At 36.3% G+C, this 72089-nt stretch overlaps 3 protein-coding genes across 9 annotated transcripts; all 3 read right to left on the reverse strand.

The window, feature by feature from the left end:
• Positions 1–1022: 1022 nt before the first annotated feature.
• On the reverse strand, positions 1023–4247 carry LOC105666844 (putative fatty acyl-CoA reductase CG5065). Its single transcript, XM_048413675.1, has 7 exons — positions 3526–4247; positions 3120–3436; positions 2773–3020; positions 2353–2536; positions 1894–2079; positions 1541–1795; positions 1023–1469 (listed from the first exon to the last, which is right to left on the reverse strand). Exons 1-7 carry the CDS (start codon positions 3769–3771, stop codon positions 1391–1393), a joined length of 1515 nt encoding a protein of 504 aa, XP_048269632.1. The 5' UTR covers positions 3772–4247; the 3' UTR covers positions 1023–1390.
• An 18718-nt stretch (positions 4248–22965) lies between these two features.
• On the reverse strand, positions 22966–27166 carry LOC100642508 (fatty acyl-CoA reductase 1). Of its 6 annotated transcripts, none has more exons than XM_020867791.2 (9): positions 27024–27164; positions 25556–25795; positions 25167–25451; positions 24761–25077; positions 24414–24661; positions 23993–24176; positions 23527–23712; positions 23179–23433; positions 22966–23106 (listed from the first exon to the last, which is right to left on the reverse strand). In XM_020867791.2, exons 3-9 carry the CDS (start codon positions 25410–25412, stop codon positions 23028–23030), a joined length of 1515 nt encoding a protein of 504 aa, XP_020723450.1. In that variant the 5' UTR covers positions 25413–25451; positions 25556–25795; positions 27024–27164; the 3' UTR covers positions 22966–23027. The 6 variants fall into 6 exon arrangements, with proteins under 6 accessions (XP_020723450.1, XP_048269879.1, XP_020723453.1 ...); XM_048413922.1 differs by adding an exon at positions 25861–26259 and having other exon boundaries at positions 25167–25795; XM_020867794.2 differs by having other exon boundaries at positions 25260–25795; positions 27024–27166.
• A 36089-nt stretch (positions 27167–63255) lies between these two features.
• LOC100642667 (putative fatty acyl-CoA reductase CG5065) lies at positions 63256–69625 on the reverse strand. Of its 2 annotated transcripts, none has more exons than XM_003402221.4 (8): positions 69484–69625; positions 65465–65737; positions 65045–65361; positions 64698–64945; positions 64277–64460; positions 63817–64002; positions 63469–63723; positions 63256–63397 (listed from the first exon to the last, which is right to left on the reverse strand). In XM_003402221.4, exons 2-8 carry the CDS (start codon positions 65708–65710, stop codon positions 63319–63321), a joined length of 1515 nt encoding a protein of 504 aa, XP_003402269.2. In that variant the 5' UTR covers positions 65711–65737; positions 69484–69625; the 3' UTR covers positions 63256–63318. The 2 variants fall into 2 exon arrangements, with proteins under 2 accessions (XP_003402269.2, XP_012173842.2); XM_012318452.3 differs by having other exon boundaries at positions 65465–65749; positions 69484–69618.
• Between the last annotated feature and the right edge of the window lie 2464 nt (positions 69626–72089).

Here is a 72089-nt window from a genome sequence, read left to right on the forward strand (position 1 = left end):
TCTTCTAAAACATCGTCGTCATCGTCGTCTTCTTCTCGTGCACCGTGTTCCCGATCTAAACGTACCGCAGCCAGCAATCGCGCTACCAGCTCGCGCTTTCTACCCGTTAATCTCAGCCGTCGTTTTCTCAGCTCGTCTTTTAACTCAGGTATTCGCATCTGAGCCACCTGCTCGTCAGTCAAATCTGCTTCTCCTGCAATGTAGTTACTCATCGTTCCGAAATATCACTTGTCACTCAGCGCTCTAGATCCCGGACGAGCCCCCAAAATTATGTAGTATCTAAATGGGTCTTAGAGGAAAGGACAAGTAATGATGTTTTGATTTAATAAATGATATTCGAAGCAACGAAATGATTACAATGCTGTCGTACGTCTTATTCTCACACGCGGCTTCCGACTTCCCGATTCACACTCTTCGGCTTCTACTCTCGCTTCTCAACTCACACTCTGCACACCTTTTGCATCCGTCCTCTCCGGCTTCTCAACTAATACTGACTTTAACGTCTCTTTGTCTTTTTCCGCCGTTCGAGACACGTGTCCCGAAACGCCCGTGGCCAGGGTCACGCGGGTCCTTTCCACGAAACTATCCACTTAAAAAGGACCGACGACACATTGATGTACCCGACGATGCCGCGGCTCTCGCGACATTGTTTATGGTTCGGCCGATATCTTAAGCCTTTTGTCTACGATACTACAGTTATAACACTGTTAATCACGAAGTTATATCATTTCAACCACCCCTATTGTCTTAACGGAAATCAGGGGATCGATCTACTCGCGGCGTCGATTATTATAATCGTAACGGGAATTTACAACTCCCGTTGACGTGTTTCCTCGCGATTGCGTCTCCCCGCGATTGGTCGAATTTACAATAGTTGTCGTATAATTATCTCTTAACTTTTGTTTGATCGAGGATGAAAAAAGTTTTTCCCATTATACGAAAAAATATTTATTTTTTATATTTTATAAATATTTATTGAGATTTTAATATACAAGTTATTGGTGGTGAATGTTACTATCTTTCTCTATATAATTCTTTTGTTGTTTAGCATTACATGAAGACATGTTGTAGAATTTTTATGTAGAAGTGATTTCTAAATACACACTTAAAGATCATGTATCAATGTTTGCAAATGTTATTATACTACAAATATCGAGGAGTAGAGAAATCATCATGTATGAGTTATTTATAAATCAAAAACCAAGCACATATAAATACACACATACTTATTAAGCAATGTCATAAATGAATTTAGTTAGAAATGAGATTTAGTTAGACGAGTGGAAAGATAAAATAAAACGGATAAGAACCACTTCTTTATAAAATTATATAATATTTATATTGTTTTTGGTTATATTGCTTTAAAGAGAAGAAGGTAACGATCATTTAGTCAATAAACAACACATAATATTATCAATAATAACATTATTATACCGGATATTTTGGTAACCTGATGTATCCAGTACAACCTGAAATAACCGAAAATTTATGTATTTATATTTGTTCCTATTTTTTTATACGAAGATACTTTTATATGCACCTTGATAACCGTTGTCGGGCTGTTGACTTAAAGTCTCCTTTCGAGGTAAATTTCCTAATTCCCATTAGGTAAATTGCGACATATTTTTCCCAATTCATATCCCGTAAATCTAGTTTGACCATATCGCTATCGTTCAACATTTTTACCTTCCTCGCCAAGTTGGAACAGTTATCCCTTTGGAAAGTCCATTCGTTTAAGGCGAAATATGCTACCAATGTGAACAGCTTATTGCCATTTTTGAGAAGTTTCATCATTCTGAAAATATCATTTTTAACCATTATTATAGTTTATAGATGAAGACAGAGATTATCCCAGAAAGATTGTCGTTGTTCAAGGATCGAAAGAATACTCACATTGGTTTACTACCTCGGAGCTTTAAAAAGATATCTATGACGAACGCAAGCAAAATATATGGAATTACACTCCGAACCTTGTAAATATATCTATTAGCTATTATTGGACAACCCGGGTACCATAGCGTATCGTTCAGTGGCGTTTCTATGCTACATTTCACTATGGCATCTCTCATCTGACCCCATCTTGCCAATTGAACCAATTACATTTGTACAATTAATCGAATTACGCTTAAAGTAATATTTATTGCTATTCGAGTATCTCAGGAAATATTATGCAATTAAATAAGTATTATATTATATCACTATTTTCCTAAATTAACGTATTGAGATCAAAAATGGACTTTTGCATTCTATGTTTGTTTGCGATTTGTCCACATTACTTAAATAAACAGAATTTTTTGGAATACTGTAAGAATCGAATTACATGAGTTGAAATAGATTCGTAATAAATTTTACCTAAAAGGATTAGCGTTACTCGTGCAGTTGTAAACTTTAACTTCGTGCTTAGGATGTAGCGTGACATGCCATGCACTACATATTATCATGTCGACTACGAAATCCAGAGGCACTACATCCACTCTTGCATCTTTCCTACCGCGAATTGCTGTTGCACATCCTCTGGCGATTAGTAGAAGGGTACCTGGTAACATTAAATTGGTTGAGAAGTTATTTGTGATTTTCGATTGGCAGAAATGTAATGCTATATAAATGAGAATGAATTTTCGTAATTGTGAGGAATAACAAATTTGAATTATAATAATCATGATCTAGTGGAGAGTCTCTCATTTATCTTCTCATAAACAAATCAATTAACTCCACTTTTAGGAAATGTAAGGAGTATTGAACAATTACTATTGAAAAATATCTCTTAAGTACCTGTAAATCCTGAAATATTCTGTATCCAACCAGGACATGGTTCTTCCAATGAGGCGCCAACTATGCTTGGCCGCACTATAGCAACTGGCAAATCTCTGCACCTGCTTGCTACGATTTGCTCTGCTAAATTCTTACTGAATGTGTATGTGTTTGGATAAGTTTTTAAAATCTTTTTTTCTATTTCGTTGATCGACGTTTTGTCGAATTTGTCACACATATCTATTACTTCCGAAGGTTTCAAGCTCGTGCTGCAAAGTTAATAATATGTGAATATATTCTTCACGCTATAATTACAAATATAATATTCATAAACCATGGAACAACGTTTGCGTATAACTTATTCTTACGTATAAACTTTTTCCCCGATCTCATGTAGATTCGCATTACTATAAGCTGTGCTAACGTAGACGAAGCTAATCGGATGCTTTAGTTCGCTCCAAAGCTCGATGACACGAGCGGTACCTTTTGTATTCACATTAACAGCCACGTGTAACGGTTCGTTGAATCTCACAGTCGCCGCGGCGTGAAACACTATGTTTACTTTCTCTAACAACAGATTTCTATCTTCTTGCGAGAGACCTAAATTCGATAGACTCATGTCACTTTTAACTGGGTAGACTTTATGGAAAACTGAGGGATGTTTTGCTTTGATGTCATCGTACATCTGAAAACGAAAATTCCAGAAATGAGATTTAATCAATTTATCTCCTGACAGGCTTAAACATTGAAAGAAACAAGAATATATTTACGAACGGGATCATCTATGAGCTTCTTAATTCGTTGTTCTATCGTTTCGTTAGCTTTTGCGCGAATAAGTATAAAAATGGTAGTGATGCGCGGACACATGCGGAGCAGCTTTTCCAGGAGACCTTTTCCAATGAATCCGGTTGCCCCAGTCAAAAGAATCCCACTACCGGCGTAGAACTCTTCGAGAGTATTCGTCTTATTCAACCCTTTATTGATCGCATTTTCATTTCTTTCTTTATTGACTGTATCCATGTTTCAGGATCTTGACACTTTCAGTTCCAATATTTGCTATAGATTATCATTCCCGACAAACAGTAAGTGGAAAAATGTGTTAAATGATATACCATATTGGTTATAGTTGAAATCTTTTTATATATTACCTTCTAAAGAAATCTACGTAATTCAATAATTATTGGTTCGTTTTGCATGAATCAAATAATTGCGTTAGGTCAACGATATTCGATTAAGTAACGATAATATTTCGAGTCTAAGTTTAAACATTCCTTATGTAGTTTCATTTGACGTCTTCATTTTTTATTTCATGTGTATGCTTGTGAATATCATAACATACAGTGATCAGTAATTTGTGTGGGAAATGTGTGTAGGTCATGCGAGACAGTGTTAGCTCACATTTAGTAGCTCCTCGTGAATAGTTAATGCGTATGTGATTCTGCTGTCACCCCCCGTGACAACATGCTCATGTGATATCAGTATTCATATATTTCATATGTTCTCTTCATTCATTAATTATTTATGGTGGCAAAAGGAGGAAAATTTCTGATATTTTTATTTTATTGTATCTTCAAGATTTTGCAACCAAACACCCTGTATAAGTAGTCCCTCCCCCCCCAACCGATTTTTTCGAGCATCCATTATTCGATTACCTTGATACTGGAACATTTTATTATCCGAATAGAATATTGTATTTCCTAATAGCGGATGCCTCTTCTATTTGAAATATGTACTGTATACATATTTTATTAGTGTTCATGTACAATGTATTCTAATGTATTCTTTTATTTATTCGGTTCAGTGAATTCCGAATATAAGACTTTAGTATGGAACTAATAATGCTCTAGGTATCGAAACAAAACAAAAGAAAAACTCGAAAGTAATGTAAATGCAATATAAGTAACGAATATACATAGTGTTGGATATTTAACGGAACTGTCAATCAATGTTAATCTGTATTTGAAAAAATGAAAATTCATATAAAAGTGATTGTTCCAATATCCGAACAGTTTTGTCGCCCTGTTAGTTTTGACACCGGAGGCTCTACTGTATTTCAAATTACCTGGTTAAAATTTTATTCTCACAGCAAACTGATGAATGTGATAGTGTAAATGAGAACAGCGGTCAATGAAATTAACCAGAACATAATATTCCTACATGTTATATGTCATATATGTAGTATCGTGAGGAAAAAGCCTGGCTAGAAATCGATCAAAACAATGTCGTCTGTCCTTCGGTTGTTAGTTTACATAGGGAAAAAAGCCTATGTGACTAAAGTCACCTAGTTCTTGAGGAGCGTTAACAGGACGGGATTAGAGAGGGGAAAAAATAACGCCAACGGAGGAGGACGGTTTGAATCTAAAAGAAGTTGTTATTGGTCGAGAAGCGTTGGACGGTTGATCGAGAAGGAGAGTAAGTTGAGAGTTCAAAGTTAATCGAGGAGTCGAAGAGTAGAGTCGTTAGCGTTGTCGAGTTGCGAGAGGTGTTAGCGTTGTTGAGAGTGGAGTTGTTAGCGTTGTCGAGTTGCGTGAGTTACTAGCCTAGCTGAGAGATTGAGTTGTTCGCGTTGTTCAGTTGCGAGAGTGGTCGAATTAGAGTAAGATTGTTACATTTAGTTCCATATTAAACAATCATCGTTTTCTGTCTCATTAATATCTGTATAACTAATTTATTGTAAATAAATTACAAATTGTAAATAGTATAAGGAAAAATTTATACCTAAATTTCCACGATACTACATATATTATATCTATATTTTTATGATGATTTTCACATATCCTGTAATTTTAATACGTTCATATTTATGTATACGTTATTATGTATTATATCTGTCATTGTATGCATATATATCTATATTGCTTTGTACATATGTGTAATATATATTTATATTATCATGCTTATGTATGTTACGTTGCATTACATTCTACGTCATTTATTTTTGTTATTTTTCTGCTTGATCTTTACAATACCAAGCCTTTTATAGCACAAGTTGTTGTGATATAGAGATTTGATACGTCGAGTATTGTACACGCACATCTATATATAGTATAAAAGTGAAGAAAATTAATATAATCAACTAAAAACAATTTTGTAAAAATACTGAACATAAAGCCCTTTTAACTCACGAATCTCTATGAAACGATGTTTACATTGTTATTCGAAGAGATATTTTGACGCAGCATCTAAATAATTAGAAAGTATAATTATAAGGAATGTAATAAATATAACAAGAGAAATATATTGTATCACGATGTAGAGCATTTTGCTTAAATTTAATAAAATAATTGCGTAATTAAATACCCTCTCTACTACCATTTCATCGTTTCTTTTAAATATAATCAATATTATACATGTATACTTCAGTTTATTTCAGTTTTATTACTAAACCAAGGGATCTAACCATTTAAAATTTAAAATGGCTGAAATATCTCGCATGATTAATGTCACCGCGGAGCGTATTTTCCGATACATTCCGATATATTCCGTAAAATTATCCGATATCTCGTGCAACTATCTCGAAACGGCGAATGTTCCGATTACTGATTGATTGGTTGGTTGTAAATTATTGAAAAATCGCAATAATAAACCAGTTTTACTGGATAAAATGTAAAATATAAGATAAATATTTGAGAATCCAAAAACTTCATTTAAGCTATTGTAGTAATTAATGACCCGATGATATCTTTGATATATATGATAGTGGTAATAATGAATAACCTTTAATGAAAGACACAATTGAATACAAAATAACAAGGAATCGTCTGTTACCTGATAATATTTCCACTGCGTATCGTTAACCAAACATCGAACAAAAGTGCGATTTCACGATTGTGAATACCGGTACGTCTGTCGCAGCACTCTAACGATATTCAATGTGTCGCTCCTCTAAGTTCTCATAATACTATGAGAATTACTATACATAATACTATGAGTTCTCATAATACTATGAGAACTTAGAGGAGCTTATTAATACTAATAACCCCACCCTACTACTGAAACTGGATAATGATATGCGTTATTGATATTATTAATTAATTCATCTCCCAAAGCATTCGTGTCTGTGAAAGTAAAAAATACGATCTGCGATGGCAATATCAACCACGCGAGATATACTTTAGTTGTGTAACATTCTCTTAGTAAAAAATATACATGTTTTTCGTAAAATAAGATGAAATATACGCAGATGAAGTGAAGTATGCTAATGTAACATTGATTACATATGTATAAGAGATACCATGAAATGGTAATGGAGAAATATGTATTACTCAATTATATTATTAAGTTCAAGTAAAATATCGTTCATCGTGATAAAATACATTACTTGTACGGATAATGGAGCAATCACTTTCATACGAAATTTCATTTATTCAAATACACATCAAGATCGATTGACAGTACCTTCTACACTAAATCTACCGGCACTTCGTGTACATCTATTCCTACTTTGTCGGGTCAAAATGTCCGATGATTAAAGAAATAACAGTTTTTGTGATTTAGCTTAGGTAACGATTAATTTATAACTGAATGTATATAAAACGATGAACTTTCAAAAAATTTCGTCCAAATTTGCTGTTGCTTGATTTCAAGTTTAGACTTACATAAAATTACACTTTCATTTATATAGAGACATATCTTCTGCAACCTCATTGCATATTCTACAAATTATCTTATTATCAAATGTACATTTGCCGCATACATATTTCCCGCATCTTGAATACATTTTCGTAATTTTGTAACATTTACAATTTTCTATTCGACAAGTTTTTTGTAGTAATGAATCTGAACTTGTTGATAGTTTCATTGCATGGTTTTCTCTCGCAATTCATTATACAAAAGTAATGTATGCACCAGGTTTATAACCACTTTGTGGATTTTCTATAAATCGGTCACCATATTGCAGATACCATTGCAAATTTATTGGCTTCATTCGCTCTTCTTATCAAATCATATAAACCTCAGTATTTCAGTAAGGTCATCTCTGCTCATTGTTTTTAAAAAAATGCAGGCCCCCAAACTTCATTCCAGAAATATGAGACATCTAAATCCCTTTGCTTAATATGTACCGTGGGCATAAAGCACAGCAATAAATACGTCTAGTTTTGTTGCATCTAACTCCCTCTTATTCCCCAATACTCTAAATGCTTCTTCCGTATATTTTATTCTATGATTCCTTATACGGTAATCAGTGATAAGAAAAAATGTCGTTCTCACTTGTCCTTATTCAACTTTCATTCGCTTATAAAGAACTTTTCATGTGTTTCCATGCTGTTTTCTGTTGCTGAAGTTTCTTGTTCATCGCACATTGAACATTCTTCCATGTCCGTTATTTTTTTAATAATTTTTTTTCGGAAAGTCTTGACATTTTTAGGGTAAATATTTATCATAGAATAATACCATGATCGGGATACAAAATTATTGTCAAATTATATATGCTTTACTTTTCCTATTATAACTACTTTACACAAAACGCTCTGAGATGCTTCCTTTCAGTTTTGGAGATAACAAGTTTAGATGTCGACTTATTGACTAACAAACTAAGATATATTCTGGTCGAAAGGACAGTAGCAAGTAAGAATATGATCTGCGATGGCGATATTCATAAGAAAATATTCATGAGTATTGGCCGTTCTCACCAACGGTTACACGAGGGTGGAATTGAGAAAAATCTGCTTTTTCCGTGTTTTGCCGCAATGAGCAGTATCCCCAAGAAACTTCTTAACTTTTAAAATGTTTTTAACAATTGACCGTAAAAAGTGCTAAATTTTATGGCGGTTGCTTAGGATATGCATTGAGTTCTTGGTTGATATGCTTTGACAGCTGATGGCCATCTAGATCGAGGGATGGATTGTAATACATGGCAAGATTACGGGCGTAACAGTTGTTATTATTTGTTATTACCGATTTTGTTTGTTGTCGGACCTTGAGATAGCCTTTTCTTTGAACTGATTGCATTTATTTTAAGAATAACTAAATTATTTTATCGGCTGGTCAAATTGACCGCCCGCAGTAGCCAGGACAGAATACAGTTTTTTCTTAGAAAAGAAAAAAAGTAATCTAGAAGTAAATACAGAAAAAAATATTGTATGCATGTTTTAGGAACCATGTTATGCCAGAAATTATAAAGCGATATGATAACGTTTAAATATGGTTAATTTTATATAAATGTTTGACAACGGTCAGTTTGACTAACACTGGTAATTTTAGTGTTAATATCTATGGATTCTATGTCTTCTTGGCTGTTAAGTTACATAATCCTTTCAACATTAGTAACTGTAAAAATTGACGTTTTTCTTGTACTTTGAGCCATTGAGGCCATTTCTCGAATGCCACACGCGGAACATCATTGACAAGGCACCTCCTCATTACAACTTCATTTGCAGTTTTACAGAGAGAAACCAGATCATTACATCAGTACATTCAAGGTCTGTGGTTATGGCTTTTCCCAACATTATATATATTTGTTAATTCTATTGCATTTACACCACTCTCGAGTTTTTGTTTTATTTTGCGCCAATAGCTACATTGCTATTGGTTTCGTATTAAAGTCTTATAATCAGAATTCATTGAATCAAATAAAGGAAAGAATACGTTAGAATACATTTTACATGAACGGTAATAAAATACGTGCACAGTAGATATTTTAAACGGAAAACAGTATCATTTACTGCAAAATGTGTTGTTCGGATAATAAATCGTCCTTATATTAGAATATTGGGATAATTGGTGCTCGGACTAAGACGGGCTTAAATGGGGACTCTACTGTATACAGTGTCACGATCTGGTGTTGATCTTCGACGTCTGTAATTATTATGTGTAAGTCCACATCTGGGGTTTCTCGAATTATATCTAAATCAAAACTGTAGTTGCTACCACCAGAAATAGTCGTTAAACTGTTCCGATTAGTTCGAATTTCATTCGTTGATTTTTGAAACAAGGCAAACATCTGAATGGAATACTTTCAAAAACTTGTTGGACCTTTATACAGCGCGGCACTATTTCGAATATACAAATATGTCGTGTTCTTGATATGTTTACGACAACTGAGTAGAATAAATTCCGAGATTTGTTGTGTCCAATTCAGCACGGCACTATGTTTACATTTCAAACTACTGTATCTTTGATGTTTTAATTCGTTAACTTAACCTACGATTTACGACTGAGAATTTTGGGCCGAAAACGTAAACAAGCTCATGCAGCCTTCGGGTCATTCGCACGACTTGTGTAATACAATGACTCGTACTATGCCCGTAATATTTATGTTTGGTCCGATAATCGTACTATGGGCTCTGCCCGTAATTGTAGGTTAAGGGATTAATATAACCGTATAGCTACCGTTAACTTCTTTCTTTTTTACGTGGAGAAAATCCGCACGGACACCATGCCACTTCTGGGGGGGGGGGGGGGGAGAGTGGTGTGGTAGTGCCGGACTCCAACCGACTAAAATCTCCACGATGACCGACCCAGTTGCGATCGAAAGAGGCCCGGGAACCGGTGCGAGCGACACACCGGGCCCTTCCCTCGCACAAAAAAGCATCGTCTCCGGAGCCGCCGTACAAGGCAGTCTGGTTCCCCTACCGGACTGCCTGGCGGTCCCGAGGCGATCTATCAGTACCTAACTTTTACCCCCACCGGGGGGAACGACGACCCTGGAGCGCCTTGTCCAAGCGTGCTCGCGGCGTCTGCCGCGCCCCCGCCGGTCGATCCTCTCGGGGTGGGAGCTCCGCACCCTCACTCTTTCCGCTGCCTCCTTCCGAAGCATAACCTGCTCACAGAAGGAGGTCACGGCCCTCCTACCTCTCTCGCTCGCCAACAGTGCCGCGAAAATCGTCTGTGGCGAGAGATCCCACCCGATTTCCGCGATGAGATCGCGGCGCAGCCGCGCCCACGCCCGACAGAACTCTAACGTGCGCTGCGCCGAATCCACGCTCGCATCGCAGTGGAGGCAACGCGCGGTCGCTTCCTTCCTGATTCGGTGCAAGTATTCGCCAAAGCATCCGTGCCCGGTGAGCACCTGCGTCACCCTGTAAGTCATCCAACCAAACGTCCCAGTTTGGAAGGACGGCCTCGAGAACCCTTAGCTCCGGCGCGCCCGCCCTCATGTCGAGGCTGACACGCCATCTGTCGAGCAGGGCCCGTTGAGCCCGACCCTCAACGTCGTCGCCCACCGTCTCGACCTCGTCCGACAGACCCTGCGTGTGGAGGTAAATTTCGCGACACCTCAGTGCTTGCAGTTCGAGCGAGGGGAACCCGGCGAGCTGCTGCCGCCGAAATGGTGCGGAAGCCCCTCACTACCCTGATGGCCACCGTCCTGTGCAACCTCCTGACCTTCAGGAGACTGCGACGGCTGGCCATCAAGTCCTCTGCCCAGATCGAAGCTCCATAGAGGAGCCTCGATCGCACCACGCCGGCGTACAGACGGCGCACTCCGACGCCGGGCCCGCCCAGCCGAGGCAGCAGACGTCCTAATGCATTCGCCTCGACCGATGGTGCCAGGCTCTCGAAGTGAGCGCGGAAGATAGCTACCGTTAACTAGCGTATCAATAGAGTCGATAAGCGAAATTTCAACTGCACCTTCGCCGCTATGTGCAGGAGTAATAGCACGGAGAGGATTAAAGTTTTCTTGGAAAATATAATCATTCTTAATATCTTCTTGATTGTTGACTATAAGAGTCAATAAATAATTTTACTCGAGTAAATGTGGTGTAAGTCCGAAATCGAAAAAGAAAATGTTGCAATGTTTAGTTTCTTACCTTGCTTATATGTGTTGTCGATCGCACTCTTGGACTGTCGTACGAAGATAGTGTAGTTGTTAGATGATTGACTATATTAATCGTTGATGATTGGTTTTATTTCAAATGCTTGGTTTTACTTCCTAACTTCCTTACTCAAAGACTATAGTGAAACAATTCAGAGCTTCGCAAAGACTACTGTTTTTCTGAACTTCATATTAATTCTCGACCAATTCTATACTCGACTTAACTGATTCTTACTGACTGAATGATCGAACCCTTAACAAATTTTTAACTGAGCGACTCTTACTGAACTGAATAACTGAACTGAATAATTGAAGTCTTGATAACTGATGTCTTGACAAATTTTTAGCTGACTGACTACTGTCTCTAAGTGACTACACTTATTTATGGTAAGACAATGATGGGCTAATTGTTACGTGATTATTCAATGCTGGCGCGAAGTTTTGGTACGTGATTACTTCTGCAGGCGCTGCACACTTTGGTTCTGCTGGTATCCTACCAATTAGGGTTGCAACTGATGTGGTTTTCGTGGAAGTATTATTCACTTTCCCCATTTTCTTTTACTAGTCCTTGTTGCTACATTCTTTTTGCAGTATTAGTTTCTGCTGATGCTAGGTTGTACTCTGCTAAACACGTGGTTAGCTTGCTGATGCCGGTACTTGATCCTTTGGCGCGTGCTAATTGTTTGTCGCTGTTGATACTGTGTGAAAAGGTCATAGCAGCTCATTTTCAGTTATCTGCTTATTGTACCATGTATTGTCATGGGGAGAACGCGTACGAGGCGGTACGTGACAGTGGACGTCTCTTTGTTCCTTGTTTCTATTTCCATATTCTTATATTTTAAATTTGTTCAGTAATACTGTTGTGTCTTGGATTATTGATTTATTGCGATATTTAATTACTTGAACGCGTCGTATTACTTATTCCCTTCAAGATTTCTGTTTTTAATTCTATATACCTAGAGTTGTAGCTCGTGCAAATCGCGAGGTACGGCGTATTTCGTTACGGTTCGTGTGGGCGTGAGACCTCAACGAACGAAATCGAACAAATCGTGAGCACCAGCTTATCTTATACAAGTCGTAGCAAAGGAGATTGTGACATTCGAAATCGCAATCCATCCTGCGTGATGTTTTCTAAAAAAAATTATCGATTATAGTTTAAACCTGTTTACTTATTGAAATCTATAACGCCGTATCGCAAATATGAGTCCTTTTGCTTCCATAAATAAATAATTCAACGCGAGGAAAGAGCCAGAAATAGAGATAAGGATACAAACATTGGAAATTAAAAAGAACTCAATAAACCTAAGGCCCCGCCATAAACCGAGTCTTATTAGCTTGCAGGAACCTTTAATCCTGCAAGTATTTTCGGTTTATAACTGGTATTTATAGGTCCTTAGGTCTATTGTACGTTCTTCCAAATTAATACCTCTCACCGTTCCTGCATCTCTAAGAGTTCCTTCGTCTCTCTCGGTGCCTAGAGTTCCTGCATTCCCTATAACTCTCACCGTTCCTATATCTTTCAGAGTTTCCTACAACTCTCAAAGTGCCTACAAGGCCTAGAGTCTCCTATGGCTCTCACAGTATCCAGAAGTCCGACAGCTCCTACAGCTCTCACGGGCCTAGAGCTCCTATAGTTCTCACTCTCTCATCTAAGGATAATCCTTCTCTTCGTTATCTGTATCTTAATCAACGGCGTTACTACTTTGTGTGATTGCATAAAGTGTTGGAAGTATATATTTTTATAACTCTGTGAATCCCAGTGTTATACCACAACAACTACCCCTATTATCCTAACCGAAATAAGGGGATCGAACTATTCGTGGTGTCGATTATTATAATCGTAACGGGAATTTACGACTCCCGTTGACGCGTATTCTCGCAACCGCGTCTCCCCGCGATAACTCGAAAATACAAGTTCCAAATTAAACAATCATCGTTTTCTGTCTGATTAATATCTGTAAAACTAATATATTGTAAATAAATTACAAATTATAAATAGTATTAGGAAAAATCTACACCTAAATTTCCGCGATACTATAATAATATTCAGAAACGATGGAACAATGTCTGTGTATAACTTATCCTTACGTATAAACTTCTTCCCCGATCTCATGCAGATTCGCATTACTATAAGATGTGCTAACGTGGACGAAGCTAATTGGATTTCTTAGTTCGTTCCAAAGTTCGATGACACAAGCAGTACCTTTTGTATTCACATTAATAGCCATGTGTAACGGCTCGTTGAATCTCACAGTGGCTGCGACGTCAAAAACTTTGTTTTCTTCTTTTAACAACAGATTTCTATATTTTTTTTTTTTTTTTTTGTATTTATTTAAATTTTACAATTTGTCCAATAGGACATTTGGTAAAATATTATAGCTTAGAGAATAAAAATACAGCATGTGGATGGTTACCTCCAGCGGGGTTACATATTCCAGGTTGTTTATTGTATTTCTATTATGAGGTCTGCGGGATGCTTCTTCTTCAGTCTTCTTTCTATTATGGTTTTATTCGTCTCAGCAACCAGCTGGTTTGGGTGTGTTACAAGTCTTTCTTTATACTTTTTTGCATATCTGGCGATTTCTTCTTTTACTGTTGGAATTTTTAAATCTTTACATAAGTCTTCATTTCTGACGTACCATGGAGCGTTGACTATTGTCCTTAAAATTTTTGCTTACTCTGTTTCTATTTTCTATTTTAGTTTCTATTTTATTTATGTGACTCATTGCTGCCGTCGCCCATAGTGGGACTCCGTATGTCCAGATTGGTTTGATTATTGTTTTATATATATTTAATTTATTCATTATGCTTAATTTAGATTTTCTGTTGGTTAACCAGTACATCTGCCTTTTTTTCACGTATTCTGTTTACTATTGATTTTATGTGATGCTTCCATGTAAGGTGTGTGTCTAAATGTATTCCTAGATATTTGACTTGCTTTGTTTGTGCTATGTGAGCGCCGTTCAGTTGGATATCTCGTGTTTTTTCTTTTCTAAGTGTAAATGTTATGTGGTTGCACTTACTGGTGTTCACTTTTATTTGTTTGTTTTGCAGCCACTTTTCTATTTTTAGATTTCTATGTTCTTACGAAAGACCCACTTACGACTTAAGAGATCAGGCAGACTCACGTCACCTTTCACGGGATAAACTCTGGCGAAAACTGAAGGATACTTTGCTTTCATGTCATTATAAAATTATATAGCGCAACGAATATTACTTTATTACCAAGTTACTATTACTATTAACAAGACTATCACCAATACTACCCTTTCTTATTTCCATAAGACAGAATCCAATACGCTATCCAAAATAGCGTTAAATGCAGCATATTGTAACTTCATATTTTCCAACCACCAAAATTAAAATATGATGTTTTCGAAATAATAATTCCGAATGAATATTTATTCAAACTAATTATTCGTATAAATTCCTTTCGGCCGAAAATTTTATTCGGATAATAACTATTCATTATTTATGGGAAATTAATTTCGTTTAAATAATTTATCGTTATGTATTTGAATACATTACTCAAATAACGATTGCCATACTATTTGAATAATATTGGTGGTAACTGCTAATTATTTTCGATTTTATTTGAATTTTGTAAAATTCTTACTATTCTGCTGATAACATTTTATCTATAATCGTCCCAAAGTAGTGTTTACGGACCCCTGCTTTTCTCCATCTACACTGCCAATGTACCAATATTAACAGAAAAAACTATAGCGACATTCGCCGACGACACAGCGCTATTAGCATCCCATGCAGACTCGATAATTGCATCATTCACTCTCCAGCGATGTCTCGACTCTATGGAAAAGTGAATTCACAAGTGGGGCTTCAAAATTAACGAAAACAAATCCATACATATAACCTTTATGCTGCGAAAACAAACCTCTCCTCACGTGACCATTAACAATATAACAATTCCTAAAAAGGATTCAGTCAGATACTTGGACATAACTCTGGTCAGGAGATTAACATGGAAACAACACATCATAGACAAATCGAAACAACTCAAAGCTAAATTAAAAAATTCTACTGACTCATTGGCCAACGTCCCAACCTAAGCACGCAGAACAAAATTACACTCTATAAGACCATAATAAAACCTGTCTGGACCTACGGAATCCAACTATGGGGAACAGCAAATAATTCCAACACTGAAATACTTCCAATTGAAAATACTAAGATCCCTAATAGATGCACCCTGGTATGTTACCAACGAAGCAATACATCGCGACCTCAATATACCCACAGTCGAAGAATAAATAACAAAATGTATTAATAGATATATCAAAAGAGTTAACAAACATCGAAACCGGCTAATTACTAAATTACTTAATACGTCGGGCCAGATCCGCAGGCTAAGAAAACACTATCCGTTAGACCTAAGCACTAGATTCAGCTAGATATTTCCAATAAGTAATATTTGCTTATTTATAATATTATTATTTATAAATTATACTTATTTATAATAAGTTAATGAATTTATTAACTTATTATTTATTAACTGAGTTTATTAACTTATTATAAATAATTAGCCATGCCACTGCGCCACGCCAGAGAAACTTATTCAAAATTCTCAATGCGAAAATTGATTGTAAACTATTTGTAAATAAAAAGAAATCTATAATCATATGCATACTTGACCTTTTGTATTGCATTAACTGAATATTCGACGCAGAACAACGTAATACATAAATATGTTATCAGCAACGAAATAGTACCAATCACCTACAAGTTGTAAATATGAGAAATCGATATTTTGAACTGTGAGAGCGAAAGTATTTTATGATAAAGGAATAATATAGGAAACATTTGCAGTGATGCATTTGGAAAATTACATAATGTTTACCAATATCTTTTTTATGGAATTTAAATATGAACCATTGCATTGAATGTCAGAACGTTTTCGAGGCATCAGTGACATCGGCTGAAGGAACAGCTGTGAATAGAATTGATAACAATTTTAATTTAGCTTAATGTTGATAGTTTGCAAACAAGTAGACTTCATAGGATCATCTTCACCTTTTAATTATAAATCACATTGAAAGCGTGAACATAACGATGCAATTCTTCACGAATATAAAGATTATCTTAAACAAACCAAGTAATCTAATCAAATTAAGAAAATTTCGTATATTGCTTTAGTTACACATTTCTCTTCACAACTAACAATGAGCAAAGAAGCAAAGGAACGATCATTAGAGGAACGATGTAACGCATATATATCACAAATATGTTGTTTATTGAATGGCAGCCTTATCAACTGTCGGTGACTTCGACTTATTTTTGGAAACGTTGGAATCAAAGAGCATGGAAACGCAGTTAAGATGATGAGTCGTAGAATAGTTAATAATAATAAGTGAGTATGTATGCACTACAGACAATGCGTGGTGTAATAGAAGAAGGAGTTTCCTCGGTGTTATTATACACTGCTTACATTGAATTGCATTTCAGCGCCAGTCAGCAACTTTAGCATGTAAGGGATACAAAGGCGTACACAGTTTTAATAAGATTACTGATATTTTTTGTCACATTCACTTAGAATTCGATTAAAGTTCTAATAGATTAAAAACAGTAATTACAGACAACTCCGTAAATGCATTTCGTTTGTTTAGCATTCGTACAGATACTTTTGAATGTGATAGATACATTGAGAAACTATCGTTAGCATCTATATCAGAAATATCGAGATCAAGTACTGAATCATGAAGATGAAAATTATGTAACTGTCGATAAAGACGATGCATCTTTTACCTTGGATATCAGACTGTGTTTATTACAACATTTTAGACGTGCATATACTTTAAGTTTATGTACTACTATTGATTGCATTGCGGCAATGTATGAAAGATGTGACACATTGCTCTTAATTAACAACAATGTTATGTCCAAATGGAATGCATTACGGAAATGTATCGCACGTCCTAAGCTTGCCGAAATAATGCAAAATACATTAAGACATACTTTGAACAGACGGGAAATAGCAAGATGGAATTTCCTATGCGATCCTGTTGCAAATAATTTTTAAGATTCATGAAAAACATAAACGGCACTGAATTTAAATATATTGATGAGTATCTACAATGGTTAACAGCACTAGCAAAAGTTTTAGATGTCATTTAGGGAGTAAAAGGACCACATTATGGCATTGTGTTATCGGCTTTATGTTTCGAAAAAGTTGGAGACATTAATAAAAGGTAATACAAGTACTGTACGCCATTAATTAAAGGATTATTGAAGAGTTTCTATACAAGATTGGAATCATCTTTCTTTTGCCACGATTGAGGGTAATAAACCGCAGTTCTCGCTTTCACAATTTAAATCTCGATGGCCGAATTACAGCGAAACGAGTCACCATTATTATCACCAGAATTATATGCAGAACTTAAGACGATTGTTGCTGACAAGTACGTACAGATAAAATAACTTTCTTATTGTTATTGCGATAACGTATATAGAAGTAATTTTTTACGCAACTTGTCTTCCTCTTTTTATGCTTGTTAGCGACCGTCAGAGGATATTGATAGCGTAGATGATGACTTTTCCGACTTTATATTATCACAATCTAAAACCTATAATTAAGTTTCTATTAATACAGGATTGGAAATCACAAAATTTTCTTCCGCTGTGACTTTCGTCGTGATTGGCATATGTTAAAGGATAATCCATTGATTCGGCGTATATTTTCTTTGATATAACACACCAATGTCTTCTTCTGCACCCATGGAGTGGTTGTTTAGTTATGCGTCAATGATAAATTTACCAAAGAGTAGAAAACTTTTATATTATATTTAACGTTTGAAGGAAAGTCCATTGTAAAGACCAATATAAAAAGAAGTGTACAATAAAACGTGAAAAATTAGTTTATATTCAATACATTAAACATGTTCCTCCATCTGTGACATAATATAATTATAATATAGTTATAATATATGTCGGAGATGAAAGGACAGCGAAACCTTCCCGTTGGAACCTTGGGAAAATCCCTTAACATTGTAATCTAGATTCTAATCATAGCCGTAATTAAGCAATTGTCGTCATTCAGTCCGATTGTATTTGTTCGAGTATGTATGTGTATTTGTTCGCTCACATAAGCGAATCCTCCCTGCGAGAGCCAGCGTAGACAAATTAACGCGGGCAGCTGACCAGATAGAGGAAACTTATTCAGAGAATAGTCAACGTGCATCCCGATTAGCAGCCGTCACCGAGCCACCTATACAAAATACGGCAGCAATCTAATCATGGGTCGCTTACTACAACGCCTTGAATGAACAGATAATCCAAATGCGGGCGCAAATAAGTGCGTTGAACTTCGGCAACAACCGCCCTTCGCGTCGACGAAGTCGGAACCGTCGTAGGTCGAATTCTCGACAAAGACAACAGCCTGAATTCTGTTATTACCGCGCGACTTACCAAGAACGCACGAAGAAGTGTATTCTTCCATGCACCTGGAACCAGGGAAACGGGACCAGCCGCCCGTAAATGCGACAAATGATGCGACGGCCTAGCGTCCCGCCGCATATTCGTCTTATCCCTTTGTCTTTTCTCTTAGCCTCACCACACACCTGTTCCGCAGCCCTCGTCAGTTGTGAAAGCGATGCTAGGGGGGGGGGGGGCAACAAGAGTTCCTCGCAGTCCAATCATATTGCGAAGGAGTAATGCTCGTAAAGGAGCGTACAGAGCGAGAGTAGGTAAGAACATCCTACCCTTGTAGGGTTCCGCGCCGAAGGACGGCCATGTGCCGCAGGTGGTCATAGGGGGCGACACGCCGAGGAGTTTCTAGTATCTCCTCAGACTTGCACGACGGCCCAGGGGATAGCGTTGAGACGGGTAGTCCCTCCTAATGTCCGAACTAATCTATGAAGGAATCCCCCGGAATGGAAGAAGACGCAGGAGAACTCCGGCAGTAATTCGAAAGGGGTCCGGGCCATCCCTGTTGAGCGTCAGGAGGACCACCGTGGGGTTTAGTCAGTAAAGTCCGATACTACCCCGCCGCTTCCCGGAAGGATTTCCCCACTTATAAAAAAAAGAAGAAAAAAAGAAGAAAAAGAAAGTAGCTTCCAACATTGACGCAGTTCATCGCGTCTTCTGGGGGACGTACCCAAGGAGGTGACAGTAGATAGTACACTGTTGATAGTACAGATGTTGTGAATATTGTGTTTATCGAATTATGTGTATTTAAATTATACTTTGAATTTTCATTATTGCTTTGTGGTAGTACCTTCTTTTTTTGGATTATCATGTGCTATAAGATTTATTTCTGTATTCAAACGCTTTAAGCTTATTCGTAAAGTTTTGTAGAAATCAAATTTACTTACTTCATTGTACTTACAAGCTATTATTAAAGAGAATGCATTTCGTAACTACATAAATCTTTTTTATTTGTTTGTGTTATTATTGTATTATTATTGCATTATTATTGTCATTATTCAAGTAAATGTTATTCTGTTAGCAAAATGTAACCTTGCGCTTTTATATCTATAGGGAACAGAATCAAAAATAAGCAGTTAACTTTGATTTTTTAAAAAATTCTGTTCGTACTTATATGTCCGTTTAAGAAAATATCTGTTCCCGTGGAGTTGTTATGGAAAGAAATGTTATCCATAGGAACTTCCTTAAAAAGTGTTCTCGATGAATAAATATTTTAGATTCCGTTCAATAAAAGCTTCGTTGAAATACGTTACTTTAGAACGTACATTAAAAACGTACAGACAACGAGATATATAAAAATACCAAACCATTAAATACTAGTTATATTTCACAATATAATACATATATTGATATTGTTTGTATGTTTATGGAATGAAAGGTATGAAAATTGTAACATATGTAATTAATTGTTTCATAAGAGGTATTGAGCAGAAAAGATAATGTATCAAGAATAATTTACAAATAACACTATTTTATCATTTATATAAGCTGAAGTAGGTAACAATTCCATAATATAATATGCATGTATAGTATAATAACGTGTATAGGTAATATATTATTTATGTACAATTCTGTGACGCTGTTATCTTCAAGATTGTTCACTTCAATCAAAAACATGAATAAGCTTTAAACTGGAAACACCCTAAGTATTAAAAATAAACAACACACTTACGATATCAATTTAATTGTAATAATGATTTAATATCGTTGTAGTATCTATTCATTGAATATTTAGTATTCGTTACAAGAACTGAGAACTTCTTTAGCATTGATCAAGAAAATGTCTGTTGCTGTTACAGGAGGTTTGAAGATTGAGGATCATTTCAAGATCGTAGTATAAGGTCACTATTGAGATATGTATAGTTTGTGTGCTGGACTGGGTCGAATGCGTAGTGGAGATGTTTGTATGGGGATATCAGTGTGTGGAGATATGTGTGTGCGCGGCGATTGAGAAACAGATGAATGTAAACAGTGTAAATTTAATGTCTCCATAACAATATTTCGGCCATCAAGATCCACAATTCTCAACAGTCACATTGACCTTTTATCGAAAAAACAATTTTTTGGTAATTTCATGCATTGAAATTTGTAGTTGATTGAGAGCTTATTAGCTTTTATTCGAAACATTATTTTGTCAAATTGTTTGTAAACGGTAGTGTTAACTTTGTTAACTTAATGTTAACTTAAAACTAGTGTTAACTTAACTTTGTTTGGGTGTAAATTATGGAATAATATTTTATTAAGTATATATGTAATGATAATAATATATATTAATAGTAAAGATATATAATGATGAGATCTTTGCATTCATAGATGCATAATTGGATTGCAGGATTCTTTGTATTGCTTGTAAAAACTGGCTCCGATTAAATAATGATCAGCTACCGTGAATAATTATGTGTCATTGTACCTTTGGTTCGTTTGGCTGTTACGCGACGATGGCTTTTCGCGGCTCCGTCATGGCACAATCTCGCTTAGGCCCAAGTTACGAACGTCTAGGCTACGTCGAGCGCTGTCGCATGAACTATCTGAATTGTAAATATTATTAAGTATAATTTGAATTTTATAAGAGTGTCTATATATACAGACTCACGTATATACGAGGATACTCTTTTCTGTAGTCGTGATAAGATTAATTAGTCATATACCGATGAATATTCCTAATTTTTGCATTAAATGAAAATAGATGACACGGAATTGTAATGGTAAATAAACATATAAATGCATTTTAGACACTTTGTAACAGTTTAACTAACCAATTTAACAGAACATTTAATGAAGGCCTTAAATAAATCCAGTAGAAAAAAAGGACGATGTTGAACAATACGCTAGTTATGATATATCCCTTTCACGGCTCACTGAACTGAATAATAGGAAATGATTCAATTTCTTGGACTTCATCACGTCGACACAAAGGCAAAGAAGTGGATCGAAAGTTGCTGTATTTTATGATATAGTAAGTAGATTGTATTGCGATAGAGGGTACCTTCTTTCTATTTATTCCCGAGATATTATCTTGCCTCGTGACTACTTTTTATCTCCTGTCTCTGGTGAAATACGATGTTTTCAAAAGGTGTGAAGGCGTAATATTTATAAAATTAGCAACTCCTGAAACATTTTAAATTAAAATATTCCTTTACCTCGTGTGCTTGTTTACGTCCACCGCTTCACACAAGGTATAAAGGACATAGAGAATCTGTTTCTTGAAAGTTTCAGATTATACATCAATCATTCAATATGCATTACTGAATAGTAAATAATTTTCTAATCTTTGTCTAGTTCTTGCTACTTGGTATAATTTTCTTTAATTTTTGTAATTTGCAATTACACACTTTCGTGATTATATATATACATACCAATATATGTACATACCGTGCATGTTTCTGTACATAATTTATCACTAAGTAATTAAATTTCACCAAATTATATCGTCAAGTTTTGTTGTTAAATGTTACTCAATTTTCATGAAAATTCACATTCATAAAGTTCAAATATTCCTGCAAAATACAGATCACCTGGAATTCGAATTTTCGATATTATAACATAATCTTTGTTTTCGTCGATTCTACATAAATGGAGTCATCAAGCATGTGTTACATATCTGACAAAACTCCTTTATCATCTGAACATGGCCAACAAAGTTCTCCGAACGAATACCCCACTCTTTCAATCGTAAGATTATAAAAGCCATTCCCAATCTCCAGAAATCGATTTTTCTTGTATTATTCCTCAAAAAATAAATTTTATTTCATCTTGCGGAATAATTATAGTTCTTAACACTTTACAATTACAATAATAATATTTTCTTGAAAGTTAAGCGAAGTTTATCGTACGTAGCAAACTCTTTCGAACCACCTTTGAGATATCAAACTTTATTTTAAAAAGAAAGACAAAAAGCTCCTTACAGTTTATGACGTGGTACATACATGATTTTGCATCCTTTCTAAGCATTATCACAAATAAATTTATTTAGAAGTGGGGCGGGTGAAAAGACAAAATGAAACGGATTATGAGCCCCATCTTCGTAAAATTATATTTATATTGCTTTTGCTTAAAGGAGAAAAACGTAACGTTCAAATAGTCAGTACACAAAATATAATATTGCCCAGAGCAAAATTATTATACCGAATACTTTCGTGATCTGATGTATCCAGTACAACCTGAAATAATCGAAAATATATGTATTTATATCAGTTCCTATTTTTTTAATGCGAAGATACTTCTATACGCACATTGATAATCGTCGTTGGGCTATTGAGTTAAAGTCTTCTTTCAAAATAAATTTCTTAATTCCCATCAGGTAAATTGCAACATACTTCTCCCAATTCATATCCCGTAAATCTAGTTTGACCATATCGCTGTCGTTCAACATTTTTACTTTCCTCGCTAAGTCGGAACAGTTATCTCTTTGGAAAGTCCATTCGTGCAAAATGAAATATTGTAGAGATGTGAACAGCTTATTACCATTTTTGAGAAGTTTCATCAATCTGAAATATCATTTTTAGTTATTATTACAGATGAAGATAGAAACTATCCCCGAAAGATTGTTCTCGTTGTTCGAGGGTTGGTAGAATACTCACATTGGTTTACTACCTCGAAGTCTTAAGAAGTTATCTATGACGAACGCAGGCAAAACATGCGGAATTACACTGCGAACGTTGTAAATATATCTATTAGCTATCATTGGACAACCCGGGTACCATAATGTATCGTTCAGTGGCGTTTCGATACTACATTTCACCATGGTATCTTTCATCTGACCCCATCTTGCGAATTCAAATAAATTACATTTGTACCATTAATCAAATTAGGCTTAAAGTACAATTTATTACTATCCGAGTATCTCAGGAAATATTATGTAATTAAATAAGTATTACATTACATCACTATTTTCCTAAATTAACGTATTAACGAGATGAAAATGGACTTTTGTATTCTACGTTTGTGTGCGCTTCCACTGTCCACGTTACTTAAATAAACTGAAACTTTTGGAATACTCTAACAATCGAACTACATTAGTCGAAAAAAATTCGTAATAAATATTACTTAAAAAGGCATGCGTTACTCGTGCAGTTGTATACTTTAACTTCATGATCACGATGTAGCGTGACATGCCATGCAGTACATATTATCATGTCGACTACGAAATCGACAGGCACTACATCCAATCTTGCATCTCTTCTACCTCGTATCGCTGTTGCACATCCTTTGCCGATTAGCAGAAAGGTACCTGGTAACATTAAATTGATTTAGAAATTATTTGTGATTTTCGATTAGTAGAAATGTAACGCTAAATACATAGGAATAAATTCTCGTAATAGTGAGCAACAACAAATTTGAACTATAATAATGATGATCTAGTGGAAAGCCTCTCATTTAGCCTCTAACAAACTAACCGATTAACTCCACTTTTGTGAAATGTAAGGTGTATTGAACAATTGCTATTGAATAATATCTACTAAAATACCTGTAATTCCAGAAATATTCTGTATCCAACCAGGATATGGTTCTTCCAAGGACGCACCAATTATGCTTGGCCTCACTATAGCAACTGGTAGATCTCTGCACTTGCTTGCTACAATCTGCTCTGCCATATTCTTACTAAATGTATATGTGTTTGGATAAGTTTTTAAAATCTTTTTTTCTATTTCGTTGATCGACGTTTTGTCGAATTTGTCACACATATCTATTACTTCCGAAGGTTTCAAGCTCGTGCTGCAAAGTTAATAATATGTGAACATATTCTTCATGCTATAATTACAAATATAATATTCATAAACCATGGAACAACGTTTGCGTATAACTTATTCTTACGTATAAACTTTCTCCAGAATCTCATGTAGATTCGCATTACTGTATGCTGTGCTCACGTGTACGAAGCTAATTGGATACCTTACTTCGTTCCAAAGTTGGATCACACGAGCAGTACCTTTCGTATTCACATTAACAGCTACGTGTAATGGCTCATTGAATCTAACAGTGGCCGCGACGTGAAACACTATGTTTACTTTCTCTACCAACAGATTTCTATATTCTCGAGAAAGACCTAAATCCGGCAGACTCACGTCACCTTTCACAGGATAAACTCTGCTGAAAAGTGAGGGGTTCTTTGCTTTAATGCCATCATAAATCTGAAAACGAAAATTCCAGAAATGAGATTTAATCAATTTGGCTTCTGACAAGCTTAAACATTGAAAGAAACAAGAATATATTTACGAACGGGATCATCCATGATCTTTTTAAATCGTTGTTTTATCGTTTCGTTCGTTTTTGGACGAATTAGAATATAAATAGCAGTGATGCGTGGACATACGCGCATTAGTTTTTCCAGAAGACCTATTCCCACGAAACCAGTTGCTCCAGTCACAAGAATCCCACTACCGGCGTAGAATTCCTCCAAAGTATTCATCTTATTCAACCCTTTATTGATCGCATTTTCATTCCTTTGTTTATTTATTGTATCCATGTTTCAGGATCTTCTCACTTTCAGTCCCAATATTTGCCACTGAATTATCAAATAGTAAGTGGACAAATGTTGAATTCCTTCACGTACTTTTGCGAGTCAGACTCGTTAAAGTACAGGAAGGGGTTAAAGATTTGTCCACTTACTATTTGATAATTCAGTGACAAATATTAGGACTGAAAGTACGGGAAGGGGTTAAAATAGTGTACAAAATTTGTTATAGTTGAGATTTTAAGCTTAAACAATCTTTTTGTAGTTTCCTTTAGCTTCTGTATTGTTTGTTTTATTTGTATTTGTGTGAATATAGCAGTATGCAGTGATCGTTAATTTGTGTGGAACATTTGCGTGATTCGTGCGAGATAGTGTTCCCTCACATGTAGTAGCACCTGGAAAATACGTATGTGATTTTTATGCGTGCACGCGTGGAAGGGACTATAAAATCTGGACGAACATTGTTTATATGTGCTCTTGTTTATTAATTATTTATGGAGGTAAGTGGACTCATATTTCCGATATACCGTTACAGATTTCATTGAGTAAACAGGTTTAATCTATAATCAATGATTTTTCTTAGAAAACGTCGCGCAGGATGCTTTACGTCTCTGAACGTCATAGTCTTCTTCTTTACGATTTGCACGAGGAAAGCTGTTACTCATCTAACGTTCGTGTAAGGAACGAAGCGCACTTTTTGTACTCCATTTTCATCTTACTTTAGCTTTAGGAATGTGCAACATTTTCTTATTATCCTGTTTATGTATATTATAGTGCATTACATTCTACGTCATTTAGTTTTGTAATTTGTTTTCTGTTTGATCTTTACAATACCAAGGTTTTTATTGCACAAATTATTCTGTTATAAAGATTTGATACGTTAAATATTGTACACACACATCCATATATATATAGTACACAAGTAAAGAAAATTATTATAATCAACTGACAATGATTTTGTATAAATATTGAACATAATCTCCTTTTAACTCTTGAATGTCTATGAAACGATGTTTATGTTGTTATTCGAAGAGATATTTTGACGCAGCATCTAAATAATTAACAAATAGCTATAAGCAATGTGATAAATATAACAAGAGAAATATATTTTATCACCATGTAGAGTATTTTGCTTAAATTTAATAAAATAATTGCGAAAATACATACTCTATCCACTACCATTTTATGGTTTCTTTTATATGTAGTCAATATTACGTACGTATACTTCAGTTCATTTGCATACATTTCAGTTTATTTACTAAAAACTAGGGATCTTACCATTTAAAATGTAAAATGTCTAAAATACCTCGCATGGTTAATGTTATTACCGCGGAGTGACTCAACTTTTGCCAAAAAATAACATATGTCTTGAGCAAGTATGTTCCGATTACCTCTACTGACTGGTTGTAAATTATTACAAAATCACAATAATGAACCAGTTTTACTGCATAAAATGTAAAATATAAAATAAATATTTGAGAATTCAAAAACTTCATTTAAACTATTGTAGTAATTAATAACCTGATGATATTTTTGATCTATATGGCAATGGCATTGGCAATGATAAATGACAGCTAATGGAAGACATAATTGAATACAGAATAACAAGAAATCGCCTGTTACCTGATACTGTTTCCACTGCGTATTCTTTACTGTAAGTCGTACAAAAATTGCAACTTCACGATAGTAGACACCGACAAGTTTTTCACTGTACTGTAACCATATTCGATGTGTCGCTCCTCTAGATACTCATACTTTTAATAACTTTACCCTACTACTGAAACTGGATGTTACGCATGAATGATTCGATTAACGATTTTATCTCTAAAACCAAACAAGAAATAGCATTGAGTGGTCTTTGATCGTGAAAGGTCGACAGGAATTGACTTTTTATCACTGACTGCTTCTACTGCTTGCATTTTAATGACATTTTCATGATATATAAGTTCTTATTCGTCAAAATGAAGGGAGAAATATTTGCATTACAAATTCCATTTCTAATGATTACGGATGATTTATTGTGGTGAAGTTAAAAAATTGCTAACACAGAGCCAATGTAAAAAGTTTTCATGTAGTACATAACCTTAACAAAACTATGGTATAACATCGCTTATTGTGAAATTTTTAGCAAATGAAAAATATATACATATTTCTGCAAACCCTCAAAATAATTTAAAAAAAGGATTCGCTACCTGTTATGAAAATATTAATAAATATCTGACTAGTGGTAAAAGTATATATGTAATATATTTTTGTAGAGTTAGCACTTCATAGGATAAAACGTACATAAATATTTAAAAAAATAATCTGCATCAAAGCGTAAAAAAATGGATTTAAAGACAATTTCATCCTGATGCAAGGTAATTATCCAAAGCACAATGATACGCGATATACAATGCTCTATGGTAATCCAATACCAATACAATGGTAATCCAAGAGCGTTAATCATGTATTGTGTTTGGAAATGCTTATAAACAGTCCCACAATATAAACATTATTGGAAATATATAGGATCACTTGAAACAAAAAATATCAAGTCACCAAATTTCATCAAGAAATCATTTAAAGAAGGCTTTTTTAGGAGAATAGAAAAATATTTCAAGTAGAATAATAATAAATTTGATAAATTCAACGCCACGAGAGTTTCAGGCAATAATATTAGGTTGCCCGAAAAATTTCTTTCGTTTTATAAGGTGATACTAGGTGAATAAGAATTTCTGTTTTATATTATTTTGTTGGATTAAGTATGATCCATTCCGTTCTATTTCTATTATTAACTAATATAAAACATAAAACATCGTGCGTCTATTATTTCCTTATAAAACGAAAGAAACTTTTCAGACAACCTAATAAAATCAGAAGGAAACTTTACTAATAAGAAAAGGCCTCGAACAGTCAGTTTAAACTAAAAATTTTTCGCCACCGCGTTTTAACCCTGAAACCGCGGGTTTCCTGGATGCCTTTCATATTGAGTATTTGGAGTCAGCTGTGGGCGACAGACTAGCAAGACATTTTTGAAAACAGTCATTTTTGTAATTTTTAAGGATTTTGGTTAGTTTTCTTGTTGCGTTATTTAGCTTACGCTTGTCTTCGGGTGTTGTATGACTTTGCCATACTCTTCTAAGTCTGCGTTTTTCTGCGATTTTTATTATTATGTAATGGGGGTATTCATGTTTATTGACAAAACACTTAGTAGGGGTGGAAGAACGGATCGCGTTTATTATGCTGGTGTTTAAATATTCCGTGGCTGCTTCTATATCTCCATTTGTTTTTAAGGATATTGAGGCTGATGTTGAATGACTGAATACTTCCCTAAACTGCTGCCAGTTTGGTGAGTTGGTTGTAAATAAAGCCATTGGGTTGATTTTCGATAATTGTTGAGTTAATTGTTGATATGACGGGTGAATGATCTGAAGAGAGTCCCATAGAAGAGTTGATTTGGATATATCTTGGCGAGATATTTTTAGTTATAAAGAAGTGTAATAAGTCAGGTAGTTTGTTAGTATCAGTGGGCCATTAAGTGGGTTGAGATAATTCTTTAGTCTGTAGGCGTTAATGCATTTCAAAAGATTTTTATCTTTTACTGTAATAAGTCTGCTACCCCATTACGTATGTTTAGCGTTATAGTCTCCTCCAGCTATGAATCTATTGCCCAGGTCTTCGAGGAATTTATCAAAGTTTTCTTTAACAATTGAGTGTCTGGGAGGGCAATATACTGCTGAAGTGATGATTGTACCATGACAGTCTTCTATTGCTACGTTTGTAGCTTGGAGGTAGTCCTTCTGGAATGATGGAAGCTCATAGTGTTTTATGCTGGTCTTGATGATAATTCCGGTGCCGCCGTGGGCACTTTCTATTGGGATGTTGGGTATGACAAAAGTTATAAATATTTATTTTCGGGTAATATTTATCGGTGAAATGAGTTTCAGATATAAGCATTATGTCAATTTCTCGTTGTTTTAGGAAGAGTTCTAGTTCGTATTTGCTGAGCTAGACCGTTAGCATTGCAAGGAGCTATGCGTATTGGTTTTATTTTACGTCGGAGCGTGTTAATTTGTCCACGATGATTGTAAGCAATAATAGCAAGTTATTAATTTGCTCTGTTTGTTTCTCGATTAATTTTTCAAGCCTATTGAAGTTATCCGTGTTTTGTGAACTGGGAGTACTAATTTGTGATTGATCACTATAGATTTTCGGTCTGCTTTGATTTCCTTGAACTACCTGTGCATAAGAGATTGAAGAAGTAGTGAATTTTTGTGGATTAAGTGTTTGGTTGGTTAGGTCCTTAACTCTGGGTTTGGGGTACTTGTTTTTATACAAGGTCTTGTAGGCAGTGCAATCTACATCGTTCGCAGGATGCTCTCCTTGACAAAGGATGCACTTCGCAGGAGTTTCTGAAGGTTTAGTGCACTGATCTATAGGGTGAATACCTGCACATTTAACGCAGCGGTGATTATAGTTGCAATATTTATGCGTGTGGCCGTATCTTTAGCATCTTTTACACTAAACTATCACTTTTTTTACTACCGAATTCATTAAATGATTGATATTATAGGCTTCTGTGTTACTTGTTTTTTGCTTTAAGTCAATAAAGAATAAGGATAGCGGGTTTTTTGCGATTCTATGCCTTATAGTACTAATGTTGGTTACTTCATGGCCATGATTTAAGAGTTCAAGTTTCAGTTCATCTAAATTAGCTGAGTTGTGGATGTTGCGTAGTACCACACGAGAAGGTCTTTCTTGTTCAGTTGATATGTGTAGAAGTTTGCATTCAGGGTTTTTAGTAACTTTGTTATTTTTATGTAGGAGTCTGGATTGGCCTGCAGGATTTTAACCTGATTATTTTTAATTTTTAATATGTAATCCTCTTTGTTAATATCTTTCTCGATGGATTTTATCATTGTTTGAATGTCGATAACATCATTAATGAAGATTGCCTGTGGGAGGAGGTTTTTCTTGTGTATGTTGATTTGTTGGTGTTTCAACTACGTTCATAGAATCGTCTGTAGATTCTAATATTGCGAATCTATTGTAGGTGGTAACACGGCTTGTTGACTCTTCGTTCTGGCTAGTGTTTGCGTTTATTTTAACTGTTTCTAGCTTACGTTTTTTGATGTTGTTAGTGTGGTTTGAAAGATGGGATATATTATCCTTTTGCCACGGAAGAGGTAGAACGGTGCGGTTGTAGTTTTGTTCATAAGAGCCTGATCTGGTTACTTGGGCCATTTTCGAGCTAGTTAATTTAAATTGAAATATCTAGTCGATTAGGATTTCGATCAGAGATTAGATGTGTTGGATTTTCCACGAGTAAGTTTAGAAAACACTTGGTTTGTTTCTGTTTCAACTCACTTTCGACGGAGGGTCGTCACTTATTGTATTGTGAACTTCATTGAGCACTAGGCACGCGTCGACACGTTTCGGTGGTCGGAAGGAAACTGACATAGGATTTTTTTATGGCAATTATGGCTAGGAAAGTGAGGGCAATAGTCATTGCTTCTGATTGATGCTTGATGGAACGCACAGGATTTGAAAAGCTCAATTTTGAGAAAAAAAATGTTGAGAAAAATTCAAATTCTTAACTTCGCAGATGTTTTGTGCTATTATAGTAGCAGCGATCAAGTTGTATTTTGGATAAAAAATTCTGTGGACTCTCTTGAATAAAATGATATGTATTGTTATTGAATATAAATATTTAAATGTGTGTAGATAATGATTTAAGGACGCTTAGAACGCGTCCGCTTTTTGGTTAGATTTGCTAATTTATTTCAAAAACTAAAGGTTTAGAAATTATAACACTACGAAAATATGACACTAGTACACGATAGAACAGACATCTTTGCTAAGGAAAGCATCGAAAAAGCTGGAAAATCATGTTTTGTTTTCAATGTAAATGCTAAACAGTTTGACAAAACGGTCACTTTGGAGACACAAAAAATCATGAAATTGACAGATCGCCGGTGTCTCCTCGCGGCGGAGTTCGAACGTTTCACAAATAAGGTGAAGACATTGAACTTTGTATGTGGTAATAGAATTTATTATACAAATGCAACAGAGTGACGGTTAAAAGTGTTACAACAGACTCATCTCGAGCGCTTATTTTGGATGGTTTTTATACTGAAGTTTTAGTCCCTCTGGAGGGGTTGTTGTCTGGTATATCTCAGCAGCTATTCCGTTACTATTTGGTTATTGTTTCGATAGCTGTGGCATGCAGGATGTCTAGCTTATTCTATTACTGTTTCTGAGCGGGTGGCCTTCTTGAGCGTGTGACATTCTCTCTTGCGATCTGCCCTTTTTCGTCCGCCGGCACCTCCCACTCGTTGTCTGGGTCCTTACGACCGCCGGCGGCGAGGGATCGGCCTGTATCTCTACGTTGAGATCGTCACGTAAACTTGAGGGTTGGATGATAAAATAAAATAGCTGAGTCGTAACACTACTATCAATTTTGCTTTTATTAAACTCTATTATAAATTCAGCAATCACAATGGAATACACACTGAATTAACACACATAAATTACAATTCACTCCAACAACTTTATGTAAAACCTAGTTATACTGATACGTTAAGTACGCGATTGGTCTAAGGGTAGAAACCGGTAAAGATATGTTGACTATTCTAAGGATACAGAATAAGTGAAGTTTCACTGACAATACTGTGTCTAAGGAAAGCTAGGGCTGGGTGTGTCTAAGGACACGGGACCATCGGATTCGTTGATGACAATTTTGGTTAGGAAAGTGAAGGCAGTAGAGACCGCTTCCGATTGGATAATAAGAAGGTTGGTGGGCAAGGAAGTTTTAGCCGCCCACAAGAAAAGGTTTCTATTGGAAGATACCGAACGCGAGACAAACCAAATTTCCCGTATCTAGAGTCGGAAAATTAAAATTCGTCTTCATTCGACGGTTGCATGTAGCGGCGACATTGTTTTGCCCGGAGTTTATTTGTTCTTATATTACTTGTAATCTAACGGTTTTGATACTCCAAGGCAGAACAACAACATGATTCGAAATGTCCTCTGACTCATGTGCCGCTACACGTATAATATCAAAACATTGTAAGCTCAGAATATGTAGCTTGATGGAAATAAGTCACAATGTCGTAGATGTTTTTATACAACCAAGAAAAACTATTCCGAACTAAAGTCAAAATGATAGCACACTCTGTTAATATGTTTAGAAATTGTTCAGTACTTCATGATCTATCAACGAGTAAAGATTACAGTGCAATATTATATAAATTTGTAAGTATGGGACGCGGAAAAAAATTAAACGAGTCAGAACAAAAGCAAATTCTAGAATTAAAACAGCAACAATTATTAGTAGCAAAAATATCGAAAGTAATAAGAAGAAGTCGTAAAGTAATACACAACTTCTTAAAAAATGTTGAAGATCATGGCAAAAAGAAAAGTACTGGTCGGCGGACATCGTTATCCGATCGTGATAAGGGAGCAATTTTGCGTGTAGCTTTCAACTCGCAGTTAACAACAAAGCAAATGTAGTATCTAAATGGGTCTTAAAGGAAAGGACAAGTAATGATGTTTTGATTTAATAAATAATATTCAAAACAACGAAATGTTTACAATGTTGTCGTACGTCTTATTCTCATACTCGGCTTTCGACTTCCCGATTCACACTCTCTGGCTTCTGCACTCGCTCGCTCTCGCTTCTCAACTCATACTCTGCACACCTTTTGCATCCGTCCTCTCTGGCATCTCAACTAACTCTGCCTTTAGCGTCTCTTTGTCTTTTCCCCGTCGTTCGGAACACGTGTCCCGAAACGCCCGTGGCCAGGGTCACGCAGGCCCTTTCCACGAAACTATCCACTTAAAAAGAAGACCAACGACACGTTAATGTACTCGATGATGCCGCGGCTCTCGCCACTCTGTTTACGGTTCGGCCGATACCTTAGGTCTTTTGGCCCCGATACTACATTATTAAATAAATAAATCAACCTCAGCAGCGGGGTGCACAGGGATACTGAAATCGAATAATACATGGGCTCTAGCTTACCTTGTACAAGGCGTAGAGAAGACTATGACATTCGAAGTCATAAAGCATCCTGCGCGACGTGTTATAAGAAAAATCGTAGATTAAACATTATGTTTAGTCTCATTGTGTTTCTTCTCTATTGTTAGTGAAATTTCGTTCACGAGCCTACATAATGTTTTATTAAAATGGATTCGCAACGATCTCCGCTTTCGTGTTATCAGCATTCTTGTTTCTCGGAAAAGAGCAAGGGAAAGTTCACTTTGACGAAGCTCTCACCCTTCACTCGCGCCACCTGAATTCCTCGTAAATATTTTGATTGGCTTCACTGGATGAAAATAGCGTAACCGCAGATAAGTGTGAGTTACGTGCTCCTTATACAGATACAAATTTTATATGATTCGGATATCGATGAAGAAGGCAGCTTATTTAATAAATGACAACAACTTATTTTCCTTTGTGTCATCAATAAGTAAATGTGATTTGAAGTAAATTGCCCGTATTTGGTCTTACTTTGATCAGCAAAATTTCGCAAATACGGTTAGTAAACATTTAAATTTAAAGAATTTTGAAGAGTAAAAAAATCTCATTGTCACATTGGTATTACTTCATCGATGTTTGAGTCTGGATCAAATTACATTACTCGACCATCCAATTTCTGGGTCAAAGGGAAAGGTAGCACAGAAGACTACCGAGTGTTGAATAGCGAGCACTGGATTAAACCTTGAATTTCAAATAACACCAACTATGGCGTTGCCCGCATTCTTCTAGCTCTTTATAATAAATACATACAGCGTCTACAATTCCTTTCTCTAATAATTTATCAAGTAAATAAATCATATGCATGAAATTTGCAATAATCACAACACATTCGTGACCTAAATCCCGCAAGTAAGTACTTAGTAAAATAGAAATAGAAACGATTCTATTCCTGAAGCCAGTGACAATGAAGTGTTAAACGTGGCGAATGTGGAAAAGAATAATGCGAGTGAAAGAGAAAGAGGGACTGAGAGTCGAAGCTTTCGGCAACATATAAAATATTTTTTTTTTATTGTTTATTTAAATTACAATCAATTCTCGCGTTGAGAATTTTCAGTAATTTTTCTGGCGTTGCTCAGTAACATGGCTAGTATTTATAATAGTTGATACATATTATAGATAAGTATGATTTGTGAGTAAGTATTATAAATAAGTAAATATTACATTATTAAATAACTAATTGAATCTGTCGTTTAGGTCTAGCGGGTAGTGTCTCTTCAGCCTGCGAATGTGGTCCGTCGTTTCAAATAGTCCAGTGATTAGGGGGTTTCGGTGTTTGTTGACTCTTTTGCTATATCTGCAGCTATATTTTGCTATTTCCTCTTTGACTGTGGGTATCTCAAGGTCGCGGTGTATTGTTTCGTTGGTAACATACCAAGGTGCATCAATTAGGGATTTTAGGGTTTTCGATTGGAAGCGTTGGAGTATTTCAATGTTGGAGTTACTTGCTGTTCCCCATAGTTGGATTCCGTCCAGACAGGTTTTATTACAGCCTTGTAGAGGGTTATTTTGTTCTGTATGTTTAGTTTGGAGCGTCGGCCCGTGAGCCAATAGAATTTTCTTAGTTTTTCCCTTAGTTCGGCAACATATAAAATATGAAGCTTGGGAATAAGCTGAGACCTTAATAAGCTGAAAAATCAAACTTTCTTATTATTAATTTGTAATGAAAAGATCTTTCACCACCTGTTTGTTAGATGTTCCCGACTAAAATAACAAAAAGCACAATACAATTCATAGCATACTTGCTTATGCCAAATGTTATTAAATGCATATTGGTAAGTAAGTATAATTCAAATTACACTGTGTTTGGTCTCATTTTAATCAAAAAGATTTTATAAATACGTTGATAGAAGATTAATTTAGAAAAAATTTAAAAGAAACATACGTTATCTCGGTAATATCTGACATTTGGTCGTGTTAACACTATTCAACCGCCGAACCATCTTTGTATGGTGGATTCATGCACGATTCACGTTCTGATCATGTCAATGATATGCTATATATATATACACTTTAAACAAAAATAAAAAGATAAAATTTCAAAGGAGAAGCAACTAGCTAACTAAAGCGAAAAGATGGGAAAAACGAAATATCTTCAAAAGAGGTTAGAGTTTACGTTGAATTTGAACGTCCGACAAGGATGGAGAAAACGTTTCATTGGTCAACGCATTATCAATTTTCATTATTGCTTTTATTGATACAGAGCTTTTAATACTAGAACACGACAATATGATAATGGCTGAAATACCACTACCAGTAAAAATTAAATATGGTTATATATTCAATATTGTCTCTTATTTTAGAATATTCGCTGACTATAATTTTCGTCGTTTTTGAATAGTGACCATGACATTTGCTTTTTTTAAATTTAGTTGCTATAAGTTTAGTTGTCAGAATATGTGTCGGAATGTCATGTCGCTGAAATAAATAGTTGGAATAATAAAATAGTGAATAAAATGGATAAGAAAATGTTCCAAATTGAAGGTCAAAATAGCGGCATGTGTTTCTACCATGATTTACCACATTCCTGCAACTGTGAAATCCGTCATTGGTATTCCATCATCGTCATCAGATCTACGAAACCATGACACATTTCACAATAAATTGGGCCACCTTGCACGATATTTTGTTAACTAATAGTGTCAATTAATTAACAATGATAATTAATTGACACTATTTTTCTAATTAACTGTAACAAGTTTCTAATTAACAATGATAATTAATTGACACTATTTTTCATTTTCGTTACACTTTTTCTTTAAGGTTCTGTAATTTTTCATTAAATCAGTTAGCTTGTAATTTTTTTAACTTTTATAAAACTCTCGAAAAATTTCAATTATATCTCTGTCGAATTTTCTAATGTTTTAACAATTACAAATTATTACTTTCGATAATTTGTACTCTCCAAGTTGGAACTGATGATATTATATTGTGCAAGAAGGGTTACATCGGAATAGCTCCGGATAAATGTTTTCAAACTAATACCCATTGTACAGCAAAAAAAGAAGAAACACATTATATTACTAAATTGGTACTGATACATCTGATATAAACTGCTTTTCGAGATTTTGAGATGTATCCGCCAGGCGGTGACAGCTGATTCAGATATGCAAACTGCCGAAACCACTCAGTGCCAAGGGCAAAGTCGGATGACGTCGTGAAGAAATCTCCAATGAATTAAAAAAAACAAGCGAACTTCTGTTTAATATTTATAACACAACTAAAATTAACTCGAGTCTCGAACACGAGATTTACATTACTGTATCTAGGAAATGACTGTATGTAGATTAATCTAGTAAAATAAAGCAACATTAAATCTGGTACCACAACTTGTTATGTTTCTTTTAGAAAATCTATTTAAAAATTATGTGTTCGTTTTATTTGACACTATTTAAAATTGGAGTAAATAGTCTGGATGGATCAAAAGAAATCAAAAACCTCAGAATCTTCCTGCGACTGTAAAAGTATGTCATACAGAAAAATAACTCTAAGGAGTTATTTGCAAGAAGGAAGAAATGTAGAAAAACAAGTTTCCTTTTATTCATTATTCATAAATATGCCATTTTGATATACACAAATTGCTTGCTGTTTTAATTGAATGGCAAGACAAAAATACATCCTACACTTACAAAAACTGTTTTTAATTTCTCTAACTATCTTTAGGTTTTGTTGATCTGTAAATTTTTATACGTCATTAAGAATGATTTTTCCGAAGTAGGATACAGAAATTTCTTAAATAGTGTAGTGTAAGTGCTATTCTTGTTACCAACTGGTTCCAACAAATTGTTCCACAGATTATTTGCATCTTGGGAAACACAAAACATTTCTAATTATCAACATAACATTCATTAATTAATTGTATAGTTTCATCCGTTATATTCACATAGTGTATGTAGCTATTGATTCCAATGAAAGCAATAAGCAATAAGATATGAGGGATCGGCGGATCCATCCTCAGCAAGCAGTGCTTTTGCATCTGTTACGTCGCGTGAAAAGGTCCGCGCGACGTCCTTTAATGTCTAACCGTCAAGGCACAAGCATCGTTAGAGAGACCCTCAATTAATCTAAGGCCCCACCATAAACCGAGTCTCATTAGCTTGCAGGAACCTTGAATCCCGCAAGTATTTTCGGTTTATAGCTGGTACTTAAAAAAGTCCTTAAGTCTATTGAACGTTCTTAAAAATTAAGGAGAAAGCTGGTAGTTATAACGGGAAAAGCCGGTAATTATATCTAGTATCTAAATGGGTCTTAGAGGAAAGAACAAGTAATGATGTTTTGATTTAATAAATAATATACAAAACAACGAAATGATTATAATGCTGTCGTACGTCTTATATTCATACTCGGCTTTCGACTTCCCGAATCACACTCTCCGGCTTCTACACTCGCTCGCTCTCGCTTCTCAACTCACACTGCACGCCTTTTGCATTCGTTCTCTCCGGCTTTTCAACTAACACTTCCTTTAGCGTCTCTTTGTCTTTTCCCCTCCTATCGGACACGTGTCCCGAAACGCCCGTGGCCAGGGTCACGCAAGCCTTTTCCACGGAACTATCCACTTGAAAGGACCGACGACACATTGATGTATCCGACGATTATTATAATCGTAACGGGAATTTCCCGTTGACGTGTTTCCTCGCGATTGCGTTTCCCCGCGATTGGTCGAATTTACAGCATCTTTCAGAGTCGGTAAAATTTCTACAGTGGAGTCATTTCTATGAAATTCTGGATAATCAGCAACTTCTTCGCCTATCTCTTGCTACCTATAAAGATGAAGCAAAATGGCATATTCTTTATATGTATCTTAGAATGGATATCAAACGGTATCTGAAATTTGTTAGGGAAATAATATCGCATAAACGTGAAATTATAAAAATAGGCTGATTGTGGGGCGAAATTTCGCACCGTGCTAAGACAGAGGTAAAATTCGTTTACAAGATTTTGCAGTTTTTCAGTATAAGTATATCACATTTTGTCTTCATAATTATACTTCGTAATCAATTGGATTATCATAGTAACTAAAAGTTCGTAGTTTCTCATAATATAATTTTTGTTACACGGTAACAGATTATGTGGAATGTTTCACTGCTAAAATTAACAATTTTCGTTACACGATATGGTAATGGAAGGATGTAACCAAGATATTATCCAAGGATGTGTCCAAGATATTTGGTATAAGTGCCACGTTCCTAGTCGGGATAGACACAAATATTGATTTAGTAAAGACTAGAGGCGAATTTAAACTGTTTAACCCTTTGAGTGCTGTGGGCGCATATAGGTGTCTGGCGAAAGCTATCGGTGTGGACTAAGGACATATATATGCGTGTTCTGTAAGTGCCCGGCATGGACTAAGGACGCATGTATGGGTTTTTCAATTTTTCCGAACACCTACGCAGAAGTAATACTATTACGTTTGTGTGAAATAAATATAAATGCACTCCTTACGGCAGTAAACAAATGCCAATAGTGCCTTGTTATTGTTGAAATAGTCACCACTTGTAAGAAAACTCTACATCTGGTTTTTTTAGTTTTCTCAAGCACTGAATTTTTCACACAAAACTAAATTATTAACTTGTGCTATATTTACTAAATTTAGTTTTCTAGTTTATTGTTTTCTAGTTTATTACCCAAATTCTAGTTAACTGTAAATGTCAATGTTTATAATAAATAATTAAAGTAACTAAAAAATAACGCTCTTGAATCATTTAATCTCGTGTAAAAGAATTACTATAACTTATTACGATTTGCGCTTTGAATAATCAATCAACAGAGTTCAGTCTAACGAAAAAGTATTCCGTCCACAGCGATCGTCAGCGCTAGACGCGCACCGTCCTTACGGACGGCATAGGCCGCGAGTATCCAGCACTCAAAGGGTTAACACTGAAGGGGCACTGTCGATGATTCCTCTACAGTGAAAATGAAGGATGAAAGCAGGGGTAGTTACACCAATTCGATAAGACATTTTCATGGGATTGGTCGATAGCCTCATAGCGTCCCAATAATTTCTGCGTCCACGTGTCGTTCGAGTAACGATCTCGCCGATCTTGGTGATAAGAGAAACGAAATATTATAGCTGTTGTGTTGTTGAGAATTCTGGATCTTAATTGTCGAAAAGTAAAAGAACACTAAGGTTACACTTAGAATTCATATTAAAATAGTTTCAGATTTATTTAATCAACGATTTCCACGATCTTCGTCGATATACATTTGCACGCGTCTCAACACTTTCTTTGTCCTCCACACTGCCAACGGAACAGTTACATTCATCTGCTTTTCGAGACGCTGCGCACATACATACTTCCACACACTTATATTCACATACGTATGTCACTACTATGCGGCCAATCTGGTCTAGCACACAAAATTATACATATCTCAATATGTGTAACCTCAAGCACCCAGTTGATCAGTAAACCCGACTCGCGCGGGCCGCGAGATCTCACTAGGAGCTTTCTTCATGTCCTGTGTTAGGTGACGACATTTAGCATATCTGCGTATGGGATGATCGCAGTTTTTTTTTTTTATTATTTAATTTGTACTGTACAATATGTCCAGCTGGACGTTCGGTGAATTTTTCTAGCTTAATTACTAAATAACACGTGGAAGGCTACCCCCAGCGGGATACCATATTCGAGTTTGCCTATTTTATTTTTTTAGTGATGTCAGTGGGGTGTTTTCTTTTTAGTTTTCTTTCTATGAATGTTTTGCTCGCTTTAGTATCCAGGTGGTTTGGATGTGTCGGTTATCTGACGGTAGAATGAGGAGTGTCCCCACAAATGCTTGGATTTGGCACTACGAACAATATTCCTATACTAAAAAAAAACCGCAATTACGCTCACTGAATTTATTTATTATAAAGACACCAGATAGCTGAAAGGATCACGATCGTGGCATTCGTGAATTTATGAGCCGCGATTCATGGATATGTGTGTGGAATTATTACACAGTTATTGAAGATGGAGATGTGGAGTGTAATACTTGTGCGCAAACAGCAAAATCCAACAAATGTATGGCAAATATGATGAAACATTTAAAAGTGCACAACTAAAGATAGTTATACAATTAACACGAATAATGACTACGTATCTTACTTGGAAACTGATAGGAGAAAATAAAAGATAGATAAATTAATTTTAAATTTGATAATTACCGTCTTACTAATTATTAATTACGCGCTTTGAACCAAGAAAGTCCAATATCTCCTATCAAACATTTGAAACACTTATCTGTAAAATGAAGAAACGAAGAAAGAAAAAAATGAAAATCATGTAAATACTGAAATACAAAATATCGATAGTGGAATTACCAGAAATGCTTATATAGACCAGCAAAAATACTGATAGCATTTTCATAATTACATGCAAATTCAAAACAAAAAAAGAAAGGGAATAAAGATTCCCGCCGGTTCTGGCGGTGGAGCATGGACAAACAAGTCAATACTTACGCAATACAAACGTTTATTCACGAACAATAAGTCTCTACTACAAAGGTCACGCACATTTGTTGTCTTTAAATTGTTGCACAGATGTGATTAGATTTCTGATAAGTAGAATTTATAAAGAAATCGCAAGATTTTTATAGCGTCTTCTAGTAGGGCTAAAAAACCTTAGTTAAAGTTTTTATTATTCATTAGTACAAGTAATTATTATTAACTAGTTTTTAAGTAATCTTCTTTCCATCCAACCTATCCATCGTACCTTTTTCTAGAAAGTTTGTAAAAAACTATGTTTTCGATTTATTTAGGAGAATACTCACGATAAGTAACGAGCAAGCAGAAAATGGCTCAACAAGTTTCGAAACTTCACATGAGGAAAAGATAGGACTGCGAATCATCTATACCTATTAATATACACTACATATATCTGTATGTATATCGTGTCGTCTCGTGTTAATTGGAAAGGTTAGATTATAGGGTGAACGATGTATATTAGTTAATTTACGAGAAATGATTAACGAAAACCTTGGAGTATGGCTTTCGAACGTTGAATACAAGACTTCGTTTGTATGACAATAATTCGATGGATGTATCGTTCGAATTCCTTGCTAGTATTTCATAATGAGTCTTGTTTGCTTTGTGAATCTTTAGAATTGCTTGTTTCTAATACATTTATAAGAATAAAATTGTATTATATACCCCTAGAGCAGATGGAGCTCAGCAAATAGGGACGTGAACATAAAAAGTTAGTGAAGTATTCGAATTTTCTATTATGATTCTAGATAGTCTATTATTTTCTACTAAGTACACGACGTATTCTCCTTTGGCGGTAGAAAACTGAAAAATAGTTATAGAAAGAAAATTTTTAGAAATTTTATTCAAAATAAGCAATAAAGTAGGCAATAAACTAAATGAACTAGGATTTGTAGAAGAACAACTACTGATGTTTGGGCTGTTTTACTTCGTGCTTTTATAAGGGATTAGTAACAATTTTTCTTAATACACTCAACCAAAACTGAAAAAGTGATGATAACGTTTTAAAGTAAAGTAGCCTAATCCATCGTAGAACAGTAATTTAATTAGAGAAACTCGAATTTTCTTTTAACTTTTGTTTGTCTCTTTACGTGATAATGAATAGTAATATTAGCAGAAGTAATAATAATAATTGGAAACATAAATTTATATTCTATAAACTATTTTACAGATAGTTGTTGTATTTGGAAATACTATTAGAATAGTTGTACGAACTTTTTCATTTACGATATTATTTTCGACAATACAAAATGGAATAATATGGTTTGTATTATTTATAATTATTAATAATATGTATTATTAATAATATGGCTAACTCCTGAGAAAATTTATTTTTCTGCAAAACTGAACAATTTTTACTTCGCTGAATAATAATTTCATAACTAATTTTTTACTTCATCGTGATAGTAATGAAAAACAACAAACAAGCAAGGATGAAAGAATAGAAAACGGAAGACAAATAAATAACCGAAAATCACATTGAATATTTCTCAAGCATTCCCAGTCATTCATCGTTCGAAATTTAAAAATACGTCGATTCCACACTCCTTTCTTTGTAAAATCATGAAATTATACATGAAAGTACTTAAGAAACTAAGTAAGTAAGAAACTAACTAAAAGAAAGAAACTAAGTAGACGTTTAATAAAAGCTCTGATAAAGATTAGTGTAAGATATAAAGTAAAAAAGGCAGCTGTGAATGCAAATTGTGAAATACATAAAGTTCGGGATGAGATCATATGCAATAACAGAGATATCTGAACAGATATACTTTATCAAATTAAGAAATAATTATTAGTTATAATTAAGTATATGATATATTAACAAAATTCGATTGTGAATTAAAATGACACTTTGATTCTAAATTTTAATTTCCACAATTTTAACCTTGAAATCAAATCACAGACGCATCTTCAATTCTCCTCACTCCTGCTCGGACAGCCGAGGAGGACGGACGTGTCTAGACGGTCGTCCTCTCCAGGTATAAGTGAATAGTGAAAAAGTGCTCCAAAGTAATAGTGCTGCAAAGTGATAGTGAGGAGGAAATAAAATAACAATGCAGATACCAACTATAAACATAGCAACAAAAGGAGAAACATATTATATAAAAACCAAACAAATTAACATGGAGACAGAAGAAACAAAAGAGCATCGGGGACAGGAAGATAGCAATTCAGAACATGAAAGATACTACCAGGATGAAAGCTGGAAGCCAGTGAAGGCTAGCAAAAAACGTAAAACAACCACAGACATAAGTGCCATAGGAAACCCAGTCACAGAAAAGCAGCGATGGCTGCAAGAATTACCATTAAGTAACTCCTTCAACTCACTAACTGAAGAAATAGACGCTGACCCCGTAAGTAAAACCATTATCCAAACAAACCATATTACAAAACCACCACCAATCTTTGTCGAGGCCCAAATAATAGACCCGCTCATTGATCTACTAAATAATCTAGATGAGAAAAACAACTACACAATAAAGCAAACAAAATTATATCAAGTAAAAATTCAAACAAACACACCAGAATCATTTAGGAAAGTTATAAAAGCATTAAAAGAAAAAAATGCTATCTACCACACGTATCAGCTTAAAACTGAAAGGAGCTATAAAATTGTCATAAGAGGATTGCATCCTAAAACCAACGTACATAAACTAAGCGATGAGTTAGCTAAAATTGGACATCAAACAAGAACAATAAACAATATAACAAGATTCGACACAAAGCAACCACTACCACTATTCTTAATAGAACTTGAACCCAGAATCAATAACAAGGAAATATATGATATCAAACAAATACTAAACACAATAGTAACAGTCGAACCACCACGACACAAAAAAGATATACCTCAATGCATGCGGTGTCAACAATACGGACACACTAAAAACTACTGCAACAGAAGCCCAGCCTGCGTCAAGTGCGCAAAGAATCACTTAACTGCACACTGCCCATATTCAGGAAAAATAGAAAAAGTTAAATGCTTCAACTGTAACGGAAACCACCCAGCCAGCTATAAAGGCTGTGAAGTAAGAAAACAACTACAACGAAAACTGTTCCCGCCCCTACGAAGCAGGACAAGCACTAACACACAAGCCCATCATGACAGCACAAAACCTGAAATATTACCAAATACAGAGCAAGTAATAAACACCAAACCTATCAGCACCAACACCATTGGTGGTCTAAGCTATGCTCAAGTAACCAGCCAACCAACACACACACATAACCAATACCACAGCAATAATAACAACGACACTGCAGAAATCAAAGAACTGCTCAAACAATCCATAAAGAACACCGAAATGCTAACCAGAATGATAAGCGAACAAAACGCAGTACTCAAACAGCAAACCCAACAAATCACAGTCATGCTACAACTAATTACAAACGTGCTAAGCAAAAAATAAAAACGGACACTCTAAAAATAGCAGCCTGGAACTCAAACGGCCTACAACAACGGGCCCTCGAAACTAAAACATTCATATACAATAATAATATAGACATACTACTTGTCTCAGAAACACACTTCACTACAAAAAGCTATTTGAAAATACCATACTACACCATATAGGATACCAAACACCCCTCAGGAAAAGCTCACGGAGGGACAGCAGTGATAGTCAGAAACGATATCAAACATTATCTACACAGCCAAGTTAACAAAGAATATTTACAAGCAACCACTGTTACAGTTCAAACTAGCAGCAACTACTTCCAGTTGTCAGCAGTATACGTGCCTCCGCGACACAAAATAACAACACAAATGTGGGAAGAATACTTCCAGGACCTAGGGGACAAGTACATCGCAGCGGGAGACTACAACTCAAAGCACACAGTATGGGGGTCAAGAAACATTACACCTCGAGGCAGAACACTGGAAAAATACATTAGAAATAATAACCTCAATATATTATCCACAGGAACACCGACACATTCGCCGACTGACCTGAACAAAAAACCAGATCTTCTGGACTTTGCAGTTACAAGGGGACTAAACACAAATAACCTAAAAATAACACCCAACCTCGAGCTCAGCTCCGATCATACACCCATAATAATTGAATACAGAAACAAACCAATACACTATAGCAATCCAGAAACACTATGCAATAAAACCACCAAATAGCAAACTTTCAAAGAAATAATAGAAAGCAAAATAAACTGCAACATCCCGTTGAAAACTCCAGAACACATAGAACGGGCAGTAGCAACATTGACAGCAACTATTCAGGAAGCAGCAAGGACAACCACTACTCCCGAAACAACCAGCAGACAAACAATAACAATCCCGCAAGAACTACTCGACAAAATCAAAGAAAAAAGAAAAGCAAAAGCAAAATGGCAAAAATACAGAACCCGAGAAAACAAAAAACACTTAAACAAACTTGCAAAGGAAATAAAAAACAAAATAAAGGAGCACAACGATAACGAATTCGCAAAGTTCATAGGGACACTCTCCACACACGAGAACACCAACTATTCACTATGGAAAGCCACGAAAAAAATAAGGAAGCCAATAATACCCGTCCCGGCAATCAGAAAAGCAGATAACACATGGGCAAGAAGCAACGAAGAACAAGCTGAAGAATTCTCCAACCACCTCTACAACACATTCACACCACACATTATCAACAACAGCAACCTCAAAAGTCATACGGAGGAGGATCCACAAACCACTGCTACCACAGCCGACAAGGAATACACCATACCTAAAACATCGGCACAAGAAATTAGAAACATAATTGATAAAACAAAAAACAACAAAGCACCAGGAATCGACCTAATTAATGGTAAAATCTTAAAAAACCTTCCGCCAAAAGCAATAAGACTAATAACAGTAATATTCAACGCAATTCTAAGAATTCAATACTTCCCCAAACCATGGAAATTAGCACAGATCAAAATGTTACATAAACCAGGCAAAGACCCGCACCAAACTGCATCTTACAGACTAATATCACTGCTTCCAGTATTTTCCAAAATACTGGAAAAGATAATATACGACCGCATAAAGCCAATAATAGAGACAAAAAAAATTAATACCGGATCACCAATTTGGTTTCAGAAACAAACACTCCACGATAGAGCAAATGCACAGGCTTATAAACGAAATAATAATAGCACTAGAAAACAAGGAATACTGCACAGCCCTCTTTATAGACATAGAGAAAGCATTCGATAAAATTAACCATGAAAGTCTACTACAAACAATTAGGAAACAATTCCCGGAGCAAATACACCACTTAATAAAATCCTACCTAAGCTGCAGAACCTTCGTAATAAAAATCAAGGACACACATTCTCAAGTTAAATACATCAAGGCCGGGGTACCACAAGGAAGCGTCCTAGGCCCAATACTATACACATTATACACGGCGAACATACCAACAACTACCAACAGCACAGTATTGACATTCGCGGACGACACAGCTATACTAGTCAGGCATACTAACCCAGAAACGGCAGTCAAAATACTACAAGAACACATCGTAAAAATAGGAAATTGGCTACAAGAAAAACAAATAAAAGCAAACCCCAATAAATGCAGCCATATTACATTCACGCTACGGAAAAAGATACCACCAAACATCCTATTGAACGGCACGCATATAACGCAAACGAAGCATGTCAAATACCTAGGATTCCACTTAGATCAAAAACTCACCTGGAAACTACACATCAAATCAATAGTAGAAAAAATACAGAAAACAAGAAGACAAATGCATTGGCTAACAAGCCGAAAATCCAAACTAAGCACAGAAAACAAGTTAAAAATATATAAAACGATCATAAAACCAATCTGGACGTACGGAATACCACTATGGGGGACGGCAGCAATGAGCCATATAAACAAAATAGAGGTAATACAGGCTAAAATCCTCAGGACAATAGTAAACGGGCCTTGGTACGTCAGAAACGAAGATATACGAAGGGACCTGGGAATGCCAACGGTCAAGGAAGAAATCAACAGATACTCCGAGAAATACAAATTAAGAATAGCAACACACATAAACCGGCTAGCTGCGGAAACATACAAAATCATAAATATGGACAGAAGACTAAAAAGGAAGCACCCAGCAGACCTTATAAAGGACATAACCTAAGAAACACGAGGATGGTACCCCGCTGGGGGTAGCCACCAACATGCTAATTTAACCGATAAAAAATTCCACCAAATGTCCAAATTGGACAAATTGTGAATTTTAATTAAATAAAAAAAAAAAAAAAAATCTTCAATTCAGAAAAACTTGTGCGAGTTTTCACATGTCATCAAGAATGGTCTTTCCGAAGTAAGACACAAAAATCTTTCATATAATGGGGTCCAAACAGAAGAGATGTTGCCAACTGGTTCTAACAAATTCTTCCACAGATTATTTGTCACCTGACACACATGAAACAATTTTCATTTGATTATTAACATAAAAGTCGTGGTATTACACAAGCTCCGCCATTATACTTACATATTGCATTAGATTTTTGGCTTAGGTGAAAGCAATCAGCAGAAACATACGATAAATCGGCAACCATCCTTGGCAAGCAGTACCTTCGCGTGTTTAAGTGTTGGTAAAATTATAACAGTGAAATCATGTCTATGAAATTCTGGATAATTGGCGATTTCTTCTTCCAACTTTTGCCACCTAAAAAATTTCGGCAAGATTGTATCTGCATATTCCTCACATGCATCATAGAATCGATGTCGATATCTAAAACCTATCAGAGAAATATATCGACATCCATTTATTCGAGTCATCTAATCTGTTGAGATTCACAACACCTCAGTCTTGAACTTTGTACAGAATAATCAAACTTGTTATACACACACACATGTATTGTGAGATAAAATTAGTTTTTCACGTATATTTTAGGTTAAGCAAGAGAAAATATCAAAAACGAGGAACTAGATCGAATAACCATAGAGTGATAGGGCAGTGTCATTTGAGTCAACGAACAAGTATAAGAACTGAAGAAATACAACAAAATAACTTTCAGAAATAAGTAATGCACACAAACTGGCAAATTATAAATGAGAATGCTATCATTAAGAAAACCTTTCTCTGATGACTAGATGAGGTTCTCCTAAATACACGATGTATTTCACTATATATGATGTCACTAATAACGAGTCAAATACTCTATTTCGAAATGTAGTAAAAATTTTTCATTTCCGAATTTTCAGTTTGCTGGTGAGTGCCGAAGCGTGCAGAAGTGTTTTTTTTTTTTTATTTATTTATTGAAATTCACAATTTGTCCAATTTGGACATTTGGTGGAATTTTTTAACGGTTAAATTAGCATGTTGGTGGCTACCCCCAGCGGGGTACCATCCTCGTGTTTCTTAGGTTATGTCCTTTATAAGGTCTGCTGGGTGTTTCCTTATTAGTCTTCTGTCCATGTTTATGGTTTTGTATGTTTCCGCAGCTAGCCGGTTTGGGTGTGTTGCTATTCTTGATTTGTATTTCTCTGAGTATCTGCTAATTTCTTCCTTGACCGTTGGGATTCCCAGGTCCCTCCGTATATCTTCGTTCCTGACGTACCAAGGTCCGTTTACTATTGTTCTAAGGATTTTAGCCTGTATTACCTCTATTTTGTTTATATGGCTCATTGCTGCCGTCCCCCATAATGGTATTCCGTACGTCCAGATTGGTTTTATGATCGTTTTATATATTTTTAATTTATTTTCTGTGCTTAATTTGGATTTTCGGCTTGTTAGCCAATGCATTTGTCTCCTTGTTTTCTGTATTTTTTCTACTATTGATTTGATATGTAGTTTCCATGTGAGTTGTGTATCTAAGTGGAGTCCTGGGCATTTGACATGCTTTGTTTGTGTTATATGCGTGCCGTTCAATAGGATGTTTGGTGGTATCTTTTTTCGTAGCGTGAATGTAATATGGTTGCATTTATTGGGGTTTGCTTTTATTTGTTTTTCTTGTAGTCAATTTTCTATTTTTGTGATATGTTCTTGTGGTATTTTGACTGCCGTTTCTAGGTTAGTATGCCTGACTAGTATAGCTGTGTCGTCCGCGAATGTCAATACTGTGCTGTTGGTAGTTGTTGGTATGTTCGCCGTGTATAATGTGTATAGTATTGGGCCTAGGACGCTTCCTTGTGGTACCCCTACCTTGATGTCTTTAACTTCAGAATGTGTGTCCTTGATTTTTATTACGAAGGTTCTGCTGCTTAGGTAGGATTTTATTAATTGGTGTATTTGCTCCGGGAATTGTTTCCTAATTGTTTGTAGTATACTTTCATGGTTAATTTTATCGAATGCTTTCTCTATGTCCATAAAGAGGGCTGTGCAGTATTCCTTATTTTCTAGTGCTATTATTATTTCGTTTATAAGCCTGTGCATTTGCTCTATCGTGGATTGTTTGTTTCTGAAACCAAATTGGTGATCCGGTATTAGTTTTTTTGTCTCTATTATTGTTTTTATCCGGCAATATATTATGTTTTCCAGTATTTTGGAAAATACTGGAAGCAGTGATATTGGTCTGTAAGATGCAGTTTGGTGCGGGTCTTTGCCTGGTTTATGTAACATTTTGATCTGTGCTAATTTCCATGGTTTGGGGAAGTATTGAATTCTTAGAATTGCATTGAATATTATTGTCATTAGTCTTATTGCTTTTGGCGGAAGGTTTTTCAAGATTTTACCATTGATTAGGTCGATTCCTGGCGCTTTGTTGTTTTTTGTTTTATCAATTATGTTTCTAATTTCTTGTGCTGATGTTTTAGGTATGGTGTATTCCTTGTCGATTCTGGTAATAGTGGTTTGTGGATCCTCCTCCGTATGACTTTTGAGGTTGCTGTTGTTGATAATGTGTGGTGTGAATGTGTTGCAGAGGTGGTTGGAGAATTCTTCAGCTTGTTCTTCGTTGCTTCTTGCCCATGTGTTATCTGCTTTTCTGATTGCCGGGACGGGTATTATTGGCTTCCTTATTTTTTTTCGTGGCTTTCCATAGTGAATAGTTGGTGTTCTCGTGTGTGGAGAGTGTCCCTATGAACTTTGCGAATTCGTTATCGTTGTGCTCCTTTATATTGTTTTTTATTTCCTTTGCAAGTTTGTTTAAGTGTTTTTTGTTTTCTCGGGTTCTGCATTTTTGCCATTTTGCTCTTGCTTTTATTTTTTCTCTGATTTTGTCGAGTATTTCTTGCGGAATTGTTATTGTTTGTCTGCTGGTTGATTCGGGTGTAGTGGTTGTCCTTGCTGCTTCTTGAATAGTTGCTGTCAATGTTGCTACTGCCTGTACTATGTGTTCAGGAGTTTTCAACGGGATTTTGCAGTTTATTTTGCTTTCTATTATTTCTTTGAAAGTTTGCCATTTGATGGTTTTATTGCATAGTGTTTCTGGTTTGCTATAGTGTATTGGTTTGTTTCTGTATTCAATTATTATGGGTGTATTATCGGAGCTGAGCTCGAGGTTGGGTGTTATTTTTAGTTTATTTGTGTTTAGTCCCCTTGTAACTGCAAAGTCCAGAAGATCTGGTTTTTTGTTCAGGTCAGTCGGCGAATGTGTCGGTGTTCCTGTGGATAATATATTGAGGTTATTATTTCTAATGTATTTTTCCAGTGTTCTGCCTCGAGGTGTAATGTTTCTTGACCCCCATACCGTGTGCTTTGAGTTGTAGTCTCCCGCTGCGATGTACTTGTCCCCTAGGTCCTGGAAGTATTCTTCCCAGATTTGTGATGTTATTTTGTGTCGCGGAGGAACATATACTGCTAACAACTGGAACTAGTTGCTGCTAGTTTGAACTGTAACAGTGGTTGCTTGTAAATATTCTTTGTTAACTTGGCTGTGTAGATAATGTTTGATATCGTTTCTGACTATCACTGCTGTCCCTCCGTGAGCTTTTCCTGAGGGGTGTTTGGTATCGTATATGGTGTAGTATGGTATTTTCAAGTAGCTTTTTGTAGTGAAGTGTGTTTCTGAGACAAGTAGTATGTCTATATTGTTATTGTATATGAATGTTTTAATTTCGAGGGCCCGTTGTTGTAGGCCGTTTGAGATCCAGGCTGCTATTTTTAGAGTGTCCGTTTTTATTTTTTGCTTAGCACGTTTGTAATTAGTTGTAGCATGACTGTGATTTGTTGGGTTTGCTGTCTGAGTACTGCGTTTTGTTCGCTTATCATTCTGGTTAGCATTTCGGTGTTCTTTATGGATTGTTTGAGCAGTTCTTTGATTTCTGCAGTGTCATTGATACTATTGCTGTGGTATTGGTTGTCTGTATGTGTCATTTGGCTGGTTACTTGAGCGTAGCTTAGACTACCAATGGTGTTGGTGCTGATGAGTTTGGAGTTTGTTGCTTGCTCTGTATTTGGTATTATTTCGGGTTTTGTGCTGTCCTGTTGGGCTTGTGTGTTAGTGATTTTCCTGCTTCGTAGGGGCGGGAACAGTTTGCATTGTAATTGTTTCCTAGCTTCGCAACCTTTATGACTGGCTGGGTGTTTTCCGTTGCAGTTGTAGCATTTAACCTCTATTTTTCCAGTGGATGGGCAGTGTATCGTATGATGATTTTTTGCGCATTTAACGCATGCCGGGATTCTATTGCAATAGTTTTTAGTGTGTCCGTATTGTTGGCACCTTATGCATTGTGGGATGTCTTTTTTATGTCTAGGTGGCTCCACTTTTACTATTGTGTTTATTAATTTTTCTATATCGTATATGTTTTTGTTGTTGTTTCCAGGTTCTAGTTCATCTAGGAATAGCGGTAATGGTTGTTTGGTATCGTATTTGTTAATGTTATTAATTGTCCTTACCTGGTGTCCGATTTTTGCTAGTTCTTCGCTTATTTTTCCGGTATTTGTTTTTGGGTGTAATCCCCTGATTACTGCCTTGTAGCTTTTGTCAATTTGAGCTGAAAAGTGTGATACGCTGCGTTCTTTTCCTTTAGTGATCTTGTCGCTTTTCTGAATATTTCTGAGGTGTTGGTTTACACTTTCACTTGGTCTATTTTTATCTGTTTGATGACATAGTTGTCTTTCCCTGCGGTGTTGTTTAGTAGTTCGATGAGGGGGTCAATTATTTTCGCATCTATGTATATCGGTGGTGGTTTGGGAATACGGTTTGTCGGACTTTCCGTTGGGTCCGTTGCTGCCTCTTCTGGCAGTGCGCTGAATGGATTGTGCAGCTTTATATCTTGTAGCCATTGTTTTTTTTCATTTGTATCAATTTTCCTCGCGCTTGCGAGCGAGGTTACCTTCCGTTTTTTGCTGGAGGTTGCCACCGTCCAGCTTTCTTCCTGGTGTATTGGTATGTTTTGCTCCCTGTCGGATTGTGCTGTTTCCATAATATCGTCTTTTTTCTCTACATATGTAGAGTCTGTAGCTTTATTTATGAAATATGTTTCTCCGGAATTAACTATTTTTATTGGTGGAATCTGCATGATTCCACGTTTTGTCGATGGGCGTTTACTTTGTCCCTTTCTCTTCCCTCTTGCCGCACTTTCACTGGAGCACTGTTTCGCACGTCCGTTTAGGTCGCCTGACTAGGCGGAATTGTGTGCAGAAGTGTGTCCAGTACCCTGTGAAGTTCACAAAACAACACGTGACGCCCATCTGTCGAAAGCAAATCCAACAAACCTAACCAAGTTTTTTTTTTATTTATTAGAATATTTACAATCAATTCTCGTTTAGAATTTTCAGTAACTTAATTTGGCGTGATACAATGACATGGATTATAATAGTTTTATATTGTTGGTTTTAGTAGAATCTAAGGATTTAATCTAGGGGGTATTTTCTTTTTAGTCTGCGGATCTGGTCCGTCGTGTCCAGTAGTTTGGTGACTAGTGGGTTGTGGTGGTTGTTGACTCTTGTGTTATATCTGCTTTTAGACTTGTGTATTTCATCTTTGATTGTAGGTATCTTGAGGTCATGATGGATTGTTTCGTTGGTAACATACCAGGGTGCATTTAATAGGGATCTTAGCGTTTTCGATTGGAAGCGTTGGAGTATTTCAATGTTGGAATTACTTGCTGTTCCCCATAGTTGAATTCCGTAGGTCCAGACAGGTTTTATTACCGCCTTGTAGAGGGTTATTTTATTCTGTATGTTTAGTTTGGAGCGTCGGCCCGTGAGCCAATAGAATTTTCTTAGTTTTTCCTTTAATTGCTTTGTTTTTTCTGAGATATGTTTTTTTCCAAGTTAGCCTCCTGTCCAGGGTCATGCCCAGGTATCTTACGGAGTCCTTGCTTGTGATTATTGTGTTGTTAATGGTAACCTGGGGGCAGGTTTGTTTTCGAAGCGTGAAGGTTATATGTGAGGATTTTTTTCGTTTATTTTGAAGCCCCATTTTTGGAACCACATTTCCATGGAGTCGAGACTTCGCTGGAGAGTGGATGAGGCAATTGCCGGGACTGCGTGGGTAGCTAATAGTGCTGTGTCGTCGGCAAATGTTGCTATTGTTACCTCGTTTGATATGGAAAGTTCCTTGATTGCTTTATTTCCTATTACGTCGTGACGTGCTGCATTCTTGGGGTTTAGGCGACTGATTGCTTCTATGATCTCTGCAGAAGTGAAGGGTTCAATAGGAGGGGACATTTGAAAGGGAGTGTGCAGGTATTCGGTAACGTCCGCAGCAGCTATGGAGGATTGGGGTTTGAATACTTCAGACAAGTATTTGGCAAATAGGTTGGCTTTTGCTATAGGGCTACGCGCCCATCCACCTTGCGGACGGCGGATTGAGGTATTATTTGTGGGGGGCGCGTGAGTTTCCTAGAGGCCTTCCATAGTGGGTAGTTGGATTCGGCTGTGGGGGCAAGCTGGAGATATTTGTGAAAACAGTCATTATTGTAGTTTTTTATGGTTTTGGATAGTTTCCTAGTTGCGTTGTTTAGTTCGCGTTTGTCCTCCGGTGTTCTATGGGTCTGCCATATTCTTCTTACTCTACGTTTTTCTGCTATTTTTTTTAATATGTACTGGGGATATTCGTGTTTGCTGATGGACGTTCTTGCCGGTGTGGAGAAGCGGATAGCGTTTATTATGCTCGTTTTTAGGTATTCCGTGGCTGCTTCGATTTCTTCATTGGTTTTTAGTGATATTGAGGCTGAAGTTGTGTGGGTAAAGACTTCTCTAAAGAGCTGCCAGTTGGTGTGTTGGTTATGAATGGAGCCATTAGGTGTATTCTGGATGATAGTTGAACTGACTGTTACTATCACGAGGGAATGATCGGAGGAGAGATCAGCCGAGGAATTGATTTGGACGTGTCTTGACGAGATATTTTTAGTTATGAGGAAATCAAGAAGATCGGCTATTTTGTTTGTGTCGGTGGTTCAGTATGTGGGTTCGTGTGTGATAAGGTAGTTGAGGTTGTTGGTTATTATGCTGTTGAGGAGGTTTTTGCCTCTTACTGTTACCAGTCTGTTGCCCCATTGGGTGTGATTGTCGTTGTAGTCTCCTCCAGCTATGAATCTATTGCCCAGGGTGTCCAGGAAGTTGTCAAAGTCTTCTTTGGCGATGGAGTGTCTGGGAGGGCAGTATACAGCTGAAGTGGTGATTGTACCATGACAGGCTTCTATTGCATCGTTTGTTGCTTGGAATGGTGGAAGTTCGTAGTGCTTAATGTTTGATTTGATTATGATTTCGGTGCCGCCGTGGGCCTTTCCGCTGGGGTGTTGGGTGTGGTAGAAGTTGTAGCCGTGTATTTTGAGGTAGTTTTTGTCGGTGAAGTGGGTTTCGGATATGAGCATCACATCGATTTGCTGTTGAGTTAAGAATAGTTCTAGTTCAAATTTGTGCTGAGCTAGGCCGTTGGCGTTCCACAGGGCTATTTGCATTGGTTTTATTTTGCTTCTGTGCGTATGAATTTGTCCATGATGAGTGTGAGTAGTGACAGCAAGTCGTAAATTTGCTCAGTTTGCTTCTCGGTAAGTTTTTCGAGTCTGGTGAAGTTGTCTGTGTTTTGTGGGGTGGGAATTCTATTTTCTGTGTGTACACTGTGGGTTTTCGAGTTGTTTACGTTTCCTTGTGTTGCCTGCGCACAGAATACTGATGGTGAGGTGAGTTTTTGGGTTGTAGGTTCTTGTATGGTAATGTCCTTGGGTCTCAGTTTTGGATACTTAATATTATGTATTGTTTTGTAGGCTGAGCATCCTTTGTAGTGCGCAGGATGCTCTCCTTGACAATGGATGCACTTAGCGGGGGTTTCAGGGGATTTAGTGCATTGGTCATTGGGGTGAGTACCTGCAAATTTTACGCGCCGGAAGTTATGATTGCAGTATTTCTGCATGTGGCCGTACCTTTGGCACCTTTCGCATTGTACTATTTCTTTCTCTACAAGAGGTGGTTCGAACTTAACTATGGAGTTCATCAGCCGGTTAACGTTGTAGATTTCTTTGTTATTTCCTTTTTGTTTTAAATCTATGAAGAACAGTTATAGTGTGTTTTTTGAGATTCTATGTTTAATGTTGCTCATGTTTGTTACCTCGTGGCTAAGATTTTGAAGTTCCTACTTTAGTTCATCTAGGTCGACTGAGTGGTGGATATTGCGTAGCATCACACGAAAAGGTCTTTCTTGCTTGAGCTGATATGTGTGGAATTTTGCGTTTAACGTTTTTAGCAACTTAGTTAACTTTCTATAGGTGTCTGGGTGGGTCGGCAGAACGTTCACGTGGTTGTTATTAATTTTTAACTTGTAGTTCTCTTTGCTGATATCTTTTTCAATGGACTTTATCATTGTTTGGTTGTCGATAACGTCGTCAATATTGGCGGGGGAGGGGGAATTCTTTGGGTATGGAGATTATTTACCGTTTTGGTTGTATTCATGGAGTCTTCTGTAGTCTCCAGTATTGAGAATCTGTTGAAGGTGGTCACTTGGCTGGCTGGTAGTTTAGCTTATCTCTTATTCACATTTGTCTTGATTGGTTCCAGCTTGTGTTTTTTCGTGTGCTGGTCGTTTGCAAAGAGAGGTGTGTTGCCCCTTTGCCACAGGGGAGGAAGAACGGCGGTGTTTTAATTTAGCTCCGGAGAATCTGTTTGGAATGTTAGGGCCATCATCGAGCTAGTTAATTCAGTATGAAAGAACTATTCGAGAGGTTAACCCTTAGCTAGGTTTGTTGGATTCGCTTTCAACAGATGGGCGTCACGTGGGATTTTGTGAACTTCACAGTGCACTGGACACACGTCTGCACGCCTCGGCACTCACCAGCAAACTGAAACCTAGCCAAGTGTTCGCAAACGTGCTAGTGAAAAATCCAACGCTACTGAGCTCTGATCGGAATCACAGCCTCTCGACTAGTTATTTCACATTGAATTAACTAGATCGACGATGGCCCAATCATCCCAAACGGGAGCTACGGAGCGTAGTTACAACAACGCTGCTCTTCCTCTCCCGTGGCAAAGGGGCAATACACCCCATTTTGCAAACGACCCTCTAACGAAAAAACGCAACTCGAAGCCAGCAGGACCAAATGTTTTCACAAATATCTCGCCAGCTTGTCCCCCACAGCTGACTCCAATGGAAGGCCTCATACTCACTATGGAAGGCCTCCAGGAAACTCACGCGCCCCCCACAAATAATACCACCAATCCGCCGCGCGCAAGGTGGATGGGCGCGTAGCCCTATAGAAAAAGACAACCTATTTGCCAAATACTTGTCTGAAGTATTCAAACCCCATTCCTCCATAACTGCTGCGGACGTTACAGAATACCTGCACACTCCCTTCCAAATATCCCCTCCTATTGAACCCTTCACTTCTGCAGAGATCATAGAAGCAATCAGTCGCCTAAACCCCAAGAAAGCAGCAGGTCACGACCTAATAGGAAATAAAGCAATCAAGGAACTCCCCATAAAAGGGATTGCACTCATCGCATCAATCTTTAACGCCATCCTCCGCCTTGAACACTTTCCTAAGGCGTGGAAAGTCTCACTAATCACCCTCATCCCCAAACCCGGTAAACCAATATATGAAGCCAGCTCCTATCGCCCAATCAGTCTCTTACCTACCCTGTCTAAACTATTCGAGAGGCTGCTCACGAATCGTCTCCTTCCACTCCTAGAAGAATTGAAAACTCTCCCAGATCACCAATTCGGCTTCCGAAAACAACACTCAACAGTAGAGCAAATCCACCGCATAACCCACACGATCAGCCAACCCTTGAAAAGAAAAAATACTGCTCAGCGGTATTCCTAGACATCCAACAGGCATTCGACAAAGTATGGCATGAAGGGCTACTTTACAAGCTTAAAAAAATGCTACCACGCCCATACTACTCCATCTTAAAATCCTACCTAACCAACAGACAATTCATAGTTAAATGCCTAGACGCCACCTCCGCAACATTCCCAATAGAATCCGGCATACCCCAAGGTAGTGTCCTCGGACCCCTACTGTTCTCCATCTACACTGCCGACTTACCTATATCAAACGAGGTAACAATAGCAACATTTTTCGACGACACAGCACTATTAGCTACCCACGCAGACCCGGCAATTGCCTCATCCACTCTCCAGCGAGGTCTCGACTCCATGGAAAAGTGGTTCCAAAAATGGGGCTTCAAAATAAACGAAAAAATCCTCTCATGTAACCATCACGCTCCGAAAACAAACCTGCCCCCAGGTCACCATTAGCAACACAATAATCCCAAGCAAGGACTCTGTAAGATACCTGGGCATGACCCTGGACAGGAGGCTAACTTGGAAAAAACATATCTCTGAAAAAACAAAAAATTAAAGGAAAAACTAAGATAATTCTATTGGCTCACGGGTCGACGCTCCAAACTAAACATACAGAACAAAATAACCCTCTACAAGGCCGTAATAAAACCTGTCTGGACCTACGGAATCCAACTATGGGGAACAGCAAGTAACTCCAACATTGAAATACTCCAACGCTTCCAATCGAAAACCCTAAGATCCCTAATTGATGCACCTTGGTATGTTACCAACGAAACAATACACCGCGACCTTGAGATACCCACAGTCAAAGAGGAAATAGCAAAATATAGCTGCAGATATAGCAAAAGAGTCAACAAACACCGAAACCCCCTAATCACTGGACTACTTGAAACGACGGACCACATTCGCAGGCTGAAGAGACACTACCCGCTAGACCTAAACGACAGATTCAGTTAGTTATTTAATAATGTAATATTTACTTATTTATAATACTTACTCACAAATTATACTTATCTATAATATGTATCAACTTATTATAAATACTAGCCATGTTACTGCGCCACGCCAGAAAAATTGCTGAGAATTCTCAACGCGAGAATTGATTGTAATTTAAATAAACAATAAAAAATGTAAGAAGTAGTAAATCTGCCTTATATTTAACAATTATTATATAAATTTTGATATTATAAATTGAAATGGTATACGCAGTGCAGTTATGAGTTTTAAGTGGCGCAGCAAAATTGGTTGCTTATGTATTTTGTGTGACAGCAAGTGTTCATTTGTACTGATGCGTTTTTGTTTTTGTATATCTTTATCAAAAGAAATATGTACATGCATTCCTCTACTATTAAATGTTTAAACTACTAAATGTATACTTTGACTACTATATCCACTCATTTACTGAACGAATGCTTTTTCTGTGGCAGTTACATATCTCACAAATTAATAAAGATCTCCCTTTAAAACCAGTTATCATTAGCCTCAATTTTTCGTTCCCTATCATTCTATCAGAAAATCAGCATTATACCTGAAGTGGTAGCACGTGTAGGGTGCCAAATAAATACTCCGCGGATCGATTTAACAATGAGTTTATTAATATTACGAGGAAAACTTGACAGTCTTACTAGCGCGTGGTACCTGGCGTGTTACTGTACTCGGACTGTTCATCTCGTGCCTCCCGCAGTGTGTGCATGAAGTTTTTAACTTCACTGTGCACCCGCTTTCGTGATTCTATGGGGTCTGGCTAACCCTCGTTCCCGTAGCCAGGGGGGGGGGTGGATGCGTCGTGGTAAGTCCTGGGACCGGGCCATCGGCGTTGACCGATGCCCGTTCCTTTGGACTCTCACTTACATGAAAAAGAACACTCATCTGGAACTCTCGAGTTCCGTTAGCAGGATCTCCGCACCGATAGCCCCACCAATGACTAAAGTTGGGACCACGGGGGTCGAATGAAGCCCGGAGGGAGTGGCGAACCCCCCGCTAAGCCAATTTGGGTTGGACTCGTGGTGGCAGTGGTTAGTGGCCAAGTGCTGACAAGATGGTCGATTTAAGGGGTGTTGGCTTCCCCGATGGCCATCGGCGGATGAGCAGCGTCCCAACTGCCCCGGAACCGTCTTGGAGAGACGGTGGGGCTAGGAAAGAAGCCCCGTTTGACCTGAGACGAGTGAAAGCCTATGCAGACCTCAATAATACAGGTACCAAGGTCTGGGTAATGAGTGTGCTGGTTAGGTGTGATACCAACCCATGGCCCAAGGGCTTCCCTGGTCCGGTATGGCCACGATGGCCGGGTACGGACTCGTTAACTACAACTGCTACGGTAGCAGGTACCAGATGTTCCTCTCGTGCTTACCATCGACTCGTCTTGCCTGATCGCTTGCAACTCTTTGTCTATAGCACTCCTCCTCGTTTTCCCATATATATGGTGCCGAGGTACCTTTAAGAGGAAGTTTTCTTTCGGAATAGGAAAACAGCTTTTTCTTGTCGAAGGCCCTTGCGCTTTTTCTGGAAACCCTAGGGTTTCTTCCTTCACGACATCCTGGCCAGCGTGTTTTCTTTCACGACATCCTGGCATCGGACGTCGTTTCGCAGGCCATGTGGTCACATAAGCGCTTAAAGGAGTGTTCTGAATTAGAATGTTCTAAAATGGCGTCTTTTTGTCATTTTTTTTACCAAGGAAAGAAAGAAATGAAGTTATTGAATTTAGTTGGTTTTATATATGTTTAGCGAATACAAAAAAAATTTTTTTAAAGTGAAAAAAAATTATAACAGATTTCTAAGGCTATTTCACTCGCCACCAGATACTTGCGTTAAACGTGAATATGAAACTCGCGATATTCATGTTTGGGCCAAAATCTTCATCGCGAGTCTGACTGCCTAAAGTACGGGAAGGGGTTAAGTCAGTGTTATAATCATTCGGCCAGACCTTAACCGAAATAGGGATTCGACAGATTCGCGGCGTCGATTACCGTATACTAACGAAAATTTACGACTCTTGTTGGCACGTTCTACCGCACACACGTCACTCCGCGAAGCGGCCGGACAAGTACTATCTTTAGTGCGCGTGACGTAAGTCCAGCTTAATATAATTTTAATCGTATACGCTTGGCATTTTAATTAATACAGGTTATTTTTAAATGGACTCTGCACCCGGACACTGAACCGCGCGCATGTGTTTATAGCCGATATCCGCCAAGTGTGTAGTGGAACAATTAGCTGCCTTGTGTTTCTCTTCATCGGTTGTTATGTGTTTTCTTTATGTCTATTTTCCTGTAATATCTATTTGTTTATTTCTCATTCCTGTGAATTCTGTGGAAGGCATTAATCTAAAAGAAAGGGCGGAGGCAATACTCTCGATGTCTACAAGTGATGATTGCGACGAAAATATAACAAGAAAATGTCATTCACTTGCGATTGTAACGCCTATCGTAATAGCAGAAGAAGGATTATCATCTACTAAAAATAAGTCTGCTATCGCGAATGAGATTCGTTGCGTGATTGAAAATGTAACAAGTTGTGGTGCAGATATAATCAACGAGAAATTTGTCAAGAGAGCGATAAAAAAAATTAATGTCCGAAAATTCAGTAACTTCGTTTAAATTATTGTAGTAATTAATGAGCCGATGATATTTTTGATATATATTGTATTGATAATGATAATTGACAATTAATGGAAGACGCAATTAAATATACAATGGCAAGGAGTCTATGATCGAATGCTACTTGTTGCTATTCCTACTCTGTGTTCCATATCAAAGATCGAACAACAATGCGACTACACGATAGTAGATATCGACACTGTCACAGTTCTGTAATGATATTCGGTATGAAACATCTCTAAATACTCGTACTTTTAATAACACCACCATCTTTCTCAAGCTGGATAATGTCATTAATGATTCGATTAACATTTTTATCTCAAAAACCAAAGAAGAAAATGCTTTGAATCATCTTAAAATGTGAAAGATTGGCAGTAGTTGACTTTTTATCGTTGATTGTTTCTACGCTTGCATTTATAGCAGCACATGAGTCATAGGACGATTCGAATTGAGAGTGACTCATGTTGTTGTTTTGTCTCGGAGTATTAACACCGTTATGCGGTGTTCTGCTCTCCCGACCAGTATAAATAAATAAACGCGATCGTTAAGACAATCAGTTAGTCAGTTATCAGTCTGTCATTATCGCCCATTCTTATAATCAATCAATCAGTTAGCTAGTATCGAGCAATCTTATAGCGATTAATATCGAGCGAACGTTCACATTACCTTGTATACTCGTATCGAGCAACCCTGAGCGAACGACGACTAACTCTGTACTACGAATAATTTTGAATACATTTGACTATACAAAGCATTAACTCGTTTCGTCACTATATATACCAACATGTTTAATTGTATTCCACAGACTGAAATTAACGTCGCCGACGATCAATGGTACAAGCACTTTCATTGATGATTTGATATTAGTAGTGGCCGTCGATGCTGTCATTTGAGAATGTTTATTAGAACAAATAAGGATTACGATTTTTATACATTTATATTTTTACTAATCTGATTACTACAAACCATACCATTATGTATGCATATTTTTATATATCGCATTTTTAATCTAATTACGTGCGAAGCCCAATGTTGTGGAACCCGAAGAACGAGGTGGTCCATGTGGTGCGGGTCTGCATTTTGTCCGCAATAATACACACGTTTCATTGGAAAATTAGCCACGTAGTCGACTATGACGTGAATCGTGAGCAATCGTGTATGGACCAGATAAAGTTTACGCCTTTGCTTTATCTTTAACATAATTTGTTATGGAGTCGTGAACGTAAAAATCGCAAATATAATGCACTTGTTATCGATGCAGGCACATAATTCCATCCTTGATTAAATCCTTAAAATTATCGCATGCATTCTTTCGCGAACCCTAATCCTGATATTTGTTGATCGAGGATGTAACTGCATTGATTACATGGTACAAGCATTGATTACATGGATTACATGGTAGTTGCAACTTTCGCCGAGTGTCATAGCTATTTGGAGTGTTTGAATTCGACTAATTTTTAAAAATTATAAGTTTTGTTTGGTATTCACCGATAATCGATTTAAAATATTTTATATGAGCACTTTAGCGAATATGCATGAGTAAAGGAGATAATTAATCCTATTTTTTAGGAACACGTGGCCCATTTAATCTTTGATATGAATTAAAAAGCCGTAATATTAAGTTCTGAATAGCGAAGTTTTTCATTTAGTCGCTGAAAATATATCGTGAATAAACCCAATTTAAGGAGTGGAAGGGGTAATTTGCGAACCATGGTTCTTTTGAGACTTCTTTCCTCGTTGAAGAAAATCGGTCGAAATATCCCTGTGCTTGGCTTAGCCTCCTTCCACGAACGAAACTATGTCAGCTTGAGCAATATAGTGCAGAAGGATACCAAATGAACGATGCATGGTTAGTAGCTTACAAGTCGTAGAGAAGAACATTATGGGATTTGCAGATGCAAATCATCCTGCGAGACGTTTTCTAAGAAAAATCAAAGATTGAACATCAAATCTGCATACTCATTAAAATCCGTAACGTCCTATCGTAAACTGCTCCAAGGTGTTTTCGAATAGAGAGGATTAGTACTTTCTCTGAACCTTCGCCTTCATAAATAATTAATAAACAAATATACATGTAAACAATTTTTTACAAGTTTACTCATAGTAGGAAAATCACACACGCACTGCGGTGTTCGAGTTCACAGAAAGACCACGTACTCATTACAAATTTAAGGACTGTTAATAAACGTGGCAATACACTGTCTTCGTCGATATTGTATCATATATTTTAACACCGACTGGTTAAAGACCAACGAGGTTTGTGAGTAAACAACTTGAGAGTCAAAGTTATCCTTTAGAACTAGTGAAGGATTCTTAGAAAAATTTTACTTTGGAATTATATTATTTTAAAATTTATTTATTTTCTATTATCATTGTCTATTTCTCCGTAGATTTTTCAATGGTAAATTACTATTATCAACGAATAACTATCTCCTAACTTTTGTTTGGTGAATGATGATAGAGGATTTTGTCATTATAATGTTGTCCTTATAATGGAAAAATGTTCATATTTAGTAAGCAGATGAATTGCTTACAGCTCTGAAATCATGTGCGTATAAATACCTGCATTATTATTAAAATTGTATAGAAAAAATAAACAATGTCATAAACGGATTTATTTAGAAAGGAGACGAATGAAAAGACAAAATGAAAAGGATGATGAATCCCTTCTTCGTAAAATTGAATTTATATAGTCTTTGGTTCAAAGATAAAAAAATACCGTTCAAGTAGTCAGTATACAAAATATAATATTATCCATAACAAACTAATTATGCCGGATATTTTGGTGATCTGATGTATCCAGTACAACCTGAAATAACCAAAATTATATGTATTTATATTAATTCCTACTTTTTTATACAAAGATCCTTTTATACGCACCTTGATAATCGTTGTCGGGCTGTTGGCTGAAACTCTTGTTTTAGAATAAATTTCCTGATACCCATCAGGTAAATTACAATATACTTCTCCCATTTCATATCCCGTAAATCTAGTTTGACCATATCGCTGTCGTGTAGCATTTTCACCTTCCTCGCCAAGTCGGAACAGTTATCCCTTTGAAAAGTCCATTCGTTCATGGTGAAATGTGATACTGATGTGAACAATTTGTAGCTAGATTTTAGAAGTTTCATCATTCTGAAATATCATTTTTAATTGTTATTGTAGATGAACACAAAGATTGCCTCAGAAAGATTGCCCTCTTTGTTCGAGGTTCGATAGAATACTCACATTGGTTTACTACCTCGGAGTCTTAAAAAGATATCTATGATGAACGCAGGCAAAACATACGGAATTACACTCAGAACGTTAAAAATATATTTATTAGCTATCATTGGACAACCCGGGTACCATAACGTATCGTTCAGTGGCGTTTCTTTGCTATGCTTCAACACGAGCTGTTGGAAATCACCCCACCTTGTCAATAGGAACATTTACATTATTACAATTATTGCAACTATACTTAAAGCACAGTTTACTGTTATGTTAGTATCTCGGCAAATATTACGTAATTTATATAAATATTATGTCATATCACTACTTTTCGAAATTGAAGTATTGAGAGCAAAAGCGAACTTTTGTATTCTACGTTCATTTGCGTATTGTTCACATTCCTTAAACAAACTGAGTTTTTTGGAATACTGTAACAATCGAATTACATGAGTTGAAAAAGATTCGTAATACATTTTACCTAATAGGATTAGCGCTACTCGTGCAATTGTAAACTTTAACTTCGTGCTTAGGATGTAGCGTGACATGCCATGCAGTACATATTATCATGTCGACTACGTAATCGAGAGGCACTACATCCACTCTTCCATCTCTCCTACCGCGTATTGCTGTTGCACATCCTCTACCGATTAGGAGCATGATACCTGGTTACATTAAATTGGTATAGAAATTATTTGTGATTTTCGATTATCAGAAATGTAGCACTAAATAGATTGGAAAGAATTCTCATAATTGTGAACAACAACAAACTTGAACTATAATAATGACGAACTAGTGGAAATCCTGTTATTTGGCTTCCCATAAACCAACAGATTGACTCCACTTTTCTGAAATGTGACGAGTATTGAACAATTATCATTGCAAAAGATTTCTGAAAATACCTGTTATTGCAGAAATATTCTGTATCCAACCAGGACATGGTTCTTCCATCGAGGCACCAATTATGCTTGGCCGAACTATCGCAACTGGCATATCTTTGCACTTGCTTGCTACAATTTGCTCTGCTAAATTCTTACTGAATGTGTATGTGTTTGGATAAGTTTTTAAAATCTTTTTTTCTATTTCGTTGATCGACGTTTTGTCGAATTTGTTACACATATCTATTACTTCCGAAGGTTTCAAGCTCGTGCTGCAAAGTTAATAATATGTGAACATATTCTTCACGTTACAATTAGAAATATTATATTCGTAAACCATGGAACAATGTCTGCGTATAACTTATTCTTACGTATAAACTCTTTCCCCAATCTCGTGTAGATTCGCATTACTAAAAGCTGTGCTAACGTGGACGAAGCTAATTGGATGCTTTAGTTCGTTCCAAAGATCGATGACACGAACAGTACCTTTCGTATTCACATTAATGGTCACCTGTAACGGCTCGTTAAATATCACAGTGGCCGCGGCGTGAAACACTATGTTTACTTTCTCTAACAGCAGATTTCTATCTTCTCGCGAAAGACCTAAATCCGGCAGACTCAAATCACCTCTCATGGGATAAACTCTGCTCAAAGTCGAGGGGTGTTTTGCTTTGATGTCATCATAGATCTGAAGATGAAAAAGTACCAGCTCAATTACAGAAAAGAAATTTAATCAATTTGACTTCTGACAGACTTAAATATTGAAAGAAACGAGAATAATATTTACGAACAGGATCGTCTATGAGCTTCTTAAATCGTTGTTCTATCGTTTCGTCCGTTTTTGGACGAAGTAGTATAAAAATGGCAGCGATGCGAGGACACATGCGGATCAGTTTTTCCAGGACAGCTTTTCCAACGAAACCGGTTGCTCCAGTTAGAAGAATCCCACTACCGACGTAGAATTCTTTGAGAGTATTCAACTTATTCAACCCTTTATTGATCGCATTTTCATTCCTTTCTCTATTGATCGTATTCATGTTTCAGGATCTTCACACTTGCTGTCCCTATATTTGCCACTGAATTATCAAATAGTAAGTCGAAAAGTCTTTAAAATAATGTACAAAATTTTTATAATTGTAATCATCAGCTTAAACAATCTTTTTTGTACTTTCCTTCAGCCCCTCTATTTTTTGTTTTATTTGTATATATGTGGATATTGCCGTATACAATGATCGGTAATTTGTGTGGAAAATGTGCATGGTTCGTGCGAGACTGTGTTTGCCTACATTTAGCAGCATCTCGAGAAAATTTGATGCGTATGTGATTTTTCTGTGCACCCGTGGACAGGATGAACACGGTTGTGTATGTGAAATCTGTATCAACATTGTTTTTATATATGCTGTTATTCATTAATTATATATGAAGCAAGAGCACTCATATTTCCGATATGGCATTATAGATTTTAATGAGTAAACAGGTTTAATCTATTATATTACCAATGATTTTTCTTAGAAAACGTCACGCAGAATGGATTACGATTTCGAATATCACTATCTCCTTTTCTAAGACTCGTATGAGGTAAGCTGTCGCTCACGTTAGTTTGATTTGAAGATTGCTATATACTCCGCTGCTTGAGCTGACCGATTTTCATATGTGTCAGGAGATTTGTTCGCGCACAGTAATATTTCAGCCGATATACAATTGTAAGTAACTAAAAATACAGTTGAAAATGCAATTTTTTAATTCTTGATTTTCATCTTATTTTAACTTCAAGAATGTGTAAACAAATAGTCTATTGTCACGTTTCGCGCTCCATACGAGCCGTAAGGTAATACGTCGTAACTCGCGAATAACACGAGCCACAACTCTAGCACTCTAGGCTACTCTAGGCAACTCTAGCCTAACTCTAGGCATCTGGAATTGAAAATGAAAAACTTAAAAGAAATAAGAGATACGACGCGTATAAATACTTCAATATCACAATAAATAAATAAACAAGAACACGACATTATTATTGAACAAAATTAAAATTCAAGAATATCCAAGAAATAGAAACAAGGAAGAAGACACATACCCCACCACAATACGCAGCACAATAAGCAGATAACGGAAGATGAGCTGCTATGACCTTTTCACGCAGCATCAACAGCGACAAACAATTAGCACGCGCCAAAGGGTCAAGTACCGGCATCAGCAAACTAACCACGTGTTTAGCAGAGTACAACCTAGCATCGGCAGAAACTAATACCGCAAAAAGAATGTAGCAACAAGGACTAGTAAAAGAAAATGGGAAAAGTGAATGATACTTCCACGAAAACCACATCAGTTGCAACCCTAATTGGTAGGATACCAGCAGAACCAAAGTGTGCAGCGCCTGCAGAAGTAATCACGTACCAAAACTTCGCGCCAGCATTGAATAATCACGTAGTCATTAGCCCATCATTGTCTTACCATAAATAAGTGTAGTCACTTAGAGACAGTAGTCAGTCAGCTAAAAATTTGTCAAGACATCAGTTATCAAGACTTCAATTATTCAGTTCAGTTATTCAGTTCAGTAAGAGTCGCTCAATTAAAAATTTGTTAAGGGTTCGATCATTCAGTCAGTAAGAATCAGTTAAGTCGAGTATAGAATTGGTCGAGAGTTAATATGAAGTTCAGAAAAACAGTAGTCTTTGCGAAGCTCTGAATTGTTTCACTATAGTCTTTGAGTAAGGAAGATAGGAAGTAAAACCAAGCATTTGAAATGAAACCAATCGTCAACGATTAATATAGTCAATAATCTAACAACTATACTATCTTCGTACGATAGTCCAAGAGTGCGATCGACAACACATATAAGCAAGGTAAGAAACTAAACATTGTAACATTTTCTTTTTCGATTTCGGTCTTACACCACATTTACTCGAGTAAAATTATTTATTGACTCTTATAGTCAACAATCAAGAAGATATTAAGAATGATTATATTTTCCAAGAAAACTTTAATCCTCTCCGTGCTATTACTCCTGCACATAGCGGCGAAGGTGAAGTTGAAATTTCGCTTATCGACTCTATTGATACGCTAGTTAACGGTAGCTATACGGTTATATTAATCCCTTAACCTACAACTACGGGCATAGCCCATAGTACGATGATCGGACCAAACATAAATATTACGGGCATAGTACGAGTCATTGTACTACACAAGTCGTGCGAATGACTCGAAGGCTGCGTGAGCTTGTTTACGTTTTCAGACGTAGACTTTAGTATGAAACTAATAGTACTCTACTTATCGAAACAAAAAAAAGCAAAAACTCGAAAGTGGTGTAAATGCAATAGAATTAACAAATATATATAGTGTTGGATATTTAATGGAACTGTCAATCAATCTTAATCTGTATTTGAATAAATGAAATTTCATATGAAGGTGATTGTTCCATTATCCATTTACATTTTTCCATTTACTTATTTTTATTATTATTCCATTTTTTATTATTCCATTGACAGGTATATTAATAAAGAAAGTGATAAATAAAATAAGGGAAATGTATTTTTTCACGAAGTATACTTCAGTTTATTTGGGTATGTTACAGTTTATTTTATTAAAAACAAGGAATCTGTACCATCTAACACTTTGACGGCCACGACAACCGTATTCGGCTGTCACTTATTTGACTACTTGCGAAGAATCGTCGTAGTTATTTGAAAAGATATTCCAGAGGAAATAATAAAACTATTGAATTATTATAAAAATAATACGGAAATGGCTTATTAAAAAAATTATTTAGAATGTAAAACTTTAAAGCATTCTATACATAACTGAGGTTAGTCGGTACAACTTGAACAATAAGTTGTTGTTTTCTTTTAATTCTTTTGTGTCTTTGTTCGGTTCATTCGACGTCGTTTATTTGCATAACATAGTTTGCATACGCATCTAATGCTTCTTCCGGAATCAATTTTCCGAACGGTGATATTATGCTGACTCTGTCGAAAACAAGGATTTTTCGTATTTTCAGACAACCCTAATAACTTTGCAGCCAATAACTCTCCAAATATTCTAATATTTATATCCTTCCTTGTTGCAATTTTGTAAACCGTTAAAGCGTTTACAACAGATATTCCCAGAAGGAGTTGAGCGCCAAATTTTCTGTACCATTTGATTCCTTTTTTAATTTTGGTAGCATAAGAAACCATTTGGTCGGAATAATCTATACCATACTTTCCTTCATTATATTCAATGACAGCTAGTGACTTTAATATTGCGAACAAACGAAACGAGAACGAGTTTTTGAGACCACCACTTGAGCGACTCACATTACTAAAATATCCATGGGAGTACCTAGCAGAGAACACTTGGTAGTGTGGTACGCGTGGTCTGATAGAGATTTCCTTGAAAACACGCGTGACAGTCAACGTGTGAAAATGTAAAATAACTAAAATATTTCGCATGATTAATATAATCTCCGCGGAGTGTATTTTCAACTTTCATAAACACGTGAAGTTGAAGCAAGTCCTAACAATAACTTGTGAAAAATCGTTCCTAAACTCAATTTTTTCCAGAAAATAGCCAAAGTTTCATTTAACTACCATATAAAGGCGAATGTTCCGATCATCTTTAGTGATTCGTTATAAACTATTCAATAACGACAATAATAAATCATTTTTACAGCGTAAAGTGTAAAATACAAAATTAATATTTGATAATTCAAGAACTTCATTTAACGTATTGTAGTAATTAATGATCCGACGATATTTTTTAAATATACGATGTTGGTAATGATGTTAATCGAAAACATGAGTGGAATATAGTATGATAAGGAATTGCCTGTTACCTGTTGCTATTTCCACTCTCTATTCTTTACCGAAGATCAAACAAAAATACGTCTGCACGACAGTGGATCTTGAAACGTCTGTCACAGTACTGTAATAATCACGATGTGACACTACTATGGATACTCGTACTTTTAAAAACACCACCCTACTACTGAAACTGGATAATAATATGCATGAATGATTCAATTAACATTTTTACCTTCAAAACCGAGGAGGAAATAATCTTGCATATAACTTTGAATATAATTTCCAGATTTTAGAATTTTAGTTATAAAATTTGAGAATTTTAGTGTTTTAGAATTTTAGAATTTCAGAATTTTAGAATTCTAGGATTTTAGAATTTTAGAATTTTAGAAGTTTAGAATTTTACAATTTTATGATTATCATTACACATAATTGATTAAAATGAAGGCAAATGAAGGAAAATAGTTGAAATGTAAATTCCATCTCATATTATGAACGATCCATTCTGCTGAGATTAAAAAACACCAATTAGAATTAGAATACATATCCTTTCAAGTCTCCAAAATAATTAAAAAAAAAGGGGGGGGGGTTAGATACCAGTTCCTGTTGTGAAAATATTAATATCTAGCTAATGCTGAAAATATATATGTGTAACATATATTCGTGTAATTAATGCTGCGTAGAATAAAATGTATTTAAAGCATAATTTCATCCTGATGTAAGAAAATCCAAAGCACAATACTACTAATACTAATTATTAGCGTGGATTTTGTATCATGTATGGAAACACTTAAAAATAGCCCCGCAATATGAGCAGTATTGAAAATATATAAATGAAATAAATAAAAGTATAAATAAACGTATTGATTCAGCATATTTCGTCATGAAATTATTTAAAAAAGGCTTTCATAAAAAAATGGAAACGTATTTTAAGTAGAATACTCATCAATCAGGTAAATTCAATAGCATGATGGTTGCAAGCCATAATGGAATCGAAAGGAAATTTTAGTATCAGGAAAAGATTGCGAATAGTGGGACTCAGATTTTGATAAAACTTGAGACTAGAAGAGCGGCGCAAAATACTAAATACGTATCTTGTTTTCGTTGCTGTAAACCGAGTTTATGAGATGTAACCACCCTGTAAAGTTCAACCCCTAAAAGATTGTCTGGGATACAGTTAAAGTAGACAAATATTTGTGAATAAAAATTTCAGTGTATTGAACGAGAATACTGCAGTTAATAAGAAATTTTCAAAAGCGTTTGAGGAGATTACGTCCGCCATGTCTATTTGAAAAATTACGGCATCAATGCAAGTGACAAAAAAGTTACATTTTTTGTCAAAGCTGCTACTATACATTATACATATATATATATGGTTTCCTCCATAGTTAATGTTATTATCCTATTTACATTCCGACCTGTCGTCTCTTTCTTATTACGACGGCAGACATTAGCGTCGCCAGCGATCAACGCTACCAGCACCTTAATAGGTGAGTCGACAATAATAGTGACCATCAATGCTATAATTCGAGAATGTTTATTGAAACTAATAAGCACTATGATTTTCACACATTGATATTTCTCTTAAAATGTATATATTACATGCAGTTCTAATTTTATTGTGTGCGAAGTTCAGTGGTGTTGAATTTCAAGAACCAGGTGCTGCATGAGAAGCGGGTCTGCATTCTGTTAGCAATAATACACACGTTTCATTGGAAAATTGGCCAACTAGTCGACTATGACTTGAATTGTGAACAATCGCGTATGAAACAGATAGAGTTTACGCCTTTGCTTTAACTTTGTACAGTTGCCATGAAGTTGTAAAAACAGCAAATATTATGCACACGTCATTGGTGTCAGCATATAACTCCATTTTTGATTAATTTTTTCGAGTTATAGCATGTGGCTTTTTGCAAGCCAAAGGTGCGTCATTTGTCGATTGAGATGTGACTCCAATTACACTTACTCACGGTACACCCTGAATGATATACACGTGTATTAAATATTACGCGTCGTGTTAATCCATTTCGCAATATTTTGATAAATTTCATGAATGATGAATCTGAAAGGACGCAGCATTGAACGCGCAGGCAGCAGTTCGGAAGCGGCAAACTGGTGGAAAATGACCGATGAAGAGTGAAAAGAGGGCAAAAGCGGAATTTCATTTAATCACACTGTTATTTCGTAAGAATAGAAAAAATAATTGGGAAAGCTGTCACCGTACTCATGAGTCATATTAACATGCGATTGCATTCGCCGAACAGTGGTTTCTATGTACTAGCTTGACCGTTTTACTGCGATTGGAAAATGAAGAATACCCCGATCCTTATTTAATAATCACAAATCTGATTACAGATGTACGTTCGCACGAATGTATATGCACACATGGCGAGGAGAATCAGCTTGACGGCCTACTAACGTCAACAATATATCATTTTATCCAAGGTCATTCGCATCGGACCGTTCTGTTGAATTATGCTTCTTGGTATATATACGTCATAACAAAGTGATTATATAAAATCCCTCTCAATTCCTTAAATGACATTTCGAGGAATTCATCCACCCTTTTCTGAAATGAATAACGTGGAACTATAAAAAAGTTACATCCTCTCCGATTTCGATGACTTTCGAACACGTTATC

The sequence above is a fragment of the Bombus terrestris genome, chromosome 17 (assembly GCF_910591885.1).
Source record: "Bombus terrestris chromosome 17, iyBomTerr1.2, whole genome shotgun sequence".
NCBI lineage: Eukaryota > Metazoa > Arthropoda > Insecta > Hymenoptera > Apidae > Bombus > Bombus terrestris.

Coding starts and splice junctions, on each gene's coding strand:
- LOC100642508 (XM_020867793.2), bottom strand. CDS start 25,412: ATGGATACAATAAATAAACAAAGGAATGAAAATGCGATCAATAAAGGG. Junction 24,177..24,413: donor GAATATTTCTGGAATTACAG/GTATTTTAGTAG, acceptor TAATGTTACCAG/GTACCTTTCTGCTAATCGGC. Junction 23,434..23,526: donor CTTCGAGGTAGTAAACCAAT/GTGAGTATTCTA, acceptor ATGATATTTCAG/ATTGATGAAACTTCTCAAAA.
- LOC105666844 (XM_048413675.1), bottom strand. CDS start 3,771: ATGGATACAGTCAATAAAGAAAGAAATGAAAATGCGATCAATAAAGGG. Junction 3,021..3,119: donor ATCGGGGAAAAAGTTTATAC/GTAAGAATAAGT, acceptor TTAACTTTGCAG/CACGAGCTTGAAACCTTCGG. Junction 1,796..1,893: donor CTCCGAGGTAGTAAACCAAT/GTGAGTATTCTT, acceptor TGATATTTTCAG/AATGATGAAACTTCTCAAAA.
- LOC100642667 (XM_003402221.4), bottom strand. CDS start 65,710: ATGAATACGATCAATAGAGAAAGGAATGAAAATGCGATCAATAAAGGG. Junction 65,362..65,464: donor AGAAGCTCATAGACGATCCT/GTTCGTAAATAT, acceptor TTTCATCTTCAG/ATCTATGATGACATCAAAGC. Junction 64,461..64,697: donor GAATATTTCTGCAATAACAG/GTATTTTCAGAA, acceptor TAATGTAACCAG/GTATCATGCTCCTAATCGGT.